The following is a 70,067-nucleotide window of genomic DNA, read 5'->3' as shown; positions in this document are numbered from 1 at the left end:
GTAAAAAATTTAAAGATATGAATATTTAGTTTTATGCAAAATTCTCTATAATTTTTTTTCCTAATATCAAAGTTGAGGTAATTAAAAGAAATAGTTAATGCTAAAAAATTTTGAGCTCATAACAAATTTACCAATATAAAAAATAGAATTTTTTATATTGGTAAATTTTTTAGAAATATTGTGATTTTAATCTTCATAAGAATTGACATATTTCTATTATTCTTTGAAAAGATTATTAATCAATTCTTTATTATTTTTATTTTTACAAAGAAATATATTTATTTATTTTCACATAATTATTTAAAATGAGCCCACTAAATAAAATTTCTCGCTCTACCACTGCTGCCAAAACAATGGATTCATCTATTTTCTCCATCCTCCACACACACACACACTCTCTCTCTTTTTGTTTTTTGTAATCTATAGGTCCTAAAACTGTTGCTCTGGTATCATGAAAAAATTTTGAGGGGAAAACTTCATTGTATTTCACTGGTGTTTACTTACACACCTTGATTCATATATATATATATATATATATATATATATATATATATATATATATATACACACGCTATTTTAAGAAAAAAAAATCAACAATTCAAGGTAATGATGTTGAATACATTGCTCATTTTATGGAATTGAGGTCAACCTCTTGAATCTTAGCATGATAGCTAATGGCAACAGATAGTTGGTAACTTCATATTGTTATGCAAAGTTATGATTAAAAAAAAACTAACTGTGACCTAAGCATAGGAATATTTGAAAAAACAAATATCGCGAGAAACTATATATTTATATATAAAAAATAAAATATTATGATTAATCAGTAGAGATTCTGAACATCTCTTAATATCAGAAAACATTATGGTAGCAGGCTGAAATATTATTGGCCTCAAAGCTAAAAACTCTCTCAAATTATTATTTCAGTTGTTATTGGAATACAAGAAAAAAAATAGAGTTTTGATTACATTCTCTTGAATTATTATAAATTTTTAATATAATGAATTAAAATTATTATTGACCCAATATTTTCAGATTTATTTTGTATTTAATCCTAAATTTTGTATTTTGAAATAATATGTATATATATATATATATATACATATATATATATATATATATATATATATATATATATAAAATTTTGGATTAAAATTTATACCTTTCATTTGCTCAAAAGCCAGCAGTTTATGTGTTTAAAATTCTAATTACAAATAATAATATTGTTTTCTTTTATTGGACCTGTATATAAGTAATGAATTCAAATTCAAAATTTTATAATTTTGAAGACATTCTGATTATTTCTCTTTGTTACAATTAAACCAGATACGGTGTTAGTTTGCGTCTTTATCTAGTGTCCTGTTTCTGCTTGCGTAAAATCAATGAGAATAAGAAAATTCACTCATCTTGGATAAAATTCCAAGAGAATCATACTTTTCGTTCGAAGGTCTTCACGAGACGTGGCTCTATATTTATCTTTCTTTCCATCAACTCTCAACCCCATGTTTCGCTTCCAATCAACTTTCTCTCGTTCTCTTACTTCTCCATGTTTCCTTCTTCTTTGGTAGGAAAATGGACGACAAAATCCGCTGCCACAGTCATCTCTGCAACTAGCTTCATTGTTTTCCTCATTTTTGATTTTCTTGAAGTAATTTTTTGCATAATTTATAGGTATCTCGATGAGTTTTTTGAAGGGAAGGCATACCGTTGTTATTGTGGAGACAGGGGAGAGCTACAGGGGAGTGTGGGGGATGATCGAGAGAGTGAGCTTTCAGAAACTTTGTATGGAAGGAACAACGTGTTTAGGCAAATGAGATTTCTGGGTTTTGCAAGAAAATGGGAGAATCGCAAGAAAGCATTTGGTGGTGGTGGTGGAATAACGGTTTGGTCTGATTGTGGGTGTGAATCTTGTGTTTCTTGGATGAAGGATGGTGGTGGACAGAATCTGCATGTAGTTGTCAAGGAGCCATCGACTGGTGATCCTACAAGTAAACCCTTCATACTTTTCTTTTGCTGTTCTTCTTCTTCTTTTTTCACTTATTTGAGTTATTGTCATTTGCTACTTGATTTATAGGCTTTGCTTGCTTGCATCACTTAAATCAAATGTTGAATTAAAGCTTTATTCGATAGATATTTAGACACCTAAATCAAATGAGAGTTAATCTTAACCAAAAAAGAGCATAATGTTTGTACTTATGGGGGATTTCCTTCTGTGGTTGGAATTGGAAAGCCTTCAATTTATAACTTTAGATTCTGTTTGTTTACTGGGAAATGAAAGATTAGAGCTAGGACATATTCTGCTTGTTCTTGGTTTGGTTTTGGGCAGCTTCATAATTCAATTAGCTAAATGGTGAATTATGCTTAGAGAGTGGACATTTTATTTTGGCTAAGGAATGGCAATTCTTGTAACTGGTAATTGCTGAATCTTAACATCCCTACATCGAGAGCCCTACACCAGGGCCAGGCACCAGCAATTTCTATTCCTTCGTCTTAACTAAATCAGAATATTGATAAAGAATTATGGAATCTTTGAAAAAAAAATTCTAATTTTTTGATGGGTGATCGATGATTCATTGGCAATATTTGCTCTCCTCCAATAGTAATTCTTCTAGCTTTCAGGTAGCAACAGCTGTCTTGCCTTCAAATGTAGAATGGTTGCTAATGTTGTTATAATTTCTTGTTCTATAGCTGCTAATGAGAATTGCTGCGGAGATTTGGCAGAAAATGTGATATTCTTGCATGGATTCCTCTCTTCTTCTTCATTTTGGACAGAAACAGTGTTTCCAAATCTCTCTGAGCCTGTAAAGCGTAACTACAGACTATTTGCTGTTGACCTTTTGGGATTTGGAAGAAGCCCTAAGCCAAAGGATTGTTTTTACACTCTAACAGATCACTTGGAGATGATTGAAAAATCTGTGATTAAACCATTTGAGTTGAAGTCTTTCCATCTTGTCGCGCATTCCATGGGCTGCACTATTTCATTAGCTCTTGCTGCAAAATACTCAAATTGTGTGAAATCAATCGTCCTCACAGCACCGGTGAGTGCATAAGAGTTAGATGCTATGCTAGATTGAAATATTTTACCCTTTTGTGAAAATTTTACCATGAAGCATATAGCCAACAACTTTTGAACAGTCATATCCTGATCTTTGGCTCAATTGATAGTAGTTTAGAGTTCACTTACGTGCATTTGCTTGTTCTGACCTTTTTCTACCTGTCCAAACACACTGTAGCCTTACATCCCAAGTTCAAAAGAAGGGGCAAGTTTAACAGCACTTGAGAAACTTGCTGGGAAGAGACTGTGGCCACCATTGATATTTGGTTCATCATTCATGTCATGGTATGAACACTTGGGTCGATGCGTTTGTTTACTTGTTTGCAGAAACCACAGGATATGGGAGAAGATTTTGAAGCTACTCACCTGGAGAAGGTAACACCAGCTTTATGCCTTCATCAATTGCAACAACAGACCATTTTATTGTTTTACAATAAACCATGTTTTGATAAGCTTGTTGGTGTTTTCCAGGGATCTGCATTTCATGATTATGGACTTGACCAGGCACACCCATCATTCAGCTTGGCATACAATGCATAATGTGATATGTGGAGGGGCAAAATTTCTAGATGAAAACTTGGACAGATTGATGAAATCTGGAGTGAAATTTTGTGTTATTCACGGTGATTGCGACAATGTTGTCCCCTTGGAGTGTAGCGAAAGCATCAAGAGTAAGGTTCCTAATGCAGAAATCAATATCATCTCAAACGCTGACCATTGTTCTGTAATCATGGGGAGAGAGAAGGATTTTACCAGGAATTTAGAGCACATATGGGCCTCATTTGCTGATACAGAATTGTTTTTATAATAATTATTTTCTTACATTAACCATTCTTAAATTTTATCAAAATTGATATTTTTACATTATTATTTTAATTTATACAAAATAAATAAAAATTATATTTAAAAAAACGTATGTTTTTTTTTTAGGCAAGACATGACCAAGTTCATGTCTGGCCCACCCAGGCAAGTAGAATAGGTCACGTGCGCCCAAAGAATTAGTAGAAATTAGAAACCGCGTGCCGCCTCAAAATTGTTGGCTACCAATCCTATACTTAAATGACTTAATTACCCTTCTTTTGCCATCATTTTCTCCTTTTATGCTTTTCCTTACAACTAGCTCAATAAAAATCCATTCATTTTACTCTGTAAAACATCAGTCCTTTAATTGGCTAAAAGAGGACAAGAGTGCGATAGAAGCTTTGCCTGCCACTTAAATTGATCCTTTGAAACTTGGCTCTATCTTGACTTGAGATGATTTTGTTGTTTACAAAGAAAAAGTCTTCGTCGAACTTCACTAGCTCAGAAGGATAGTGAAATTCTCTCTGCCCACTAGAGAGAGAATTTTCTCCCTTCTCTATTTTTCGTTCCTGAGGTATTCGGCCTCTGCATCTGTCGTTTCACCGTCTAGTAGTTTTCCCTGTCTTATCAAGGCAGGGGAGACTATTCTCACCTGTCCTGGAGTGCGTTTGGCCTCTACTTTCTTCCAGATGGGACTATGTGCATAAATAAGGCTTTTGTGTTGTGGTGGTGGAATTAGTGTCAATAGTTGAGGGTTTCTTTCCATCTACGTATGGTTTGTCTGTGTACTGGGTCTGGGAAGGTCTGTTTTTTGACCGGCGGAATCTCCAGAGTCTTTACCCACCACGTAGTTGCTGACTCTTCAAGAACATAGGAGCTTTACGTCACCCGCTCTTGATCTGACCTTCTGATTAACGAAGGAGCTCACGATTTGGCCCACTTTTCCCTTGGGGGCTTGGGTTGCCTTCTTTAAGGCTCTAATATCTTGTATTACCTTTGTTCTTCTTGATGTCCTTAGTGTAAGGCGGATAGCCTGTTACCCCGTGAGGATTGGCCAAACCCAGCCAAGCCGTAGGCCTATGAAATGGTATAAGGGCACAGTTGAAGAGAATGAGAAGTTTGGCGGACACTTTTATAAATATGGAATAGTCCAGGGGGGTGTGATGGGTGAGACATACTGATGTCTCCTCCTGCCAGAGTTCACTATGCTCCTAATGCTCTTTAGGGGGGTGTGACTAGTTGGGCACTGGTGAGCACGGTCGGGCCCAGCTAGTTGCCGAAGTTGGTGTCAAGCTCTCCACCATCCCCGGGGTCACTGGCGCAAGGGCGTGACTCTAAGTGAGCTCCCTACGTACTCATTGTACTAGGCGGCGGGCATCGAGCTCTCGAGAGATAGGGACTCGGTGTCTCCATGAAGAAGGAGCTTCATGGACACTACAAGGCCGAGGGGCTTGTAGTGCGCGTCTCTCCTAGGCCCGAGGTTTCGGTATAAGGCCGACGATGCTGCTCGGTATACGGGCCAATGTTGCTACTCGGTATAGGGGAATAAATATTATACCTTGGCTTTGGGTTCAGCCATACGGTCGGATGTTGCTTGTTGCTAGGCTTTCGGACGATGCGTGAGGATGTACACGATGAAGGGCGACATCGTGCTACAAGGAAATATCAATGCTCGATGATCGGGCTAGGTACTTGAAAGACCCTCGATAAGAACACTTGAGATCCTTTATAAGGGGGAAAGACCCTTGAACACGAGAAGGCTGGCCTAGATTGGGTGGAAGTCTAGGCGCCGCACGGGACTACTGTCCGAGCTAGGAAGTGGCCCCGTGACAGTTGGTATCAGAGCAAGGTCAGTGCTCGTGATGGATAATAATCCATACCTTCCTTGAGAAACGATGAAAGCTAACCGTGTGTTCACCTTGAGAAAGGGTGAGCGGAGTATACAACCCCGAGATGGGGGAAGGGCATGATGTCCTTGTTAGAAACATATTGTGGCATGCACAACGTATAAGTGATATGTTGGGCAAATGAGTATTCTTGATGTTGTTGAGCCCTGAAGAGGTGGTATGCGAGTGCAGTACACCAATTGGGGCTCCTCAATGCAAAGGATGCTAACGTGGGCAAAACGGTGTGCGAAGTTGGCAAATGACATTTGCCAAGCAAGTAACATCATTTGAGACTTTGGTCGGATAAAAATGAGGCGATCGATATTGAGAAAACACTAGAAAATATGGGGCAACTGGTAGCCCTAAAGCCATTGAGATAGCGAATGACCCTTGTCGGGTGATGAGATACAACACTCGGGATTGCTTAAAAAGACTGTGAAAGTCTTTGAGATGTGTGGGGACGGGTAAGCCCCAAGCATTGATAAAGCGACTATGAATTGTTAATAGACTGTGGAAGTCTTTCGAGATATGGGGTGTGCTATCCCCAAGAGATTAAGAAACCGATGGCTTATCTCACTGAGATGGTGTCTTACCCTAAATGGGTTAAGAGTTGGAATTCGGGAGCTACTTGTTGGCTATGAAAGCCTTCAAAATACCTTAACGTATTTTGTGTAGGTAAAGAGATGGGAAATTCGAGATAGCTGATGGTTATGAGAACCTTCGGAATGATGGGTTGAAATACCCTAATCGGTATGGAGACGGTTGTTTCCTTCTTGGAGAATGCCCCTTTGTAGTTGGCTGCTATAACCTTCAAATGAAGGATGAAACATGTATAGAGTCCCTCGAGATAAGACTGTTGCTATCCTATGGATAACATAGAAAATGAGACTGTTGCTAGAATGCAACTTGAGGCGAGACGGCCCTTGAATGCCATTGCTGGCAAGTTCGGATTATGCGTGGATTCTATTGAATCCCCTTCAATTACGAGGCAATAGATGCTACGAGCGGCTGAAGTAAAATCAGCTACGAGATAAATTCGGAAAAGGGACAGGTGGATCCCAAATCATGTTGCATAGAAAATTGAGATGGCTTACGATAAGCCTAGAGAGGGTATAAAACCCAGGGTCCCATTTCGGAGGTAACGAGTTGGCTCGTGGTAACACGAGAAAGGGCGGAGGCCCAATTGTGCGTGCAAGCACTATGAAGTTGCGTTGGCAAACGATAGCCCGAATGTCCCTATGAAACTCAAAAGTTTCGGATGCCTAGTACTGGTAACTAGGTCCTAATGCTGATGGTGGCAGCTTACATGAGAAAAGCTTGCCAAAATAATCGTAAAATACGAGATGGTACTGTTCAGAGCCACATTGTGATAAAAGTGGTGATACCACGTGTGGGAGGGCTGCACGCCTCATTAGATGTAATCTTTTGAGGAGAGGGTAATGACTCCCCGATGAATTGGGTGTGCCAATAGAGCTTGAGGCCACCTTGAATACCTATGAAGTGAGAATACATAGAGATGATGAAGCACTTGTCAAGTGACATTGAGTTATGGGCAAACGAATGATCTTGGGATCACAATTGTGATGATAGTGGTGTCGAATAGAGTTCCAGATATCTGTGGGAAATCTAAGCAATTGTGATGGCCAAGCATTTAGATTGCGATAACGAGATGAGCTTGATGACTGTGGCAGTCGTGTATATGTGTTTTTCACCGAGGAAACAAAAATAAGAAGCATATGGGATAAGAGAAGTCCCTCGAGGCAATTTTGTGGAAATTTTGCAGGTGGAGAGTGCAATCATGAGCAATATGAGATCCTGTCGAGATGTTAACCCCATTCCAAGTGGAAGACGAGAAGTAGCAAAAGGTGGAGACCTCGAGAGAACATAAAGTCCAAACTCACTTGGTGGTGCCCAAGATGAATCAAAGCCAAATCGGAAGAGAACGAAGTGAGCCGAAGCAATCGATAGCCGAGAATTGCTTATCGTTGATAAGCGGTAGCATCAAGAGATGGATGTACAAACAATGGGTGTGCAGTAGAAAAAGAGGGCAAGCCTAACATGAGCAATGAGTCCCACGAGCATAATTTGAGTTCCCGAGAGGAACGTGGCAATACACGAATTCGGTAATGTGTCAGTTTCTCTATTCATTTACATGATGAATATGTTGTTCATTATTGGTAACTACAATATTATAGCATAGCTCCGAAATGGAATACTATTGCTTCCTTATGCTTGAGTTCATGTATAATACTGTTTTGTATTGTGATTATTTGCGAGGTACTTATGATGGCGCAACTATAAGGCAAAGCCACGAGAATGACTTAGCAAAGGCCCAATGAGATTCATGCGGAGGCATGTTGATCACAATACGGAGAAATGAAGCATCGGAGAAACCATCACGAAATGAGACATACAGAATTAAGTGGGGGAGTATGCAGAGGATTGAATAGATCCATCGAAGTGAGAACTCATCGGGAGGCAATGCCACAGCAATAATAGCCGTAGGCGACAGGATTGTCGAGCATCAAAGTGGGACGGAATGTCACAAGGAAGAAACTAGTAATGTCATTATTAATCAAGTGGGGCAGCCATTCCATCATTGACTGAGTGGGGCAGCTAGGCAACAACCAGAATATAAGGAGGATATGAAGAATGTGTATGAAGATGGGCACAAGTTGGTATGAAAATGCATAAGGAATTCGGAAGATCAATATGTGAGAACCATATATGATGAAAGATTTGAAGAGGCACAAGATATTTGGGGGAGAGCTTTGTTCAACATGATGAATAACAGGAAGAGGCACATTTAGGAGAGCATTGTTCAATAGGAGGTGTTCGGGGCAAATCGATGAGGACATCGATTGTCTAAGTGGGGGAGAATGTAAGGGGGACAGCCCGTTATCCCTCGAGGATTGGCCAAACCCAGCCAAGCCGTAGGCCTATGAGATGGTATAAGGGCACAGTTGAAGAGAATGAGAAGTTTGCGGGACACTTTTATAAATATGGAATAGTCCAAGGGGGTGTGATGGGTGAGACATACTGATGTCTCCTCCTGCCAGAGGTCACTATGCTCCAAATGCTCTTTAGGGGGGTGTGACTAGTTGGCCATCGGTGAGCACGGTCGGGCCCAGCTAGTTGCCGAAGTTGGTGTCAAGCTCTCCACCATCCCCGGGGTCACTGGCGCAAGGGCGTGACTCTAAGTGAGCTCCCTACGTACTCATTGTACTAGGCGGCGGGCATCGAGCTCTCGAGAGATAGGGACTCGGTGTCTCCATGAAGAAGGAGCTTCATGGACACTACAAGGCCGAGGGGCTTGTAGTGCGCGTCTCTCCGAGGCCCGAGGTTTCGGTATAAGACCGACGATGCTGCTCGGTATACGGGCCAATGATGCTACTCGGTAAGGGGAATAAATGTTATACCTTGGCTTTGGGTTCAGCCATACGGTCGGATGTTGCTTGTTGCTAGGCTTTCGGACGATGCGTGAGGATGTACACGATGAAGGGCGACATCGTGCTACAAGGAAATATCAATGCTCGATGATCGGGCTAGGTACTTGAAAGACCCTCGATAAGAACACTTGAGATCCTTTATAAGGGGGAAAGACCCTTGAACACGAGAAGGCTGGCCTAGATTGGGTGGAAGTCTAGGCGCCGCACGGGACTACTGTCCGAGCTAGGAAGTGGCCTCGTGACACTTAGAGCCCCAACATTTTGGCCATAGATGGTGACAACGATGAAAGGTCAGCTGCTGCTCATTCCCTGCGTCTCCTGCCATAACTCTGAATGGGTATGGAGGGCTGGGCTAATGTGTTTTTGAGTTGTCGGTTTCTCCGGTTGTCGTGGTTGGGACTTATATTGTGGGCTTGGATTTATTTAATGATATCTACAAGACAGGTTTAGTTAACAAAAAAAAAATTATTATTTAATTTTTATTTTTTAATAAAGATAACTTTTTATTAAAAAAAATATATTATTTAATTTTTATATTTTATTTATTTATGTTATTTAATTTTTTTTATAAATTTTTTCAGGTAATCAATATTATTTAAATTATTATTTAATTTTTTAATTAAATTAATTAATTAATTTTTATATTTTAAAAAATATATTAATTAATTTGTATAATATGTTTCTGTTTTTGCACTTAAATTATTTTAATTTTTTTTTATTTCTCCCTCTTTATACTTTTTTTTTTATATTAATACACTTTTCTCATTTTATTTTTCTTTTATTTTTATCTATTAATAAAAATGATATAAACTATTTATACAAAAAATAATAATTTCTTTCTTCAAAATTTTAAAAAAATAAGAGAAAAGTATTTTTTAATAAAATAATATAAAAATAATATTTAAAAAATTAAAAAAATATAAATTCAATTTTAGTATTGCAAAATAAAATTTTTATTTTTATATAATGATATATTTTTTAAAATATATAAGTCAATTAATTAATTTTATTAAAATAAATAAATTAAACAATAATATTTTTAAAATATATTCATCAATTTATTAATTTTTTTAAAACAGATCCATTAAATAGTGATTTGAATTATATGGGTAATAAAAAATTTAATAAAAAAATTAAATAATTTAATAAAAAAATAATTAAATAATATATTTTTCAGAATAAAAAACTTAATAATTAATTTAATTAAAATATAAAAATTAAATAATAATTAAAAAAAAAAAGCTTCTCCGGCTCCTACGGTCTCCTGCTCATACTCCTTTGGTGTTGCTTAATTATTAATTTTTTTTAAATGACATTTTTCTTCAAGGTGAGATATTACTTCCAATAATTTTAATTTTTTTAATTTCTTTTTCAAGAATATAATACTCGAGGGTAGATGTGTCATTGTATATTTTTATCAACTTATAAAATAAAAAAAAAAAATTAGTCAAGAGAATAAAAACAGAAATCTATACTACAAAAAACAGAAAGATTATTGAATATTAAAAATATTCTTATATTTAAAAAATAAAAATAATTTTATTTTGATTTGATTTTATGTTTTTGTCTCTCTATTCATTTTATTCAATACAACTATAAATTAATAAATTAAAATATGATAAGACTAAAATATTTAATAATAATAAAAATTTAGAGATAAAATTTTTTAATAATAATAAAAATTTAGAGATAAAAATAATAATAATAATAATATAAATGAAAAGATAACAATTTATTTAAAATAATATTAAAATATTTTTATTTTTATCAATAATAAAAATTAAGAAAAATAAATAAATAAATGAAAGTATATAATAGAAATTAAAAGTTATAAATATTTTGTTTTTATATTTTAAAATATAAAAATTTTAATATTAAATATGTTATAAATCACTCTGTTAAAAAAAGAACAGATTTGCCAAAAAAACCAGAGATCAGAAAACTTGAGAACTGTTATGAATGGGGACAATTCACCATCCATCCTCTAATTGTTGGTAGGTGTACCATATCTCCACATTGGTCCCGTTCTTCTTCACCTCCAATTTTCTTCACCTACTAAGCTTCTATTTATTATTATTATTATTATTTATTTTAATTTTTAATTGGATTTCAGAGTTGCAGCTGCTATTTTTTTCCCTGCTGTTGTCAAGAGCATAGCGACAGCACCACCAATACCAAAGTTAAAGAGGGGGCCCATAAAACGCACAGTTTCCCCCTACCCGTTTACTGATTCGGTTTTTTTCTGTTTACATTTCCCTTCTAAATCTTCTCCTGCTTCAGGGGAATTCTTTTGGTAATTGGGTATCATGGATTTGGAATTTTTGCAAACAGTTGATGTTCAGATTCTTCTGGGTGTTGCTGTTTTGGCCATTGGTATTGGTGCTTTCTTTCTCTTTTCGTCCAAAAAACCCAAAGGTTTGACCACCTACTGGACTCTTCCTATTCCTTCTTTTTAATACTATTGTTACTTGTTTCTGGGTCTGGATTTTAAACTTCTATCTTGTTCCTTAGAAGGATTCAATTGCTTGGTAATTTCCTGATTTATGGGTTTTTCACGTCGTCAATATTTGAATCGGTATTGTCTCTGTGAAAAAGATGGTATACTTGATATTGAATATAACCTGTACAAGTTACTACATTTGGGACTGTTAATAGTTTAATGCAAAATTTCTTCCTTGTTTGTGCATTATGTTTTTTTTTTTTTTTTTTTTGGTGGTAAGCATCATGTTTAATTTTATTTATCTGTGTTTGCTGAAAACTAGTTCTTTCTGTGGCGTGTGTTTTCAGGCTGTTTAGATCCTGAGAATTTCAGGGATTTTAAACTTGTCAAGCTCACTAAGCTGAGCCATAATGTATCGAAGTTCACATTTGCACTTCCTACGCCTACTTCGGTTTTGGGCCTTCCAATTGGACAACATATAAGCTGCAGGTTCGTTGAAAAATTTTCCCCTGCTATTTGGACACAGTAGGTTGATGGGAATGGGCTTCTTTACTCCTCTGGTCTAAGCAGTTTAAATTCGACTAAAGTGTTTGTGAATTTGATTTATGCAAATGCACTATATCATTTGTTTTAAGAAGTGTCTGGTTCTAATTATTGGCCAATTGAATGGTTTTCTTTTGGAACTTCAGAAATTCTTAAAAGGGGTGTCGGATGGCATTGAATGGTTTTTAATAATACTAATAAGTGTAATGCAAGTTTGTCATAGTGGTGAACTTTCTTGTTGTTGTAGACACCATATTTTGTCCGGGCCAATAAGAAATATGTGTAATTGCGTTGTTATTTTCATTATAATTTTAATTTCAATTGTCCTTTTTACATGTTGATTTTATTTTCAATCTTACATGTTAATTCCATTGCCCTGGTTTAATTAAAGTTATTGAATTTCACTTTCATGTGTAATCTGATTTTAATTTTGAAAAAAAAGTAAATAAAATTATTTCTTAGAATATTTCTTGGTTAAAAAAAGAAATTAATTTTATTATTTGAAGGGGAAAGTATATACTCATCCACACCTACCTGAGCATCGTCACATCTCTTTGAAGAGTTCTAAGGCCAATCTCTACATGAGAGCTAGGAGTAGGCCGATCTCTAGGAAGTAGGCCGATCTCTACATGAGAGCTAGGAGCATGCTGATCTCTATTGCTGATCTCTACAGGCAAGCTGGGAAGTAGACTAATCTCTACGTAAGAGTTAGGAGCAGGCTGATATCTATGGCTGATCTCTATAGGTGCGCTGGAAAGCAGGCCAATCTCTACGTGAGTAAGGAGCAGGTTGATCTCTATAGCCGAGTTCTATAGCCGATCTCTATAGACGAGTTAGAAAGCAGGCCGATCTCTATGTGAGCTAGGAGTAAGCTGATCTTTATGGCTGATCTCTATAGGCGAGCTAGAAAGTAGGCCAATCTCAACGTCTGATCTCTATGGCTGAATTCTATGGCCGATCTCTATAGGGGAGCTAGAAAGCAGGCCGATCTCTACGTATGATCTCCATGGCTGAACTCTATGCCGATCTCTATAAGCGAGTTAGAAAGTAGGCCGATCTCTACATGAGAGCTAGGAGCAGACTAATTTTTATTGCCAAACTCTATGGCCGATCTCTATGGGAGAACTAGGAAGTAGGCCGATCTCTACGAGAGAGCAAAGAGCAGGCTAAATTCTATAGCCAAACTCTATGGCCGATCTCTATGGGTGAGCTAGGAAGCAAGGAGAGGGATCTGAGCATTAGGGTACTAAAATATCCAGCTCCACTAATGTTAGATTTTGAGGAAGAGAATCAGTCCCGGGCCTTAATTTCTTAAAAATTAAATCTTCACCATCAGGTTGGAGTTTGTTAAAGCATTTAGGGTACAATTTGATCTTCACCATTAATCTTATTTGTAAGGATAAATCTTGGGCCATTAGATTAAAGTAATAAGGACAGATAATATTCACCATCAGATTGGAGTTGGTTAAAGTATTTGGGGTACGATTTGATCTTCACCATTAATCCTATTTGCAAGGACAAATCCTGGGCCATTAGATTAAAGTAATAAAGACAGATTTAGCTCCTTTTATTCACAACCTTTGGATCTGTTTTGTAAGGCATAATTCTCAACCATAGGATTAAAGAGAAAATGACAAAGAAGTCCTGGGTTAAATTCTTACCCTTAATTTTTGATCTCTTTAATTTTTAACCCTCAGATTTTGTCATTCTAAATCCAGACCTTTTATTTTTTCTATCTAGAATCCTGACCTTCCATCTTAGGACTCTCATTCCCTATAAATACTCAAAGTCTCCACTGTAGAAGGGGTCTTTTTTTTTTTTTTTTTTTTTCTCCAAAAGTATAGCTTAGAATTTAAGAAAAAGCCTCACTCTCCATAACCCATTACTTCAAAAGTTCCTTAGCTACACTTTCAATCTTCACAAGTCAGAGTATACTTACCCCATCATTGTTTAGAACCCCTTTGCACATTGGCCAATCCTTTTATTTATTTATTTATTATTATATTTTTTTATATCTTTTTTTTTTACGTCTTAAACCTTACAGTAATTTCATTTTTAGATATGAGGTTCAGGAAAGAGTCCTTTCCTTGAATTCCCCCATTTTTCTAAAATTTTGCAAAATCTTCTTTTTATAATAATTTCTTTAAAAATATGGGTTCGGAGAGAGCTAGGAGCAAGCTAAACTCTATGGCCTAGCTCTATGATTGATCTCTATGAGCAAGCTAGCTCTAAGGCTGATCTCTATGAGCAAGCTAGGAAGATGGCCGATCTCAATTAGCAAGCTAGGAAGTAGGCCGGTTTCTATGGGAGAGCCAGGAGTAGGCTAAATTCTATGGCCGATCTCTATAGGCGAACTAAGAAGTAGGCTGATCTCTATGGGAGCCCGGAGCAAGCTAAATTCTATGGTCGATCTCTTTGGGCAATAGGCCGATCTCTATGGGGGAGCCAGCTGTAAGCTAAATTCTATGGCCGAACTCTATGGCCGATTTTTATGGGTGAACAAGGAAGTAGGCTGATCTCTATGGGAGCCCGGAGCAAGCTAAATTCTACGGTCAAACTCTATGGTCGATCTCTTTGGGTAATAAGCCGATCTCTATGGGAGAGCCAGGAGCAAGCTAAATTATATGGCTGAACTCCATGGCTGATCTTTATGGGAGCCTGGAGCAAACTAAATTCTATGGTCGAACTCTATGGCCGATCTCTTTCAGCAATAGGTCGATTTCTATGGGAGCCAGGAGCAAGCTAGATTTTACGGCCGATCTCTATAGGCAAACTAAGAAGAAGGCTGATCTTTACGGGAAAGCCAAGAACAGGTTAAACTCAATGACCGAACTCCTCCTCCCTAAAATTTTGCAAAATCTTTTTCTTTATAATAAATTCCAAAAAATATAGGTTCAGGAGAGAGTACTTTCTTTGATCCCCACCTTCCTAAAATTTTACAAAATTCTTTTTTAATAATTTCTTTAAAAAAAATAAGAAATCGGTAGAGAGTCATTTCCTGGAATCTCTTAACTAAAATCTTAATAAAAAATATCTTAAGAGATCGGGGGAGAGTTCTTACCCGAATTCTCTCAACTAAAATTCAAATTAAAATATTTCAAGAGATCGGGAGAGAGTTCTTACTCGACTTCTCAGCTTAAACTCTTAACAAAATATATTGACAAATACATATTAAGAGATCGGGAGAGAGTTCTTACCCGACTTCTCAGCTTAAATTCTTAACAATATATATTGACAAATACATATTAAGAGATCGGGAGAGAGTTCTTACCCGAATTCTCGACTTAAATTCTAAATACACTAAGAGATCAGGGGAGAGTTCTTACTCGACTTCTCAGCTTAAACTTTTAACAAAATATATTGACAAATACATATTAAGAGATCGAGAGAGAGTTCTTACCCGACTTCTCAGCTTAAACTCTTAACAAAATATATTAATAAATACATATTAAGAGATCGGGAGAGAGCTCTTACCCAAATTCTCAACTTAAATTCTAAATATACTAAGAGATCGGGGGAAAGTTCTTACCCGACTTCTCAGCTTAAAATTTTAACAAAATATATTAACAAATATATATTAAGAGATCGGGAGAGAGTTCTTATCCGAGTTCTCAACTTAATAAAAAATATCTTAAGAGATCGGGAGAGAGTTCTTACCTGACTTCTCAGCTTGAACTTTAACAAAATATATCAAGAGATTGGGAGAGAGTCCTTTTCCGAATTCTCAACAAAAATTCTAATAAAATATTTCAGAGCGGGAGAGATTCTTTCCTTTTTTAATCATGATACTTTTATTACGAAACTCTCTATATGTTTTAAACATGGGTATGTGGGAGAGTCTTTCCAAAGAATCCAGAATTTTATACTGAGGCCGGATGGAGAGTTCTCCTCAAGGCACTCATATTTATATTATTAAGAAAAAATCTTTCCTGAAAATATCTCAATAAAAAATTATATTATACAACTATATGAACAAAATTTTACAAACACAACATCAATCCACTGAAGGGTCATCCCATATACCCATGTTCTTGGAAAACCCAAAATAGTGGAATATCAAACGTTCCTTCTAATAGGGACCAACATTATAACTCCAACCCCAAATTGTCAATATTAAGTTATGAAGAGCACATCGTTAAATTTGTTTACTCTCGTTGAGGGACGAGGTGGGTGCCTAACACTTTCCCCACCCGTATGCGGACCCCAAACCTAGAATCTCTGTTTTTTAAGTGGTTTTAATCTTTACAAACGGTTTTCTTTAATTTCCCTCAAAATTAAAGTGGCGACTCCTCACTTTTCCCACTTCGGTGAGAATCGTCCGGCGACCGCAAAGTCCTTGCGACAGTTGTGGTTAAGTCTTTTCAGTAAAGTCTGTCTTCAACAGGGGCAAGGATAGCCAAGGTGAAGAGGTTATTAAACCATACACTCCACTCCGACTACATTGGATTCTGATGTTGGACATTTTGAACTAGTTATTAAGGTATGTATCAGAAAATTTTCTGCTCATGGAGTTGATTGTGTTGGTATGGTTTACATATAGCGCCTTTGGCCCCCTTTTAAACCAATTTTCTGCTTTGGATATTTCTGAAAGTAGATGTATCTACAAGGAAGGATGTCTCATCACTTCCGAGAGATGCGTGTTGGTGATTATCTTTCAGTAAAGGGACCCAAGGTACATCTCTCTTTGCAAGTGAACTGACAAAGTACTTTTGTGCTTGCGTTATTCTACCAAATTTAGATTGTTTTCCTTCATTGTGCCATTTATGGGAACAGAAGGTGATTGGTACAATTTATGCAGGATTCTTGATGATGCTATTATGCAGTCAGATTCTTGTCAATATTACCACCTGATACTGTGATTGCATCTTACAATTTTATTACTACATCCTTGGGGTATTAAATAAGATGTAGAAACAGTGTGTATGATTTCCTATAGCAAATTTAAGTTTAACAAATATTTTTTAGTAACTGCAAGGATGCAATTTAACAATTAGTTAGGAATGTCTTGTCTTCCTAGTTTTTTTGTGAAATATTTTGTTCTAAATAATGTAAGTAATAACTAGATTTTTTTTTTCTGCTTGGCTGTACATATCTTATATAACTATTGTAAAAAGTAAAACTCTCATTTGGATGCTGGTGTTTAATATGTTATTTGTAACAGGGCCGTTTCAGGTATCAACCTGGCCAGGTTAGAGCATTTGGAATGCTTGCTGGAGGCTCAGGCATTGCTCCAATGTTCCAAGTATGCCATTTAAAAGTTCTTTTTATCTTATCATTTTTATGAGATCTTAATTTGTATGGCTCTTGGACTTGTTTCTTTTATATGGATATGATGGTCATATAGTTTGTTGTTTCCTTATGTAATTTCCACCTAGGTTGCCAGGGCAATATTAGAAAACCCAAAGGACAAGACAAAGGTACACCTCATTTATGCCAATGTTACATATGAGGACATTCTTTTAAAGGTAAGCTAGAGCTAGACTTCTGTTTTGTTACAGTGTAGCTCTCTAATTGAAGTTTGAAATTGTACCTCTGTTTTCTTATCATGTAGCTCTTACTCAATTGAAGTTTTGAACTTGCGAAACCTGGTTGGATTATTAGTATTGACCATTATTGCTAAATTGATACACTATTACCCTTTCTCATGCAGTTTTGACTGAGATTCTGGTGAAATCAAGTTCATACAAGCACATTTTCTACCTTGAAAGTTGGACATTCTTGTCCTCATATTCTAGGGTTGTTTACTTTTCAACCATCTAAACCACTAGAAAGGAAACAAAAATGATGTTATGCACTTACGCCAATAACGAAGTGCTTGGGTTGCCTCGTGAATAAACTTTTAATGCTTTTAACTTCACTTATGCAATCATTTCAAAGAATTTTATAGTTGCCACTTTGCACTTATCTACCACTCTAGCGGAGAGAAACTCTAAGTTTTCCTCTTTGTAATGATAAACCTGCTATCCCGTCCTATACTTTTAGACAACTCATGATGCAAATGGATCAATTATGTGCTTTATTTATTCACAGGAATACTTGGATAGCCTTGCTGCCACTTATTCTGATCGCTTCAAAGTCTACTATGTCAAAAATCAGGTTAGTTTAGCAACAGCTGCTTCTTTTTTTTTTTTTTTTTCCACTGTTTATTTTACTGCTCTTTATAATAGCTGTGAAAAGAGTAGGAGATAGAATTATATTAGTAAAGCTAGTACTAGAAGGAGAAACAATAAATATAATTAGTGCTTATGCCCCACAAATAGGACTAGACAGTGAGAGTAAACAAAGGTTTTGGGAAGATATGGATGATTTAATGCAAAGCATACCGGATGAAGAGAATGTTTTCATTGGTGGAGATTTGAATGGACATGTCGGAAGTGATAGACAAGGTTATGAGAATGTTCATGGAGGTTTTGATTTTGGCAATCAAAATGAGGAGGGAAAAAGCATCCTGGATTTTGCTATGGCATACGACCTAATACTAGCAAATACCTACTTTATAAGAAGAGAGTCACATTTAGTGACTTTCAAAAGTGGGCAACATAGAAGCCAAATCGACTTCCTCTTAATCAGGAAGACAAATAGAGCTCTATGCAAGGATTGCAAGGTCATTCCAGGAGAGGCTTTAACAAGTCAACATCGGTTGGTGGTCTTGGATGTCAAGTTTAGGAACAATTCAAGTAAGGTCAGAAGAAATAGTGTAGCTCGAACAAAGTGGTGGGAGTTCAAAGGAGTAAAGCAAGTGAAGTTCAAAAATGAGCTTCTCGAGTCCGAAGTATGGAAGCTGGATATGGAGGCCAATGATATGTGGATACAGATGGCATCAAAGATTAGAGAAGTAGCTAGAAAAGTACTTGAAGAGTCTAAAGGACATGGACCACCCTCAAAAGAGAGAGGGTGGTGGAATGAGGAAGTACAAAAGACAGTGAAGAGAAAAAGGGAATGGTATAAGAAATTACCTAAATGTGATAATAATGAGGCATATGAACAGTACAAGATAGCAAAGAAAGAGTCAAAAAAGGCAGTTAGTCAAGCAAGAGCACAGACCTTTGAAAAGTTATATGAGAAACTTGGAACTAAAGAAGGGGAGAAAGATATTTATAGATTAGCAAGGAGGAGAGAAAGGAAATGTCAAGATCTCAATCAAGTTAGGTACATTAAGGATAAAGAAGGATGAGGACATTAAAGAAAGATGGAGAAATTATTTTAATGATCTCTTTAATAATAGTCAAAATGATAATAACGTGAATATAGATTATAAAACAATAGAAAAGAATGTGAATTATACTAGAAGGATTAGATCTTTAGAAGTAAAGGAAGCACTTAAGAGAATGAAAGTGGGTAAAGTCTGTGGACCCGATGAAATACCAATTGAAGTGTAGAAATGTTTGGGAGATATGGGAGTGGCATGGTTAACTAAATTATTTAATAAGATTCTAAACTTAAAGAAAATGCCTGATGAATGGAGGAGGAGTATTTTAGTACATATTTTTAAAAATAAGGGAGAAATACAGAGTTGCTCAAACTATAGGAGAATTAAACTCATGAGCCATACTATGAAGTTGTGGGAGAGAGTTGTGGAGCATCGATTACGTCATGATACTTCTATCTCTCTCAATCAATTTGGTTTCATGCCCGGTCGTTCAACTATGGAAGCGATCTTTCTCATTAGAAGCTTGATGGAGAAATATCGAGATATGAAGAAAGATTTACACATGGTTTTTATTGATTTGGAGCAAGCTTATGATGGTATTCCAAGAGATGTCTTATGGAATGTGTTAGAACAAAGAGGGTATCTATTAGGTACATACAAGTGTTGAAGATATGTATGAAGGAGCAACTACTATTGTGCGCACAGTGGGAGGGGACACAAGAGATTTTCCGATCTCAATTGAATTACACCAAGGATCAGCCATAAGCCCTTACCTTTTTACATTAGTTTTAGATGAATTGACGAAACATATACAAGAAAGTATTCCTTGGTGCATGATGTTTGCGGATGATATTGTTTTGATAGATAAGACACGAGAAGGAGTAAATAGAAAGCTAGAGCTTTGGAGAAGTGCTCTAGAGTCAAAGGGTTTTAAGTACATGCATTGCAAGTTCAGTGAAGGCCAAACTGGTGATAGGGAAGGAGTTAGTTTGAATGGAGTGGTACTGTCCCAAAGTAATCACTTTAAATATCTAGGCTCAGTCCTTCAAGTAGGGGGATGTTAGGAGGATTTTAGTCATAGGATTAAAGCCGGATGGTTGAAGTGGAGACGTGACATGGGAGTTTTATGTGATCGTAAGATTCCCAATAAGTTGAAAGGAAAATTTTACCGTACAGCCATACGACCGGCTATGTTATATGGTAGTGAGTGTTGGGCACTGAAAGAGTCTTATGCGTCTAAGATAAGAGTTGTAGAGATGAGTGTTAAGGTGGATGAGTGACCATACTAGACTAGATAAAGTCCGTAATGAGAGTATTAGAGAAAAGGTAGGAGTGGTGCCAATTGAAGATAAGTTGAGAGAAGGGAGATTGAGGTGGTTTGGTCATGTGAAGCGTAGACATACGGAGGCTCCAGTTAGACAAGTAGAGCACAATAGGTTAGATGATAGAAAGAAAAAAAGAGGTAGACCTAAATTGACTTGAAGGAGAGTAGTACAACATGACCTAGAAGCATTATACATTTCTGAGGATTTAACCCAAAATCGTTTAGAGTGGAGAGAGCGAATTCATATAGCCGATCCCAAATTTTTGGGATAAAGGCTTAGTTGAGTTGAGTTGAGTTGAGTTTATTTTACTGCTCTCTCTCTCTCTTCTTCTTCTTCTTCTTCTTCTTCTTCTTCTTCTTCTATTTTTTTTTTCTTTTTCAAAAAATTTGCTTTAGGTAGGTTGTTTGAGAAATTAGCAGTTTCCTAGTACCTTGTCTAGCTTAGCTATACCAAAGCAAATTTCTCTGATTTTCTAGTGCAATTATTTGCCGTATGCCTGTATCGTGCCATTCAGTTGAGCTGATCGAAATGTTCGAGTTTAACCAGTTAAAAATATCTGTGGAGTGTGTATGTCGAATTATGACAAAAGGAATAATTAATTCTGTTTGATAATTCGCTAACTCATTGTTATGGTTGGATAAGTTTGCAAATGCTTCAGTGGCTACTGCATGGCCTATTTTGAGAGCCCTGCTTTTATACTGTCATTTTTCTGATGCATGTGTGGCATGATTTTGGTTAATTTAGATTTTACTGCTTTTCTGATGCATGCATAATAATCTTAATGTGATTTTGAGTTATAGATGTTGGAAGTCGTTTGTAACTAATTGTAACTTGATTAATAAAATTGTCTGTTTGAACAATGTTTTCACCCTCCCGAAGTATGGGACGGTGGTGTTGGCTTTGTATCAAAGGAAATGATTGAAAAGCACTGTCCTGCACCTGCAGCTGATATCCAGGTGCACTTCAGATATATTTGTTGTGTGCATCTGAATATGCCTGCAAAACTTGGAACTTCAGTCATTGCATCTATTTACTATGGCTTATGGGTGTGCTAATAGTTATGTTCATGCAATTTGCAGATTCTGAGATGTGGGCCACCACCCATGAACCAGGCCATGGCTGCTCATCTTGAAGCTCTTGGCTACACACCTCAGATGCAGTTCCAGTTCTGATCTTTCGTTGACGAGTTTTGGACTACCATTTGTCACTTGCATGGCCTCAATGAAAGAAGTGCTCTGTTTTTGCTTTCTGCTCCCTGACTGAAATATCTCTAGCATTAGAGCAACTAATGTAAACTTGAAGCGTTTGAGAAAATTTTCCATGGATTGCTTGAACTTGCAATGATACCTCTCGTTGAATATATTTAGATATATGTACAACAATATGCTTTGTAATTATTATAAATTTATAATCCGAATCTAATTATAGATTAGATAAGAAAATTAGTTGTTTGAGGAAGCAGGGTGGTTTTACCTTAGAAGGCTAATGGTGCAATTTAAAAGTCCTCTCCTTTGGTACAACAGGGTGGGTATCAGTATCATTTGTGTTTGTAGAAATACATTTGGAAGGCATATGCACATCCATGAGTGAGGCTACCATTTCCAAGGTTTAAGCAAGAGCAAGATCAAGGTGGCTCTGGGATTCATAGACCGACATGCTTCTGCCCCACCTAAAAAATCCTACCACAAAAAAAAAAAAAAAAAAAGGACTTAGCACATAAAGAAAATTGATGATATCCACCCTAGTTTGGTGAGCACATTTGTGGGTAATTTACATTAACATGAGCGCATTAAAATATGCAACTCATTTAAGGCCCAATTAAATGTTTTGGTTGGGAGAAAAACTTACATTATTTAACATTACAAAAAATAATAATGTGAAACAAATATTTTTGAGCTTGGTATCAAGTCCATGGATGTTTTGAAGAAAATCAGTTAGACCTAGCCCAAGTGTGACCATCCCTAGGTGATGCTATGATACTACATGACTAATAGCGATTTATAATTAATTGGGATCCACCCATCCAATAATTGGTTGGATTTGTCAATTAATTGTCACTTTAAGAAGCATTAAAAATTAATTTAAAATAGAATATTGGCAAAATCATGTTACTTATAACGCAAATTCCGCCTGAAACCTTGGTCAGCCTCTTCCCTGGTGCACAGGATTTAATTTTAAGTCTTATTGCTGATGACAAGCCTTGGTCAGTAGGTGAATGAAAGATGCTTAGATATTTTTTTAAAAAAAAAAAAAAATCAATCTTCAATCAAATTTCAATTCCCATTTTTTAATTTACGTTGGCTTTGGTACTTTGTCGTGGAGCTATTTTGAAATCACAATCAAGTTATGAAATTGTATTAAAACCTCCTCAATTAATGCAGGCCTTTTATAATCTTCTAATTAATGGTTAAATTGATATAAATATAAAAAAATTAAAATTTAAAAATATTTTAATTAATTTTAAAATGCAAAAATTTAAATTTCTTTTTATAAAAATTAAAAAATATTTTATTAATTAGAAATATAATCAAAGATAAATATAAATTAATATATTATAATTTTACATAAATAAAATTAATCATTGATATAAAAAAATAATATAAAAAATTTGAAAAATCCCATAACATAGAAAGAGCACATAAATAAAAATTTACACTATATTTGAGAAAAGACAAGGTAAAGTAAAGTTTCATAAAATAAAATTTTTTAAAGTAAGATATTTTATTATTTTTAAATTTTTATAATTTTTTAATATTTAAGAAGGAAAGGGGAAAATCTTTTTTTTTTAAGGTATTTAAAAATTTTAAAGAGAAAATCTTCTTAATCTCCTAGTTTGATGATTGGAAATAGAACAAAAACCTTTAAAAATCTTATTTTAAAAAATTTTTTTATTTATGCAAACCCAAGGTTTAAACTTTGAAAAATCTCTTTTACTTTAAAAAAAATCTCCCTTTAAGATAAGAATAAATAAATAAAATGGATAACTACTAAACAAACTTGTTTTGCAATTCTATCACATCATATAAAAATTACTAATTAAATCATAAATTTTTAACATTTATTAATCATATCTCACCATTTAAAAAATCATTATTTCATTAAGTACAACATGATATCATATAGCTTTAACTAAGGGTGAGCATTATTCGGTTTAAACTGAATAAATCAAATTAAATCGCTTTAATTTAATAATTCGGTTCTGTTTTTAAGATAATTAGGTTCGGTTCTTAAGATAATTATGTTTAGTTCGGTTTTATATTATAAAAACTTCATTTATTTCGGTTTGATTCAATTTTTAAAAGAAAAAAATTGATTAAATCAAACAGAACCAAATAATTTTATTAATTTTTAAATTAATTTATTTTTATGGACAATTTATGAATTATATATAATTTTTTATATATAAATTGTTTAATTTTATTGATTAATGTTTATTAAGTTCAAACCAAAATCAAAATCAGATCAAATAACTTGAAAATTAAATTCAAATTAAAAAATTAATTTAAAATCAAAACCGATCGGTTTGAATCGAACTGAACTTAAATAGAGCTGTTCAGTTTCTATTCGATTTTTCATCCATTTTGATTCGATTCGGTTTCTAAAATATATAATTTGATTTTCATGATTTGATTCGGTTCAATTCGATTTAAACTAAATACTTACCCCCTGACTTTAATAATATGTAGTATTTTTCATATTAACATATTTTTTTTACTTTAAAATGCATATTTTTAATCTGTCAGAATATTTTAATCTAACATCATTATTTCATCTGTCAATATTAAAAAATTTTTAAGTGCACACTTCAAATACATATTAATATAATATATATTTTTTTTTCTTTGGTTAAAAGACATATCTTTCTTTTTTTAGTTAATTACAATTAAATCATGCATACAATAGCATATTTTTATGTGGAGTAGGAGTTAAAAAATTTATATTTAATTTAAAATTTTTATGGTATGGATAATTAAAAATTTTTTTTAAAAAATATAGGATTTTTTTTAATAGTTATCTCTAAATAAAAAAGAAAAACTAATAGAATTGAGGGAGAGAGATGGTGGAAAGCCCGCTTCCACAGATGGACCCTATTCCAACGCTAACTCCATTAGTGTTTTGCACTCAAGAGAGAGAAGTTTCGCAGGGAAGATAGCTCTAACAGAAATACAAACGAAGTGTTTCATTTTCAACATCCACCAACAACAATTTTGGTGTCTTAATCTTTCTTTTTCCTCTACGGTACGATTCCGCAAATGCCATTTCTTTTTCGCTCACCAAAGAACAACAAAAATCCAATTTTCCCTGTCAATTTTCCTCTCATTTGTCTTTTCTGGGTTGTTTCCCATTTTCTTACTTGGGGGTGTTTCCCTCTCGGTAGGTTGGATTTGGTTATGAGCTGGGTTTACTTGTGTTATCAATGGTGCTTTCACATTGAGTTGATTTTTGTCGTTATAGGCAATGTGGAGGGGGAAAATGCGGTAGCAAAATAGGAAAGAATTTCTGGGCTTTGATTTATGGGTCATATCGTCAAGTTGAATCTTTCTACAGAGATATTTCATTTACTGGAGTGGAGTCTATTTGAGGAATTTTAGCCAATGCAAGTAGCACTAATGATTACTAGCTTTACCCATGTGTGATTTTATTCATATTTATGTTTTTATTTGTCTCTGGACTGGAGATTGATACTCATAGTTTCTCCTGCTTGTTTTTCTCTTAGCTTCTTAGGATATGTTTTTTGGCATTGCATATGGATTTGATTTTTGTTAGGAGACATTGCTGATTTATTTTTTGATTAGCAATGGCTGAGAAGCATGTCTCATCCCTCGGGGTTGTTTCTAGGAAATATTTGCTTTGCTTATTCTCATTCATTTTGGCCTTGTTCATATTATCTTGGTTCTTTGTGCTGCGTTCTGCGGGCCGCCCTAACTTCGTTGATCATACTTTTTTAGCCAATCCATTTCATTCTATAATCGATGATGGTAGTTTCCAGTCCTGGAATCAAAATGATGTTGAAACCCCACTTGGAAATAGAGAAGGCGGAGGAGAAGAAGAAGAAACACCCAAAGAGAAAGTTGCTGAGAAAGATGTGAAATGCAATACTCATAACGAGAATAACAAAGAACCCCTTAAGGTTTTCATGTATGATTTGCCAGCAGAGTTTCATTTTGAGCTCTTAGACTGGACTCCACAAGGGGATAGTGTTTGGCCTGATCTTAGAACTAAAATACCTACATATCCTGGTGGATTGAACTTGCAGCATAGTATAGAATATTGGCTTACATTGGATCTTCTTGCTTCTGAAACTCCTGGTATTCCTAGAGCTGGTAGTGCTGTAAGAGTCCGAAATTCTAGTGAAGCTGATGTCATATTTGTACCATTCTTTTCTTCGCTGAGTTATAACCGATATTCAAAGGTAAATCCACATCAAAAGAAGAGCAAGAACAAGTTGTTGCAAGAGAAGCTGGTAAAGTTTGTGACATCACAAAGGGAATGGAAGAGGTCAGGGGGGCGAGATCATGTCATCTTGGCTCACCATCCAAATAGCATGTTAGATGCAAGGATGAAGCTATGGCCAGCAATGTTCATACTGGCAGACTTTGGGAGGTATCCCCCCAATATAGCAAATGTTGACAAAGATGTAATTGCACCTTACAAACATGTAATCAGAAGCTATGTTGATGACTTGTCTAACTTTGACAGCCGCCCAATATTACTGTACTTTCAAGGAGCCATATACAGGAAAGATGTAAGTGCTCTTCCTCTTTAATACATTTTCTGTTAATTCTTTCTTTTAATTTTCTTTCAAGGAAAATGAAAACGTTACCCTTTTTAGAATTTTATTTTTTGCATTCTCCACTTATATAGGCTCCTTTGTGACAAAACTTGTGTTACATGTCTAGTTTTTGCTTGATGTCATGTGTTTCACTTGTATTTCTTGTCTTCTATAGAACTGAGTTAAAAGAGGGGCTTAATTTACTGGAATTCATGTTTAAACACATTAGACAAAATGAACTATTGGATAGATTGCACCCCAGATTACATACAAAAAGATTGGTTCTCAAAATCTCTGGGGTTTTGGAGAAAGTATGAGATGATCAGGACTCTGTCAAGGTTTATTTAGTTGTTTGGGAAAAGGGTAAAGTGTTATATTGGACATGCATGTGCAGTGGGTTTTGAGTTGTGCATAAATTTGTGCAACATATGCAGGATAAAATTTTGGGTTTTAGAGTTCTTCTGGAGTTGCATGAGTTAAATGAGGGAAGATTTTAAAGATTTTATTGTGTTGATTCACACGATGCACTCCTTTCCCTTGATCTCAAACAATGGATGTCCCGGTATGGGTATGTGCCTTTTTTTTTTTGTGGGGGGCAGGTGGGAGGGTGTTGTAAGAATACTTCATCCTTCCTTGACAAGAAAAGAAGAACGAGTCTTATCATACATCCATCAATACTTGTGGGGCATTTGATCAAAATCTTGCTCTGTGAATCAAAAGATTATTTTATATGTTGAAAATTTCATGTTTAAGGTGCTACAGGCTAAATTTAAATTGGATGATATTTCTTCTGATGGACCAAGGCAAAGAGTGATAATGGCTTAATTCTTTTTCGGTAACAACCTAACATTTATTTAGCCCTTGAGCAAAACTTGACTGATGATTAACCTTTTATGGAAAAGCATTGCTGAAACCCACATGGACTGTTCTGCTGTGTTTTTGTGCAATTACTAGCAATGCTGGATCTGTTGTGTTAGTGTTAAATATTCTGTAGGGCATCTTTTGAGGATGAAGAGCAGCTACTAGCTACAGCTCATGGGAATCAGCTTAATGAAAATTTCCCCAAGATAATTTTCAATTGATCTTTTCATCTTTGTGTGGTCATGTAATCAACTTTATTATTTTGGACTGTCAGTTTGCACCCACTGGATTCTGGATGCCATCCTTTCAAAGTGATTGAAAACTTTTAATTAAACTTCATTCCTTTAATATTCTTTGCCTCTTAGTAAGGTTGCACTTTGTTTATACCTGATTCATTACTTTTGGGTTTGTCATTATTAGGGTGGCCTTGCTCGGCAAGAATTGTTTTACCTTCTAAAAGATGAAAAAGATGTGCATTTCCAATTTGGAAGTGTTCAAAAGGATGGAATCAGCAAAGCTTCCCAGGGAATGCACTCCTCGAAATTTTGCCTCAATATTGCAGGTGACACTCCCTCATCAAACCGTCTCTTTGATGCCATTGCAAGCCACTGTGTTCCAGTCATCATCAGCGATGACATTGAGCTCCCTTATGAGGAAGTTCTTGACTACTCTCAGTTCTGCATATTTGTTCGTACGTCAGATGCTGTCAAAGAAAAGTTCCTCATAAATTTGATCAGGGGCATTGGGAAGGATGAATGGACCCGAATGTGGCAGAAATTGAAAGAGGTGGAACATTTCTTTGAGTTTCAATACCCATCAAAGGAAGGTGATGCTGTTCAAATGATATGGCAGGCCGTGGCCAGAAAGGTCCCGGCCATGAGAATGAAGATACACAAGTCCAAGAGATTCTTACAATCTCGTATGCTCAACCATAGAGAGTTGAGAAAAATACCAACACCCAGCAATTTTTGGTGAGAAAGGGAAATTAACATTTGTATCTTGGCAATGACCTCAGATCTTTTCATGAGAAAAAAATAGGTTTTGCTGCTTAGAAACTAGAAAGGTGAGAGTTTCAGTGCATTCTCTTAGTTGAGAATTGCTACCTGTACTCACTGCAGATTTTGGATATTTTTGTAAAAAGAGAAACAGAAAATTTTTAAATGAGAGCTTAAGGCATTTGGCTTCTATTTCTAGCAAATGATCTTCAATTCCCCATTATATTTTTTTAATAATTATAATTTAAATTTAAAATTTTTTAATTTAATGGGATCCACAATAATTGATTCTATTTTATTAAAGCAAAATTTAAAAATAAAATTATTTTATATTAAAAAATAATATTTTAATTATTTTAATTATAATTAATGATATTTTAATTATGATTTTAATGGTAGAATTGACTTGTCAATTTATTAAAATATTAAAAATTCAATAAGTGCCTGTTAAAAATATAAATAAAAGTTAATGGGTAGGTTTTATTAAATTATAATTTACCCAATAACTATTTATCCACCTTCTGTTTTTCTCTCCGCTATTACATGATTTATGAAACATTGGCTGCTTCAGCTCTAGTGTGTAAATGGAAAATATATTAAAGGTCTGTTGGCTGTCAAGAAAAATATTGTCTCAAAATATATTAATAATTAAAATTAAATTTAACATATTTTAATTATAAAAAAATTTTAAAATAATTAGATATTTTTTTAATAATATTTAAAATAATACTTTTTTAAAAAAACTAATTTTAATTGACCAACCTCAGTACGAATGAAGCCTAAATCACTCTATTTATATAGAAATGAAATTTAATTTTGAGAAATTGATCCCAAAAATGAAATTAGAATAGGTAATTGTACGTAGGCTCATAGAAGTGGCCCAATGAAGAAGAAATATTGAATTTTTAAAATAAACAAAACGTCAAGGGCAATTTGGCAAATACTGAGAATAATATACCCCTACACTGGATAGCTTCATTCCTAATAATCTTGCAAATTATAAACCTCTCAAAAACCTCTGTCCAGCCTCCATGGCCCTTTGTTCTTCTTTTCTCCTCCTTCCTCCTTTTCCCTCCATTGTTTCCCCTCGGTCTAGTTTTGCACCTTTCAAAACTTTCACCTTTACTTCCGCTAATGGGTCTTTTGCTACAAAAAGAGAAGCTTCAATTTTAATCTATGCTAAGGCCAAGGCTCCTTCCCTTTTACGGACAACCACCGCAGAGGAGGATGAGCAGCAGGAAGAAGAAGAAGAACTTGACGCCGTCAACATAGCAGAGGACGTCACCCAGGTCTATTCTGAACTTTGTTTTTTTACTGTTGCCTCTGGTTATCAACCAAATTAATGATTTTGCCATTGGTTTTTGCTTATTTGTCCCTGTTTTAGACATGATATTCAGTTTTCAGTTTGTCTTTAAACTAATGGAATTTTATTTATAAATTGGAGAAAAAAAAATTTAGATAACCAGTATGAAGTTGTATTTTTTTAACAAAAATTATTGAGAAAATGTGTAGCTTAATACTTTCTTAAAATGCTTATGTTTCAAAATCTTTACTGATTTGAACAGCTGTGCTAAATTGATGTAGTTAATTGGAAGAACACCAATGATATATCTCAACAAAGTTACAGAGGGCTGTGTGTCAAATATTGCTGCAAAACTTGAATCCATGGAACCTTGTCGGAGTGTCAAAGATAGGTAATTTTTCTTTTGTATCGAATAAAGTGGCATTATACATTTAGTTTGCTTCATTGACAGTCTTTAGGTCACCCATTTATAGTAAATGTAATGTATGATTGATAATTTTTGTTATCATAATGTATGATACATCACATAATTGGGTTAAAGACGTATCTTTATCAGCACAAATTTTGTGCATGATCTTAATTATCTTGCTTTACAATTGATGAATGACCTTAGTACATAAAATATTTGTTAAGTTTTCAATAGTTTTCTTGAGCCTCATAAGAGATTTGTTATATTCAGCTGATGTTATAAATTTGTCAATGGTTGTTATTCCAGGATTGGTTACAGTATGATATCTGAAGCTGAAGAAAGTGGAGAGATTTCTCTGGGGAAGGTTAGTTGTGAGTTTTTTGTTCCACATGTTCTATGAGAGGGTGAAATCTAGACTTAATATGATTATATATAGCACATAATGAATCTTATCTTTGTGCAGAGCATATTAGTTGAACCAACAAGTGGAAATACAGGACTTGGTATTGCTTTTGTTGCGGCAGCTAAAGGATACAAACTTATTGTCACCATGCCTGCATCCATAGGTCTTGAAAGAAGGGTCCTTTTACGTGCATTTGGAGCAGACATTGTTTTGACTGACCCAGATAAAGGCCTAAAAGGCGCCGTTGATAAGGCTGAAGAAATTGTTCTCAGGACACCAAATGCATACTTGTTTCAACAGTTTGAGAATGTTGCTAATACAAAGGTTATTCATGCTGCTTCTCACACCATTTACAAGTCCCTTGGTTGCACCTTAGTGTTTTCTCTTATACATATTTCATTAAAAGTTTCCTTGCATAAATTACAGGCCCACTTTGAAACTACAGGACCTGAAATATGGGAGGATACTTTAGGAAATGTTGACATTCTTGTTGCTGGAATGGGAACTGGTGGTACTATAACAGGCACTGGACGTTTCTTGAAAATGATGAACAAAGAAATTAAGGTGGGCATCATGCTTTGATGAGAAACTCCAAAGCCTATCACTTCATTATGTTGATAAGTTTAGCATAGTATGTGTGCATCTAAGGCAACTAGCATGCTGAAATAACTTGTTACTTAAAAATTGCCAACTTATAGGAAATATTTTCCACTCATTCACTTGGGTTTTCTTTTATTATTTCTTTAATTTTTTTATGCTTTGCCTCTTAAAGTTTAATTCTGACTGGAAAATAAAGAAAGAAGAAGGGAAGATTGAAAAACAAAAGAAAGAAAGAAAGAAATAGGAGAAAGAAAATCATAAAATTAGAGGATATATGTAGTTGCCAAAAACCAAGTTTTGTTCCAATGTGGGAATGTTTTGCTCAATACAAGCATTAAACAAACAGAATGTCTTTGGCATTGAGTATAGTTCTCATTCCTGGTATTGCATCTAGCTGTTGGCAGTATATGATAAAGGAAGATAAAATGGAAGACACAGCCTTAGATGATCATATAAATTTGAGGAAGACAGCCTTTAATTATATGTCATTTACATGTAAGTTATATGCAACGTTTTTATAATGGACGTCTCTGCTTGGTCTGATTTCTGTTATATTTTATTTTATTAGTATTTAGTTGTGGTGTATTTGACTTGTGATGAGATCATGAGGATTTAACCCAAAATCGTTTAGAGTGGAGAAAGCGAATCCATATAGCCGACCCCAAATTTTTGGGATAAAGGCTTAGTTGAGTTGAGTTGTTTGACTTCAGCTAACAGAATAAGAATATCCGTAATTTTAGTCTGAATCCACGAGGACCCTGATATGGAGCCATCAATTGCTATAAGAAGTGTTCTTTCTTCGTATTTCGATAATCATATCCTTGTTAAATGTCTGATGTCCTGGTAACTCGATTGCTTTACCTATCATTAGTTAAATTATCAAGTTGGGTATTTTTGCAAAAGTATTTTACTTTGCAAAGTCAAAGAGGAGATCATGTTGTGATAGTTATGTGATTATTTGCATATGGCTTGTCCCTTTGAAGGACACACAAAGTGTGATTTGTACATGACCTTGTAAAGTGCAAATTTGTTTTACTGCAGCTTATTTTTCCTGTTTTTATTTCTTCTATACGGCATCATGAGCAATGTTAATTCTTGTTTACTTAGGTGGTTGGTGTGGAGCCTGCTGAAAGGAGTGTTATCTCAGGAGAAAACCCAGGTGGAAATCTTTGTATCTGTCTTCAATCTTATTACAATTTTTTAATTTATTTTCTTAGAGAAGAAATTGGTCTCTCTTCACTGTTCCTGGCTAACGACATCTTGGTGTAGGTTATATACCCAGCATCTTGGATGTGAAATTGCTTGATGAGGTTATCAAGGTGATGGTGGCTTCAAAAAGTCTTTCTTTTTTCTTTTTGTTGGAAAAACCAAGATCAGTTGATAGAAGTCTCTTACATAATAGGGAATTATTGTGAAAGAATGGTTTACAAGGTGCAACGTAAAGGGAACTCTTTGTTCTTCTCTTTTATATAATGGAGTTGTATATGATGTACACAACACATAAATATGCATTTTAAATATACTGTTCCTTTTTTCTTTTTGGCCAAAGAACTGTTCTTGCTGAGTAAAATAAATATGGATGTTCATCATTTCTAACTGTTTAATCTGCATGTCTCCCCTGTTTTTCCACATTATAGATAGTGCTTTTCACAATATCAATGTTCACATCTAGTGCCCAACTATTTTCTGGCAATGATTTTTTAATTCATTTATCCAAAAGAAAGGATTTTGTAACCTTCTGGCCTTGTTATCAGTTCTTCACTAAATGGCTGCCACTATAAATTTCTTGTTCTTCTATGGGCTTCGTTTATGAATATGCTTTCTTTGGGATTTGCGGAGAAGTCATTACTCATTGCATATGATCCAAACTTTTGCATGTTGCACTTGATCGGATTTTACTTCTTGGTTGGAAATGATCCCTTAAATTTAGTATTATCACTAGCTAATTCAGTCAGATGAATTGTTTGATTTAAATTTGTTGACACAAAAATGTAGGTCACAAATGATGAAGCCATTGAAATGGCTAGGAGACTAACCTTGGAGGAAGGTTTGCTGGTAATACGCAAAGATCTTTCAGCATAGAGTTTCTTATTAGTATTCCTTATTTCTTCTTCTGCTTTTATTTTTTAATGGTTTCACTTTCAAGGTTTTGCTAAGAAATTTCAGAGTGGCTGGTTAATTATTTAGCATTTCTGGAATTTGCTTAGCTTGATGCTGACCAGAAAATAATCTTAGACGTAACTTCATTTTGAAAAAAAAAAGTGTTCTTTTTTAACCAGTACTGGCTATTACAAATGTGACAGTATGAGCTTAAGAGCCTCTTATTTATAAATAATGAATAAGTACAAGCTTGGATATTATAATTTAATTTTCCTTGATTCTCTAGGTTGGTATTTCATCAGGAGCTGCTGCAGTTGCTGCAATCAGTTTAGGAAAAAGGCTTGAGAACGCTGGAAAGCTCATTACAGTAAGTAAATATAGTTTAATTGTAAATTAGAAAAAAAAAAAACTTTATGAGATTGTGCATGTTTATTTTCAATTTGTGACTATTTATCTGAAATTCAAATTTTTAGTGAAATTGTCACTTAGTGCTCACTAATGTTGATTTTAAGCCAGTTTACTTCGTCCCTTGGGAACTTCATGATGACCAAGAACTTTGGGCTTAACCATGACCAGCACGAGAGGGGCTGGTCTACAAGGCACCTTATTCCAAAACCACCTGAAAGGGATTTTGGAAGTAAAACCAATGTGAGGATCAGTAAGAGCCTAACCAAACCCACTCTGAGTGCCAAGTGGGGTCTGTTCTTGATTTGAATTAAAATTGGTCACAGCCTTTACCTTTGGGGATTGAGTTTATGGTTTTTTTGGAGCATGTTTTAAACTCAATTCCTAAAGGTAAAAATAAATACCCCATATGAAACAAATTTGGAGGTAACAATATAATTGTATCTAAGCTTCCAGAAAAAGGAAAATACAATGGACTGTAGACAAATTCTTTCTGGGACAAGTTATTCTTTTTCAGTTTTAATAGGATATCCAATGTTCCATTCTTGGAAGCTCTACATAATCTGCCTCCCCATGCACAAACTTTCATTAAAAATCAAGATGTAGACAAGCATATGTATTGTCATATGCAGTGTAAATACACAATAATATTATGAGCATGTTATTCTCAAGCCGATATCACATCTAATTTGCCTTTCTATGTTTTCATAGGTTATATTTCCAAGCTTTGGTGAGAGGTATATACCTACTGTGCTTTTTCAATCTATATATGAAGAGGCTCAAAATATGCAACCAAGATAGTCAAGATATCTCTGAAATTGGAGCATTTCTTGCATTTTGAAGCACGGACCATTGTATTGTATCAGTAGGTAAATGGTTTTTCTGATTAAGTTTCTCTCCGGTGAATGTTCCTGGATCACTCAACTTGAACCCTCTCTCTCTGCAGGTATAGCTTTCCTCTCAAGACAGATTCTTGGTTATTGTATGAGCAATTCAGACAAGCAGAATTTGAGTGTAAACTGTAAAAGCAAAAGTCCAAAATATATTTTATTTGCTTTCATATTTTGGTCTCTCTCAGTGTCCGTGCATCGTCTGGGACAAGAGTTTGGGTACGCTGACCAAGATGTAGGGGTGCTTATCATGCCATTGAACATGCTATAAAATATCATGTGCAGGTAGCTCTGGATTAAACAGTCAATGTCAGAAATGAAGGTGTTGTAGCTTGTAAAGATTTTGTGCTCTACTGTGTGGTGTTCAATTCTTAAAAGAACTCACTACCTTTAATGGCAAGTAAGTGTTTCTGATCCCATTAAACAAGGAATATATGATAGATGAACCATTTTCTTGTGGAAGAAAATTTCAGTTATCAACTTTCTTGCCTGTTCTTTTGTGCTGTTGGTATACAGGATCATTCCTCTGGAAGATGAAAAAGTTATGTACCGTATGATAGTATTGGTCTTATCCACCAATCCATACCAATGACTTTTAAGCAGTGGTGATTGTGATGGATTGATCAGCCTCCTCAGGGACAAGTGGCCACTCATTAATACTGAGAAAATTATTAGTGAAAGTGAATCATCGCTTGGTCATTTTCTCTCTCATACATGTATGGGTAGTTCTTTAGTCATTAAGTTCTACGGCTCATGTGAGAGAAAAAGGGATTCTAGGATGATTTTATCTACTAATTTAACTGTTTGACATTTTCTTCATTCTTTAAGATAAGTAAAAATTAAAAAAAAAAGGAAAATTTATTATTTAGTCCTTGTATTTTAACGAAATTAATTGCTTGATTCTTGTATTTTAAAAAATACACTATTTAATCTATGTATTTTGCATTCGTTAAACTATTTAGTCTCTCCGTCAAATTTTTCATTATTTATTCTATTAAAATGACTATTTAATCCATCTATTTTAAGAAAACTAATTAGTTAATACTTATATTTTCAAAAACACTACTATTTAGTCTTACTATTTTAGTGAAACTAATTAGTTGGTCAATGTATTTTAAAAAATATATTATTAGATAAAAATAGAAATCTTACTATGTGGAAACTAAATCTGAATTTATATTTTTATAAATTTCCAATTCTTTGGACATCTTTTTTATATTTTTATTACTGAAAAATAATTTTTTTTTATTACTTACAAATTTAAGTAAACTAATTAAATTTTTTATATAGACAATTTGTACCGTTTTTATTAACAGATGAAAATAAATAGAGAACGAGGGGGAGAAGGGTGCAAGCGTAGAGAAGAAGCAACATGGAGATAAAAATAAGAGAAAATAAGAGATAAATAAGAGAGAGATAATTATTATAGTTTAGATATAAAAAATAATTATGAGACTAAATAATTAACGAAGTCAAATTACAGGATTAACTAATATGTTTTTCTAAAATATAGAGACTAACTAATTACTTTCATTAAAATAGAGAGACTAAATAATAGTTTAACTAGTATTAACTAACAAAAAAATTGACAGAAGAATTAAACAATTTAATAGAGGTAAAATATATGGACTAAATAATATATTTTTTAAAAATATAAAAATTAAATAATTAATTTTATTAAAATATATAGATTAAATAATAATTTATCTAAAAAAAATTAAATTTCAAAGAATATCTATTGAAAATGGTGTTGGAGGAAAGATTTCTCATATAATTAGAAATTATAGTAGAGTGTATCTAATATAAGTTTGAATTTATATGATAATGAGTTTAATTATCATTAGATTAAATATTTATATTAAAATATATATAAAATTAATTAATGTATATATAATATATATAAATTTATATGTAAAAAATTAATCTAGCTATGGATATACTTATTCTTATAATAGCTTAAACTCTATAAACATACCTATTACAATGTCATTATAGACAAGAAATTTCATTATCATTGACAAGGATGTTTTGGATTTTTCCAAGAATAGTTTAACAAGGTAATGATGTCATGGTTATGATCTAAATGAGGAAATTGGTGGCCCATATTACTAAAGCCATTCAAAAAAGGATCACTAATTGTAGTGGACTTTTAGCATCCCCTTTTCACATTATGACAAAGACTTTAGTGTCAACTCTTTTTATTAATTTTTTTATAAAATATTATAATTTAAAAATAATTTAATATTATTAAATTAAAATTAAGTAGTAATTTGATTATAATTTTATTTAATAATAACTTTAAAGTAATATTTAATATTTTAATTAGAATTAAAATATAATATTTTTATTAATATTTAGAGATTAAAAAAATATTTTGATTATAATTAATAAAATTTTATTATTATTTTTATATTTAATAATTAATTTAATAATTATTTTTATTAAATATTTCTACTTTAATAACTATATAAATAACTAATCACTAATTATTAGTATAAAACAATTACATCTAGTAAAGCAGTTAATAACTAATTAAACAATTAATATTACCAAATAAAATTTAAATCTACATTGAGTACACTAGCTAATAATGGGTATATTAGTTTTATATGAATCTTATAGTAAATATTTAATTTAAAAATTACTAAGCTTATGTTGACCCCATAAGCTCAAAGGAGCATAGATTTTGATGATACCAAGACTCAACTAGAATCAAACTAACATTGTTTTTAAGTGTTGTGTATCTCAAAGAAAAAGGACAAAAGGATTTCATGATGGATTCGTGCTTCTGAAGTAAAGATGACATTCTAAGGATAACACAGGACGAATCAAAGGAGATAAAAGAAGAAAATATTACCTTCCAAGGTTGCATTGAAAATCAGAATTGAAGGTACATATAGTATAAAAGTGAAGTTTTATTTTTAGGATTACTTGTGAAAAGAATTGAGGAGTAAAAGTCAATGATACTTATTTTTAATCCCTCAAAAGATTTTTCTTTTAAATATCATTATTGGCCTAAAAAAGTGTTTGACTATGATTTGGTGTAAAGTTTTATAGTTTTGAAAGTTATGCAAAAAAGTTTTCCTGGTATGCTAACTGGTTTGCTACTTATTTTAGTATGCTAACTGGTTTGCTATTTTCTCAAGTATGCTAACTGTCTCAACTCTGCACAACATCGCAGAAAACGATAAAATAACGGCTATTTTCTTGAAATTCGTATCTGTAACGTTCGCATGAGTTCTGCAACGGTAAAAAAACGTTTCAAAGCTATAAATACACATTCATTTGGCCATTTTGCACTTAATGAAAGTCTCTCCACTGTTCAAAATCGTAAAAGCTTTCATTCAAAGTACTCAAAGTGATTTATTGCTCATCATTGGCTTATTTACTCAACTCTTCTTTATAGATTCTGTTGTATTGAGTGAGAGTGAGTTTTAAACACCTTATTATCATTTATGAGAGGTCATTCAAGCACCTATTGAAGCTTGGTTGTGATAAAGTGTTGGGATAACACTTGGTAGAAGTGTGAAGCTACTTGTAAAAGCTTTGGTGAGAAGATTTGTAAAGGGCTTTTGTCTCTTGCCTTTAAAAGAGAAGAATAGTGAAGTGAAGACTCAAAGTGGGATCTTTGAGAGAGTGGATGTAGGCTAGTTGAAGCCGAACCACTATAAAAATTTCAGTGTTCATTTTCTCAACCCTTGCTCTTTACATTTATGCATTTTATCTTTATGATTGATATGCTTTTGCTGATATGAAAGTTGAGGCCATTTGCTGTTAATCTTGCTGCTATCTGAGAAAATCAGTTTACTGCTAAATCTGCTGACATCTGATATAATCTGCTTGTTATTTGATTTGCTGTCAGTTAGAATATTTGGTATACTGCTTTGGTTGCTGTGTTAAAAACGTGTTCAGATTACTGATAACTCTGCTGAATGCTGATATAATTTGTTAGATCAGTATACTGATTGCATATAGCCTAAATTAGAATCAACTTGTTAATAGAGTTGTATTATTCCTATTTTACATTCGTCAATTGAGTTGAACCTAGCTGCAATTTTCAAAGGTTTTGAGCAAGAACCGAAAATTATTTTTAAAGTCCAATTCACCTTCCTCTTAGACATATTTTGGGACATCAGCTTAATATTGTATAAATCATTATATAAAAATGCAACTTATAAAATTTTTATATTAAAACAAAAATATTTTGAAAAAGATTACAATGAAAGGATTGGAATCAGAGAGTAATTGGGCAATAACTAGGATATTTATAGCAGCAATTTGATTCATTAATTTCTTAGCCAATCATAAGGTGGAGCACTGACTACAATCTACAAAGCTCCTATACAAAATTGAAACGTGTCCTCATCATTTCTTTTGGATTACTGAAGTCGGTTATCTATTTAAACTTTGTCCTATATCCAGACCTTTGGTCCTTCTGATTTAAGGGTTGTCAGATTTTGTGTAAACCAACTTGATTTCATTTTTATGAATGCTGGATTTTCCCTTCAATGTTTTTCAGCATAGTATTAAATATACCTTATTTTCATTACATACGTACGTGTTGCATCTGTGCAAAAAGTTAATAAGATTACACATTTAATTAAAAATACCGAATCATGCCACAGTTAATAATTAAAAATACACCAAACATATTTATGTGCCATCAAACACACATTAAAGATTTTGCATTTTATGGACCATTTCATTTATTCAATTGCATGTAGATGTGCATTTTAATAAAGAGTTATAAAATTATTTTCAGTGCCCTTATTTATAAATTTAAATTTTTAGATTAAATAATTTTTTAATATGATGTCAGAGTTTCTCAGACCAAAAGATTTAGAGTTTGAATCTGACAATCTCTATTCATTAGTTAAATATTTCAATATATGACAAAGTTAGTTGCGTATTTATTTTCGTATATTTATAAAGTATGCAAATGACATGAATGTAAATTTAAATATTTGCACATTTGCACCAATAATTTTTACTTTTTTTAGTTTAATTTTCATCAATATTTTGTAGTTTTATTCATAATAAAGTTCATTTGTCTAATAAATTGAATTGGAGTAATTTTATTTGCAACAAAAACTGGTACTATTCCATAAATTTTTCACTTTATATTCAAACTGTCCCAATTGGATAATGAGTTCTGCTTTGCAAAAAGAATGATTGAAACTTACCAATGAGCTTTATCATCAAAACAGCACATTAATTTGTTTGGTCATTCTTTATAGAGCTACATTTACCATATTAACAACCAACATTAATAATTCATTTAATATATAAATTACATGTAAAATAAAATATGTTTCCCAATTATTAATTAAGAATATATTGATTAGTTTTTTTCCACCTTTAAAAGAAAGGAGAAAGAAAATTTAATGTTTGAGTCTCCTCATTATTATCTCAATTCAATATTGTCTATTTAATTAAAAAAAAAAATCTAAAATTAGTATACACTCCAAAATACAATATGCTAGATCTCATTTCCATGTTACTTTTAAATTAAATCAACGAATTTGTTTAATTAGAAAATAATTCTAATTTGAGATGCAAATGACAATTATTTTCGAATATGAACCAATCTTCCTCGATTCTGATCAATTTTTCTTGATGCTATTCTAATCCCAATATTGTGCGAGGTGAGGATGAGAAGAAAGTCTTTTTGCATCAATTCCCATGACCCGTCCAAAAACTTATTATTTATTAAAAAATTAATTTATTTTTATTTATTTAAATATTATAATTTTAACAAAATATATATACTTATTATTATTAAGTATATTTTTTAAATCATAATTTATTTTTAATAAATAAATTTATAGTATATAATAATACATTTTTTTAAAAAAAGTTAAAGAATAAAAAGAAAAATTCATGCAGAAAACTCGCTCCGCCCCACTTTCCAACAAGGAAGTTTTCACCTCGACCTTGATCTCTTATGGGGTAGAGATGAGAGAGCAATCAGTATTCCGACCTATTTCATTTTCATTCTTGATTTGATACTTTACAAATATATAGATAACTTTAATACCATTAAACTAAATCTCATTGATTTGATGAATCTTGATTTAATGGGAAGGTGAGATTATTTAGAAATGAAGGTGAGAAATATGTAGATCTCATAAGAGGTGTGAATAGTAGATATGGCATTTGGGTTGGGTGTACATATCCTGTGAAAGGTTATTGCATGGGTAGACACATGAGATCATGAGCATTCTGCTCACCGAAAGCATATTTAAGATCACATGTTTCCCTCTCTTATTTTTACCTTATTTGTTATGCAAGACTTTCGTGACTCTTTCTCATTTTCACTTTTCTTCCTTTCTCCTTTTCTTTATTTAATTTCTTGCTTCAAGTACTTACTTAATTACCACTTCTCTCTACATTATAAGCAACAGATTGAGTGTTATTTTAGGAGGTTTTTATTTAAAACTCGGTCTATTATGAATCTAATACACAAGATATATGATGAGATTCACCTATTAAATATACGAGTATCACATATTTATATATTAAATTCATAATATAATAGTGTTTAGATAAAAATTTTCCTTTATTCTAATTATATCTGCCTATATCAGTTCATTTTTAGCAAAAGTGGGTAATTTTACTATTATTATAATTGATTAAAGCATAAGTTATTTCTTAAAATAATAAATAAAATGCCGAATATATAATTTGCTTATGTATTTTTAATTTAACGTTAGAATTAGGTTATGTGAATACGTATGAATAAAGGACAAGTGAGATCCTATAATAAATAATGCTGATATGATGTTTTATTAATATTTCTATTATATCAACATGTGTGTGGCGAACATTAAGGATAATCTATTAGTTATAAAAAAAATAATAAAGAAAAATATTAGAATAAAATAAAGCAAAGTGTCAATTTATATATTTAATTTAAATAAAATATAAAAATAATTTCTATTTGGATCGTCAAGAACCATATTGATTTCTCTCATTATGCATGTCAATCAGAAAAAAGAGAGGAAATTGTAGCTTAATTTGCTTAATTATTTCAATCAGAGACGCTAAATTTAATTACATTTGCTAAGAGATTCCAACTTCTCAGAATCCCAGCTAACTAAAAGATTATATCCTAGAAAATCAGAACACTCTTCTTTTTTTTCTTTTATCTCTATTGATTAATTTGTAGCTCCTAAAATTCAAATAATAATAATAATAATAAAAGAAGGATCAGAGGTTGATCAGAAAATTGGACAAAGTTCCATGGATTCTTCCACTTGAGTAGTACCAGCTTCGTCCAAGAGCCAGTTCTCAAGAAATGATAATGGAGGATTATTGTCAGATTTCTCTTTATTGTCTGCTACTGCAATAATATCATTCTCCTTTTCTTCACTTGCAGAATCTTGATGACAACCCTTTACAGTAGAAACAGTGGTAGAATCACAAGTGGATTTGTCCCATGCAACATTGTTCAGGTTCTCAAAAGATAAAATGGATTCAAACTCTTCATGGGAAATCAGATCATCACCACCACTTTCTTGCTCAGCTTTTTGTCTGTAACACTCATGAGAAGTGGTAGCCACTGAATTGCCAATGCTTCCTGCTGCATTCTCCAAGTTGTTTTGGTTCCATTTCTCTTTAAATAGATCATTAGTGCCATGATTATTAGGCTTTGGAGATGATCTCATCCAGCCTTCAAGAAGCCGCGAAATGTTTTCAGTGCTTGATGCATAATTGGAGAAGGTTTGATCGAGTCTTAGATTTGATGAATTAGGGCTCAAATTTAAGCTTCTTGATCTATCACTGAAGCTCTTTGACACAAACTGATGGCTAGTTGTTGTTGTTGAGTCTTGTGGTGCCATTGGATGGTCCATAGCTGATTGGAACTTCTTTAGCTTCTTCTTCAGGTGGGTGTTCCAGTAGTTCTTTATATCATTATCTGTTCTTTGTGGAAGATATGAAGCTATTGCTGCCCATCTGCCCAAACCCAAAGGAATGAACTTCCCAATTCAGATTTCATCAATAATAATAATAATAATGATTAGGGGTTAATTAATTAATGAGCAAATTTTAATTTCCAGTGAGTGAAAAATGTAAAAGTTGAAGAGAAAATTGAGGATTTACTTGTTACCCAATAAAGCTTGCAAGTGAATTATCATCCCTTCTTCATGAGATGTGAAATTTCCTCTCTTAATTCCTGGTCTGAGGTAATTGGTCCATCTAAGCCTGCAACTTTTGCTGCATCTTAACAACCCTTTTGCCAAAAATAAAGAATTAACATTCCAATTCCCATAATTCAATCACCCAAGAAAGAAAAATCTAAACAAAGATCATGTATGCAAAACTGATATGAATCCAGAAACATGTACATATAACAGAAAAGAGACAAGATAAATGTATAGCATATGGCATTTTTACCAGTATTAGTAGGAACTGATCTCCAATTTCCTGGACCATGTTCTTGTATATAAGAAACTAGAATAATGTCCTCCTCAGGTGTCCATGGACCCTTCTTGATGCCAACTTTATCACAGCAAGGAGGTCTTCCCATGGCGCTCTCTCTCTCTCTCTCTCTCTCTGTCTCTCTCTCACTTGCTCATATTCCCTCTCTGAACAGACTGCTTGATATAGCTATATGGACCTTTCAAATAGTAGCATGACCATGTGAGTGTATATAGACTTTTAAAGAGGAGGGAAAGCAACTTTTTCTTTCTTTTTACACGCCAAAATTAATCTACCACGCTGACTATTTTTTTCTTTTTTTTTATTAATTATTATTTAAAAAAATTTAAAAATAATTTATACCTTAATCTCTCTATTTTTAAATTCAAACGAGTTAACATTGAGATATATTTCAAGTAATAAAATAATAATTCTATTAAAATTTATCACTAATTAGATCGAAACAGCTAACACAAATTTAGGGAATAAATTATATAAATTAAATTATTATAAAAATAAATTATGAGATAAATTAAATTGCTATTTTTAATTCATTAACTATACATTTTTAAAATAAATAAATAAATAAAATTATAATTATTCTCATATTTTGAAAATTATAAATTACTGAAACTTAAGGATAGGAATTAGTAGATCTACATCCCAAAGTCAATTTGTGAACTGTGTGGCTTTTTCTTTCCTGGCTCACGTGCCACAGCAACCCTCCCTCCTCCCTCAACTCAAACCGTCCTATCTATTAGTCTTTGATTTTAATAATTACATTTCTCATTTTTTGTACAATTTCAACCTATTTTGATGGAAAATTCATATTCCATCTTCATTTCAATGGAACATTAAATCTCCTTCCCACGAATGATAATTAGCCAAAATGATTATTAATTAAATATAGTTCTAAACTTTTTTTTTAACTATTAATGCAAACTTTTATTTTATTTTTATTAATTGAGAATTCATTAACCATTTGTGATTATGCAAGGTAATATGATCATATAAAAGTGTCAAATAATTGTTATTTTAACTATAAAATTGTGAAATAATAGTAAGTTTTTGAGATTAATTCAATTGGTAGAGTTAAAAATCTTCTTTCCTTGTCAATTAGGAAGTATTTTATAATTATTTATTTTGAATATAACTGGTCGATATAAAAAAAATGCGAACTTAAGAATTTAATTTTCATAATGAAAATTAATTTGAAAATATTTGACTATAAATACTTTTTTTTTAAGTGTTTAGTTTCTTCTTTTTGGTTAACAATCAATATGGGGCAGAACCAACCCAAGAACTTAATTAATATAAACAAAAATGGACTTATTCCATAACAAAATTTTGTTAAATAAAAGTGTATACCATATTGACTAGAACTCTTTGATTCAACTGGGATTAAATATGGTACCTTTTACAAGGACTACCCAGCAACCAACCCTTAACAAAAGAACATCTAATGGCAAATTCAGGAAAAAAAAATTTAATATATAATTTTTTTTTTCTTCTAAAATCAAAATTCAAAAAAAAGTTAATTAATCTCTTATTTGCAGAAATATAATTATCATTATAAAAGAACAATTTAATAATTGAATTTATGAACAATCAATATTATATATACATAAAAGAAAAGCGAACCCCATCTGCAATAGAACATAAGGTGCCAGAAAAATGCAATAAAATGACAAAAAGCGATTTTTGTTTGCATTTAGGGCTTCTAGAAATGGGTCATATGAATTTAAATTGATGGAAAATAGGGAAGGGGAGGCATGAGGGGGTGTGTTAAAAGGGGGAGAAAGCCACGAAGCATCATCTGAAACCTGACACCGACGTTGAAAACGTATAATCTTCAATCAAGAAGGTGGGGCCAACACCCCAAAAGGCTTGATTTATAGCATAGTTACCACATAAATCACGCATGAACGTGATGCCTACCCATTTTTCATTATCGTCACTCAGAGGCGTATTTCAATTCATCTAAACTAATCATCTTTGATCTTCTCCAAATAGCCTGAAAATACTAAAGATTAACAATGGAATTTGAGCCTTTTATGTCATGCTAGTAATTTAAGACCTGTAAAAGAGAAAAAAAATTTTTCTTCAAGTTTGGTTGCATTAAATAAGAATTCAGAACCCTTTTTCTTGCAAGTTCATGTGGGTAGTTTCAGTAATTGCCTTTAAATTTTTTATCAATCTTTTCTCTCTCATTAAACCCTTCTTCTGCGTGGCCATGATTGCATTGCTTTTAGATTTGCTAATAAATAGTAATAGTAACACTGACATAGATGTGTGTAGGCAAATCTGGTGGGTATCCATCTCAGATTGCACTTTTTGGTATTGTAAAACAAAGACAATGAAAATTTTGGAAAAACAAAAGCATTGCTTAGACTTTCAGCCCTGTTACTTGTTGGTTTGGCAAATTAGTGCTCTCCTTTGACAGGAAATCTCATACGTACATTGTTTTATATGTTGTTGATACGTTGTTGATACGCTTCTTTCAAAACTTTAATACCGACCCGAAGTAGACTTCTCAATAGATACAGTCACCAGACTGTGTGCGAACCAATCACGTTCACACAGGCTCAGGACGACAAGAGGACCACAAAAATTAACAACTTATGATCATTGATCAACTTATCAACTCTGGACATTAACTTCTTTAATCCAATGGGTAAAAAAGGAATACGGAGACATTTTTGTGGAATACAAAATCTTAACAACATACTTGATGATGCAATGCATGTCCATGAAAATCAACATTCATTAAGCATTTGTACATTCTATTAATGTATAAATCCCCTGAAATTCTTGGAGATCAGGGAACCCAGAGCAAGTTTCTTCTTATTGATTACAAAGGAAGCACAACATTTTCTATTCCTGTACATGCATATGATAACAAAATACAATTTTAACATCAGCAGCCCAAATTGGGTTTCTGCTACAAGACCTGCCATAATTTCTCACACTCACGAATTCTGGACTAACCTTCCTATTGGGTATAAGCTGTTGCTGACCTTGTGAATAGCATGCAGAGATAAGTCCAGCTCCAGCAACTTTTTAGAGAAAAAGTACAGTTGGATGTAACAACTAGAAATGAGCAATCACAACGCCAGCCCACTACTTCCATGATGCCTGCTCGTGATGTTTCAAGTTGTATTTCAGGAACTGTCTGGAAAATTAAAATGGCATTCAGTATGTGTTTCAAAACCATGTTCTACCAGAATAAGTTTCAAACCATGGAATAGGTATGATAAAAGGTTAGCAGTTCCGATGGAATTGTCAATTACAGAGTCGCTAACTATCGTCTCATTATAGCTGGCTCATATGATACGGATCCAACTATATTATTGTCTTACATACAAATATTAGACAGTTCAGACTTTGGAGCATATATATATATATATACAGAAATAAGGTCATTTTACTAAGGACCATAGGACAACAACATGGATTGGGGCAGATGGTGCATTAGGTGTTGCTTGCACCACAGTTAAATTCATTGACACAGGTGGGGAAGATGGAGAAGATCAACTAGAGTGCTAGAGTACAGAGTGAAACCAATATATGACCTTCATGAGTAAGAGCAAACAAGAGAAAAATAAAAAGGAAGCCAAATGCTCAAAATTCATTATCTTTAATAAGTCGGAAATATTTTTACTAAATATGAAAAGAACAAGAAATTAGAACCTTACAGTTTAACACCTTTTCAACTTCTTCCTCTTCTTGTTACATTCATTATCCCCACTACTTGTCAACCTATAATCTTGTAAAGGGTGATACTTCATCGATGCTAACTCTTCCTTTGCATTCTCAAGTCTTCGCTTCTCATCTCTCTGACATGAAATTATACAAGGCATTACAAATATGGTCTACACGAGTAATTTGTCAGACATAATGAGGTATCAACACGTACATGGGCCTTATTGAACCCTGCTATTTGTTGCTTGCAAAGCTTAAGCTCCATCTCAAGTGAATGAACTCGAGATTCAACAGAAACTACACATTGCTCCACTATTTGCTTTTGTCTACCCCTGACTACCTCTGGTTGCCACACATTCAAAGCCACAGAAGCTTGCCTGAAAAAAATCAAAAAACACAAAATGCCATCCATGAGAATGCAAAATCCAAAAGGGCATCCAAACCAAGGAAGTTTCACATTTCTTCTCACGAAAAACAGAATTTTCAATATGGCAATAAACACATAGAAACCTACCACTCCATAACAACTACTTCTATAATGTATAATTTAGATTTTTCCTTTACTAGAAACCCTTTGTTTATTTATAAACACAAAAAAAAGAAGTTTCCTTTTGAATTTTGTGAACTTTTTATCTTCTTTGAAGGATCTTTAACACTATGTTTGGATCATGGTTTGTAATGATTTCATATCATATAGTATAATTAGCGATGGTTTTGGATTGTAACTATCATTTTACCATAACTTTTCAAATCACCAAATTGATAATTTGGAATGATTTTAGAATTTTTAGATTTTAGAATTTTTACATTCTTATTTTACCCTTACATAATTTATTTTCTCATGAAAATATTATATATTTATGAGGTATATTTAATAATTAATTAAAAAATAAAATGTGTTTTTAATTATTATTATGATAACATTATTTATAAATTAATATTTTATTTAAATAAATATATTTAAACCATTTATATATCTAAAATAATAGGTATTTTAGTCATTTTTATATTTATTTTATCATAACATACTATTTAACAAAAAAAAAATAAAAAAAGAAAAAAGTAAAAAAAGGTTATTAAACATCCTCTATCGTACCATTGTACCTTACCCCTTGTTTGGATTGAGTGCAATATAGTTTGTTAATGTATCTTATCATACTATATTGTATTGTATGGTTTTTATTGTTAACAAGTTTGGAAAGATAGTTAATAATTTTTTATTGTTTGGTTAAATGATATGGTATAGTATAATAAATATGACGAGAACTAAAATACTCTAATTGCTATTTTAAATATATAAAGAGTTGTTTTAAACTTTACTTGCACTGCAGCACATACAATTTCTATTGTAAAGGGTTTAAATCATTGAAAAGGCATCTACAATTCCTTAATCTTTTGCTTATCACATAATTTACCTCATAATATAGGTGGAAAACTTTATTTAAAATTATTAATAGAAACAATAGCATTATCAAAATCAATAAAAAAATTTTTAGATGAAAAATTCATTTAAAATATATTTTTAATTAATCTAGTAATATTATGAACCGCATATCTATTATTAAAAACTTTAAAATATAAAATTCTTTATATATATATATATATATATATATATATATATATATATATATATATATTGATGGCAAGAAATAAAAAAAAAAAAAAAACACGTGAGAGACAATGGAGGACTAGCATATGTGAGATACTGAAGATTTTTTGTGGGAGGGAGAGACTGAAGATGAAAGATAAGGAACATTTCTAAAAAAAAAGAATAAGGTATAATTAAAATCTTTTAAATTGTGTGTGTATAAAATTGGAATGCAAAAATTTTAAACCATCTAAAACCACCAAATTGATGTATTGAAAATCTGTGGTAAAATCATAGTTAAAGAACCATCACTTTACAATCCAAAACCAAGTAGCATTACCATACCATACTTTATGAAACCATGTGAAACTATACCATATGATAATACAATACATATGATACTGCACTCAATCCAAGCGGGTGAAGAGCAAACTCTCTGTCAAAACAAAGAATCTGATTGAACCCATCCTAATTGATAAGTTAAGCTACCAAACATTCAAAAGATAAAGATAAAAGCACATCTACATTCCTCCATGACAATAGCATTTACTTCGTATCAGACACATATCCACACATGTATACGCTGAGACAATCAGTGCGTGTAAAACTTTAAAACATAAATGCAGAATTCATTTACAAAGTATTACCTGACCTTGTGTAAATTGGACAATTCGATAGAGGCTGCTGTCATGTTCTCAGTCTCTAGACGCAATCGGGTCTCTATTTCCCTTATCTTCCTCTCGCGCTCCACAATTTCACTTTCTTTTCTAAGCACCGCCCTCCTATGTGCCGCCACCTTCCTGTCTTTCTCCCTCTCAAACCTAAACAAACAAACAACCACCACCAAACTCACCTTCAATTATAAACATCAAATTGAATAGAACAAAAACCGAATTTTTTCGATTTGGATAGTGAATTTTCGATACTTGATTCTGTAGGTAGATTTTGCAGATGGTGAAGTTGAACTGCTGTGGTTGCTGTTAGGGTTTTGTTGCTGGGATGGTGAAGGGAAGTCTGAAAAGAGGAGGTAAGACCAGAGCGAGTCCTCACTGGATAATCGGTGGAGACGTCTGCAGGAGATAGAGACGCAACAGAGATCTTTGTAGCTGAATTTGGAGTTTCGGATTCCGATTTCCAGGATTTGCCTCCATAGCTCGTCTGGTAGGCCTGACATTTCTTTTTCCTCTGCTTCTCTGCGAATGCGTATGAAAATTTTGCATTTATGAGATTTTTTAACGACACACGACGAGTCGTTTAGGAAAAATTTTTTTCTTCTTTTTTCTTTTCAAGGGGAATTCACGACATGCTTGCACACGTTTATAGCGTTCGGTCTTGGTTCCCCACCCCACCAAAAAAAAAAAAAAAAGAAAATTTAATATATATAATCTAATTATTATATTATAAAGAGTTCCTGCAAGGTTGAGTTTTCATATTATATTAAAAAAAAAATGAAAAATCACCACCCACCATTACAAGACATTCAAGACGATTGGCAATGGCATTGGCAAATTCAATTTCAACAAGGATTTGCATTAAAGCAATTAGATGCAAAGGAAAGTAAATTACAGAAGCCACTTGTTGCATAATTAGGCTCAAAGAGATTGCAATCACAATAAGATCAGGCTATCTTTTGTGTTATACTAGGCCTTGAACAAACTCAACAATGAAGCGCATCCCAAAACTGAATGGTGAACTTCTGCTCATCTCAATCTCATGATACCATCCTGATTTGGAACCTACATGCTGACGCCCACAATTTTGATAGCCACATTCCAATGATTTGGAAGACAGATTGACAAGGTAAGCATCAACTGATAATAATCATCCCCGTTATACAACTAAGACAATTGTGAAAATAGTGATCATTTCAAAACATTGAAGAAATATTGGTTTTGCAGAAATGTTCCATCCACTGCACTATTATAAAGTTAAAGCAACAAACTAACACAAATAAATATTAAGAGTTTCCTAATCGTTATTCTATTCACCCACAATTTTTACTAGTCCTGCCAATATATGCACATTAATCAGTAGAATATACATAATTAAACAGGGACAAGCATGGTGAAAAGAATCTATGCATCTGTGCAAACTTCCAAACTTCAGATTATCTAACCATATAAAATAGTAGTAGGCAGTAAGATAATTAAGGTTTCATTTGGATGGAAAATTTTAAATTCTAGGATTTGTATTTGAGTTCTTTGTTGAAATTGTCACTAGGATTTGGACTTGCAGAAAGAAGCGAATCTTCTTTAACCAAATCTTACTGTCTGTGACACCCTGTTGGTAATCAGTTCAAAACATTATCAAAAAAATCTTCAGCCATATTCATGAACATAATTGTCATTATATGAATCTAAATGAAGTGCATAAACCACAAGCACCAAAGCTAACATCAAATTCAAATTCTCCTTTATTTCAAATTCTCATCTATCCAAACACATCTCAAAATCAAATGTATATGAAAATGACTGCAGTTCAAAGCACTAATAGAAGCAAACACTACTGTACATTTGTTTGCGACTGTTAACTCAAAACTTATAACATGTAATTCCATATTTGTATTTTTGAACATCTCAACCAGGTTGAAGGTATATGAACAGTCAGTAAACAAGCTTCAGCATGATATATTCCAAATTCTATGAAGCTAAAACCCAAAGGGCAATCAAATTAGACTAAGATTATCTTCAGGTAATTGCAACAGCCAATTTCGGACTTCAATTGTGAGAAACTTACATGAGCAAATGAGAAAGATAATTTGGTAAGTAATGCTAACCATACTGTGTACAAAATTTGCACCTGAAGACATCAGTATTTCTATGAACAGTGCTAAAAAATCCTCCTTTTAGTTACAACAGAGGATCAAAACATCATCAGATTTGTTGCTGTCCCAACAATAAAAGGTTCCATCAATAACCGAGTCAAGAAGTAAAAGACAACACCCAATGCTATAGAAATTGGGAGAGCCGGTAAAGCTTGGCGGCACACTGACAACAAAATAAGAGTGCAGCCAAGTCCTGAAATAATTGCAAGGTAGCATGCATATACTGTCATGAGATCATACATTGCAGCCCTACCCACAAGAACACTGTAGAAAATAAAATCTCCAAGACCAAGTTTTATACCTTTACTGGCAACCATGGGGTTTTCAGAAGCATCCCTCCTAACCTGCTCCCTCTGATTCCCCAATCCCAGCATATCAACAAGAGGAGACCTTTCCTCATCCACAACAATTTCAGTCTCCCGATTACCAACCACAGTTGAATACTCTGATGATTCACTGCTTGATGAGCTCCTTTCCTGAGAAAAACCAACCAACGGGGACATCTCTGAATTGTTTCTATTTCCTACACCTTCCATATTCCCAGAATTCCTAACTGGAATGACAGCATATTCAGAGTTAACATGATTTTCATTCTCATTTTGATTCACATTGTGATTTGACATTGTTTGCATCTCCACCAACCCCGAATCAGAAACTCCTCCAATCAAAAGGTCCAAACTCCGACCATGATTATTCATATTTTGTGAAACTGCTGGCCGAGCCTCATAAACCAGTGCTGGAAGTTCCTCATCTCGAGTCTGGGCCAATTCCACCAGCAGCTTAAGCGGCCCACCAGGTGCCAAAACTGCCACCAAATCATATACTGCCAATGCCACCAGCAGAACCCATGTAGTCCACTCTGGTAACTTAGTAAACCAAGCTGCCACAAATATCCCTAATGCTACCATATATCCTTGCCTCAGAAAAATCGGTATCCCACCAGAAAACACCGACAATACACCCACAATTGTAAAATTAAATAACAGGATAAAACAAGTAATGGAATCAACAGGAATTGAGAAATGCTGAATCAGTGACAAAAATATTGAGCCCCCCATTGAACCTAGGAAACAACAAGAACGTTAAGTTAAAAGGAACACAACTTTAATGTTAAGAAGTGACCACCAATTGTTAACTAATACACAAAAGCTACAACAATGAAGCTAAAAGTAACAGAAACTTGAAATGAAGTCAATGCACAGTGAAATTAGCGAGAGAACACACACACAAAACTAACAACAGTTAATAAACTATAGTAATATATTAAAAAGCAACATGCAATCAAGTCAATGAGCATTCAAAAGGCAGAATTATCATAAAATTATCAAACCAATGTATCATGCTAACATGAAAAATGTATCCCTAAAACCATGAATTGGAGAAGGCAGCAGAAAACATATAATTCAAGAAAATATATAATTCAATTGTCATAAAACTCTGCTCCATAACAATTAATAAGATAAAAAATGCCCGTCATCAGTCCCAAGAACAGTTTAAACCTAGCAAAGTAAGACAAAAAACGACAGAAAGTGCGAATTGGAGCTAATGTCTTTCAGAAAAAAAAAAAAAAAAAAACCCCACCTCCACCGGACTTTGAAATGATGGAATGCACTTTAACAACATAAAAAAACCAAAGAAATGAAATTTAATGGCCATATAAATTTTTGTTCCAAAAATCTGAATCATCAAAGCAAAATATCAGACCACGCACCCAACCCAAAAACCACAACAAGCAAAAGGAAATTCAAAAGGTATCAGAAACCACAAACACGATAGAATGAAAGCAGGTGAATCAATCACACACAGAGACATGCAACGTTAAAATTAGAAAGCAACACAATAAAGTCAACTGCTCAACGGGCATCAGAAAATCTGCCAAAAGCTAGAAGAAATCCAAAACAGTAAATTCAAAAAGTAACATATAGAGAGATAATTACATTACAACTGGGCTAGCGGGCATAAAAAAAGGTTGATTTAGGAAATGTACCTAGCACGAAAAAGGTCGAGAATCGCACATAATTCTTCAAGAAGTTGTTGAATTTGTAGTAGTACAAGAGAACCAGAAGAAAAGTGAAGACGGCAATAACAATAACAAACACCAGCGCATTAAGTAGGGCACCTTCCAGTTTCTGGGCAGCCGAGTCGGAGGGGTTCTCTACGTAGACAAGGTTGGCAGGGGTGCGGATCGGCGGGGCCGAGGCAGCGTCAGAAAAAGGGTTTGATGGGGAGAGGGAATAGACAATGAGAACCACCAAAAGCATACAAATTGACACTGGGGACATCACGCCAATTATCTCGACCCCGATGGACTCCAAAATGCTCGACTCCATGGTTAGTTTGATTTCGGCTGAGGAATTTCGTCGAGCAAATGGTAGGTGTTTGGGGCGGATTGCGGTGTTTAAGGCATTTGGGAGACTTGGGGATGGAGGCTTAGTTGCAAATATGAGGAATATAATCTTTTTTCTGTAATTTGCTGGGCCCCTTTCTTCTCCTGGATCTCTTTCTGTCTCGTTCACTTTATTCTCTGTACGCTCTGTCGTTTATCCCTGCTTATCAAATCAATTTATCATTGAAAAAGAAAAAGAAAAAGAAAATTGTAATTGATTAATAAATAAAATTCTATCCAAAATTTTTACTACCAAATTATTATTAAATTAATTAAAATACAAATTTTCTCCCAAAATTAATAAAATAATTATCACCCATATTAATACAAAATTTTATAATTAATTTTCACCTGATTTCTTTTCTTCCTTAATTAACAGCCCAAAGTCATTGTTAAAGATTGAAGTCCTAGCACTCTCAGTGTTGTTATTCCTGTATGTCCCCGCTTCTGGTGTCTTTCCAACCCCAACTCCTGGTGCTGTTAGAGATGCAGTGCCAGTTGGTTCAAAGGAAGTTGTAGCACTCTTGAAATGGTAAATTAGTGTTGTTCATCACAATCAATCTGTCCAGTTATCTTAATGGACCAGGAAGAATCTCTGCACTTGGCTTGGAATCACTTGCAACACTTGAACGTTCATCTTCTGGTTTGATAGGCACGCTTCAGAATCAGAATTTCAACGTCATTTAGTCTTGATCTCAGAAATTAGTGTTACTGATACGTCATTAGCCATGGTAAGCAGAAACAAGGTTAGTTAAAACATGCTTCACAGAATAACCCTCGAACATGTTTTTAAATGTGCTAGGCAAGCCTCGCCCCGCAAGCTCTCCATGGCTGGGCATCATCTGCTTCCCCACTGCTACACCTCAAAGAAGTTTTCTTAACAAAAATAATGTAGTTTCAGAAAAAAAATAAACTGTGTTTTGGATGAGAATTCTTGAATTTCTAGCTAGGAAATGGGAATTTCTTGAATTAATTGCTTTGCAGGTAAGCACCTAACCAAATGGTAGTTTTTAGTGATCACACAGATGAATTGACGATGACCATTATTAATGTACCATGATTCATCCTATCAGTGCAAACTCATTGCGACTGAATAAATACTAAGGACCATAAAAATACTTCCAATTTTTGAAGCTACATTCAATAATACACAACCTGTTCTCATAATATGATTCAGATACAAAGACAAGGCCTGAACCTGAAACTCTGCACTAAAAATTTCGAGGCCTTGCAAACTAACAGCTGAGTTAGAAATAAAAAGGTTTTATTTTTCATAAGGAATATAAACAAGAATGATTACCCAATAAGAATAATGAAAATAATTGCGATAACGGTGCTACTCAACACAAAATAATAGTACTAATATTCTTCATTGTTAAATCCTTTAAGCAAACGGATTTCCACCAACAGAAGCAACAGGTCCTTGAGTTTGGACATTCCTGTTAAAAAGGCAGCCGTTAGCGAAAAATGACAATGACATTGACAATTATGGAAACTTTATCATAATCACTTCCAAGAGATTAAAAAAAATACAGAAAACATACCCTAATTGAGGGCTTGGTGCTTGTCCTGCCATGTATGCCAAGCTACCTACAGCAACAAGGAGAGTTAGATTGGGTGAAGCAAAATATCATTGCCAGACATGTTTTAAATGATTCCACAGTTTCCCACCCTTACACGCAAAAATGCTTCAAATTCCTGAGGAATTAACATAGCTCTGGCAATAACAGTCCCTGAATTACAACAGCTAAAAAACAAAACATAAAGTTACACTGGCAAGAATCAACAAAAAATTAACCTTTTGGTGCAGCTGGAATATAAGTTGCAACTGGATCTTGAGGAAACCATGGTTCAGTCACGCCACCAAGGAAGGTTGATGGCAAGTGAGCATTAGGCAGAGCAGTTTGCAATGAACTCATATCCAAGAACTGCAATATGATACACCAAGATGACAATCATCAATATCTTTTTAGTAGGCTACATGCCCATAAAGGATTATTCAATGAGAACTAAAAATTCAATATAGTAATAATGATTATACAGTAGTTGGACTATGGATCCATAACCTTTATAACACGCCATTTCATTACCATGACTTGTGTCCAAATATACATATATATCAACATGGCAAAGGTTATACTTCAAGTCTTCAACATGGGATTTCATGGCAGCATGAACACATACTACAAGAATACTTAGTTTCTAAAATCCTTCCTTCAACATAATCAAGGAATTGTTGCCATTTCATTGGCTACATGAAGGCTATAAGCATATATCTTGCAAAGGCTTTGGGACCACCCCTTCCAATGACTTCCATAATCTCTCTCCTCCAATTTGCCTCAGTTACAAAGCTACTGTTGATCTTCTCTACCACAATTTCATCAAAATGGTAGGTACATATACGGATGTAAGTATCCATCACCCATTGTGTTACACCAGCACGTCAAACAGGTGTCAATTGTCTTCATCTAATGAATCAGACACTTCATTTCCTAGCATCAAATATAATCCACATTTCTTCTGTTTCTAAGTCTCTTCACAACAATATCCTTTTACTTTATCCCAGTTGTTCTAGAGTTGGCAACTGATAATTAGCAGAACCGAGTAACTTTACCGTCAGGCCCAAAGCACCAGCCCAAGTGATAAGAGGTAAAGCCAATAATGAAAGGTAGTTTGCTTTTTACATGATTTTTAAGTCCTGACTTGTATAACATACATCAATGAAGTAAATGTGATCAACACACAAGGAAACTTATTCAAATAATTAATTCAAGGACATAAACTGATCACCTAAGCCAGACACAGATGAGAGAGAAGGAGACACTATGCTATAGACAACCATGCAGTTTTAAGTTACACAATCACACTCAAAGCAACATTTTGTTATTGTCCTTGATATAAGTGTATAAAGACTCTGCAATTGCTCTTTCTTCCAACCTCGAACCTTTGACCTTGAAAATAGTTATTAGCACATAACTAATTACATTACAGAAAGAGCTTACAGGACTAAAAATCAGCATGATATAGGTGATATAGTAGAACTATTCTTTTGAACAAACATTCAGCCAAATTATTTGAATAATGCTCTATTGTTGACCATATCTATAACATACCATATTGCCTGGCTCCAAATCAGAATCATATGGAAGATCAAATGGGTTAGTTGATTTATGATTGATTGTGTATGGTTGAGGCGCTTCCTGTGAAAAGAAAATAGATTTATCACCAGATAAATACTCTAACTAAACTCAAAAGGCAAAAGGCTGATGCAAGAGTATGAACCATCTTAGGATTCTCTGAAGGAGTATATGTTGGCTCCAGGACATTGTCCAATGGTCCATTCAGACCAGAGAGTCCTTCATACAGAGCAGCTCCTTGAATCCCATATTTACTAGGGTCCTGCAAAACAAATTTTGAGTGCAAATTGATGAAAGAAATATCTTGAAGCTTTTATGAGGTAAATGCAACCTCTGAAGCCTTCAATCCCAAATACTGGTCAGCAGTTGATGAAGGAAGGCGAGTAACTTGTGGTTGACTAACTTGATTACTGCCCTCTAAAGGAAGGCGAGTAATAGAATTGTCAAAAGCATTCCATGTCTGCACAGATGCAAAAGTTTGCGTTTAACAAGTAGTGATAATATTTAATCAAAGCATCCATGCTCTACTAACACTGTTCCATAATTGATACAACACAATACAAAGGATTCAAAGAAGCACAAATTCTAAAGTATATGATCGCTTACCTGAGCACTACCTGTGTTACCAGAAGCTTGAAGATTGTGCAAATCATTGTGCCAGGGACTAGGCACTGATGATGACCCTTGGGCAGTAGAGTTCTGAAATGGTGGCCACTGCATGCCTGTATCCAAAGATGAAACCTGATCAAGCTTTGCTGAAGAATCTACATTTGAAGGTACCATTGAGGGTGCAAGATTTCCAGTCCCTAAAGTGGATGCCATGGGCTGAGTATCAAAAGTAGCCCATCCTTCATTTTTAGGGACTGATGACTCTGGTAAATTTTGGTTCAAGCTAGTAACTGATTGCTGCTGAACAATCCCACCAAAGAGATCAATAGATGAGGAAACAGAAGTTTGGGTGGTTTGATATGCATTCAACGATGAAGCTGGATCCAAAGGTGCCTGAAACAAATTGATAGATGATGCTGGTGATGCTGCTGGCAATTGAAACAAATCCATTGGTGAAGATCCAGAAGCACTTGATTCTGGAAAAACAGGTGCCTTAAAATGATCCAAGCTACCACAACTCTCAGAAGTTGATAATAACTGTGGAAAAGTAGGCATTCTATCCTGGCGATCTCCATTAGCACACTCAGGCTCTGAGACAGCATCTGGTAAATTACCAGAATTATATGACTTCAAAGATTCAGAATTGCTATCAAATGATCCAACACTTCCTAAAGACGTAGGTCTCTGAAAGAAAGAACAATTGATATCAGTTGACCAAAAAGAGAGAATAAGCAAGACAAAAAGTTGTTAAGGATAAATTGGTCACAACAGATACAAATAAATATCCCAACAACTAGGCACTTTTGGAGGACACTCCCAGAGGATTTTTCAATCAACTACACACCAAGCCTACAAATTAGAAGCTTAAAAAAAGGATCCCATCTGCAACGTTCATATGTCAAATCCAAACATATGTATGTTGTTTGCATAAGGCTGCATGTGCCCGTGTATCTTTTTGTATAGACTGTGTCAGTGTATCAAATGAAGAAATATGAATATAAGCAGACTTGGTATTTTGATGTTGCAAAGTTCAGTTAAGGCAAAATTTCCAATTAGCATGACATGTTAGTCAATTATATTATGCATCACTTGCATGTTGTATCCAACAAGAAGAAACCAGTAGGATTGTTATCCTCTTATGCAAAAGAACAACACAGATGTTAAACAAACATATTCACGCTTTGTCAGTGTGAGGTTATGAGAAATATGACCTGTCGACGTGGAAACCCATCTGCATCTCTCTTAAAGTTTTCCTCTGAAAATTGATCTATTCTTTGATGATGTCCATTTTGACCTGAATTATCCCTTGGAGTCTGAATAGTCTGAAAATTTGGCGACTCTCTACCGAACGGATCACCCCTACTAGATACAGAATAGTCTGAAACCCTAGACACAGAGCCCTCATTTGCAAAACTGTCCTCAAACATTCTTTCATTTAAGCGAGTAGGACTGCAAATAAAACTAGACATCTTCCCGACATAAAGGCCTCGATCTGAACCAGGTTTACGTGTAAGAACAGCAGCTTGCTTTCCATAACGTCGATCTTCATACTGGAAGTCATAAGGAGGACTTTGAGAATATGAATGATACGAGCTTGCACGCCTAGTCTCATCTTCAGGGCTTCTAAGCCTCTGTCAATTCATTGATGAACACCAAAAATTAGGATAGCATTTGAGGCTTAAGTGAGTATTAAGGACTGAACATCAATGGCACAGTCAAATAGTTTGATTCTGATTCTATAAATGTAAATTTTCAGGAAATCCCAATAACTTGGGCAAAATAATGTTTTTCAACCCAACCCCCATCATCAAAAAGGAAAATAATAAAATAAAGCGCAAAAACAAAAACAGCACACATATTGAGGAAAAATAATCATTTAGAGAAATCCTCAGAATTCTTTTTCAGAAGCAAAATTCCAGATGAATTTTCTATTTTTCCCATAAAACAAGTGACATAAAATTAAGCAGAAGACAGTAAAGTTCCATAACAATGTTATCATACATGTGCATCAATAATAATATTACCTGCAAATCCCTAGGAGGCTTGTCATGGGTCTTTCCACCAGCATATCTTTTATCAACATATACAGTCTTTATAAATTCTCGCACTTTTTCAACATTGCTTCAGGAAGAAATCATTATTAGAGAAATTCCATGTTTGTCATATATATGCATTGCAAAATAGCAAAAGACCAAGCATCTTGCACCTGTTATCAGGCAATCTCTGCCTCTGTTGGTCCCAATCCCTCAAGTATATGTCCCTTGCACGCTGGAAAAATGAATATTTCATCAGCAAGAAAATAAGCATCCAGTGTTTCCACAGCCAATGAAACTGTAGCACTATCTGTACCTGATTACCACCATTTTGAAGTGCTTCAACTTCTTGAGATGTGAACTTGGACATGGACACAGACTTTACACGATGAGTGAACTCCCGACTGTGATGAAAAATAGTATGAAGAAATTATAAGAAAAGGAATGGAACAATTATGCTGACCATGCCAAGCAAATCAAACTAAGAAAAGGCAGTTTAAAAATGAAATGAAAAAAAAAAATAATACAACTTTTATCTAATAAGCATTCAAGAAGTTCAATGCAAGATGGTAGCAAAATTAGAGAAGCTACAAAGAAAATCTTTATGCCGCGAAATATAAACCCAGATACATCTGCATTTCACTTGATATCTTATTTCATTAAGCAACAACATTAGAAAAATACATATTGAACACTTAATTAAAAAAAAGAAAAAAAGTGCACAAAGAGAAGGAAATACTCACTGTATCCCACTACAAGTCATACAAATGAAAGTCCAGAAATTAATACAAACATACTGCGGACCCTGCACAAACAAGACCTATGAGATTAGTCTCAAATCATCACTATTCCGGCGATCAAAATATAACCAAATTAAAATCATTTACTCTCTAAAGCCAAAATGAAAATTTTTCTTTCTTTTTGAATTGTCTTATGCTAATTTGAGCTGATGTTTTGGCGTTCCGAGGTCAAACCAAAAAATAAAATCATGGGTTTAAAGACAAATAAAACCTCGAATTCCTCTTTCTAACTGCCCAGGTCCAGTAATTGAAAAAACCCAAGTAAAAACCGCGCTAGAACTTTAACACCACTTGTAATAGTATTCCCAGAAAATTTGGCAACCCAAAACACCAGTAACTAATTATCAAGACCCTTTTCACTGCCTCTTTCACAATGATCTTCCACCGAACAAAACCTTCAGCTAGAATAAAAAAACAAATTCTATTGACAACATTTTGCTCTAAAATCTTATGCTATCCAGAAAATCATGCAGCAAGCCAGAAACTAATACCCAAAAAAAAGAAAAGCTTCAATCATCATTTCCCACCATATACACACACGAACTTATGCATTAACCTTCAGCTAATCAAACCCAAAAATAGAGAGGAAAAAAAAAAGGCATCTGCACTAATATAAAGAGCAATTACCAAGCTATTGCAGTTGATGCAGCGACGATTTGGTGGCAGCTTCATGAGACCTCTAATAATCTTCTCGTTACGTTCTTCTTCCTTTTTACTCCCCATTTCTCTACAGATTCAAAACCTATGAACCACAAACCAAAGAAAACAGAGCTTTTTTGGACCTCAAAACCCAAAAAAATTCAAAAGACAAAACCCAAAAAAAAAAAAATCTAGGGTTTGAATGGGGTTTTTGAATTCTGTTATTAGATGAGCAGTCTCTAAAAAATAAGCTCGATTGAGACCACGAAAGACGAAACCACGCACTCTCTCTCTCTCCTCGTGTCTTCCGTTCATAAATTATCATAAAAAAAAGGTCGCTTTTGTTAATTATAAAAAACAAGATAATTGAAATGAATCTCTATGTGATTATTGGCTGTTCTTTAAAGATGGAGCTTGTAGAACTATAATTGCAACGTCTTTATCGATCATGGCGACGCTGCCGACTGGCAAGAGGAATTTGCTGCTTCCACGAAGATGGATGCGTGACGTGGTGGTGAGGTGGCACCTTCAAATTTGACGCTGGTCGTTTGGTGTGGAATCAGAAAAAATGGGATTTTGTTATATGGAGAAAAAATAAAAATGACGGTTGGTTTCTTCCTAATTTTATTATCCAAGTTTTGTTGATCCAATCCAACCCAATTTGGATAAAAGGGTCGTTTTGTTAGTTGAAAAATTAGTTGTAAAAATTAATTAATTTATAGATTAATTATTAGTTTAAAAAAAATTTTTTTTTATAATATAAATAAGAAATAATGTATATACACCGAATACATTTAATAATTTCTCTCAATTTATATTTTTTTATTAATAAATGAAATCTTCATTTAAGGTTAAAATTTTAAAGTTTACAAATTTATTTTTTAAGAAATATTCTAAAAAAATATGTAAAAAATAATTTAATTATCTTAAAATTTTTATAAATAAAATATATTAAATTAAAATTTAATTTAATAAAGTATTTTCTTTTCAATGACACCTCTAAATAATATTAAATAGACTCAAAATTTCACTTCACAATTATAAATATAATCTGATAAGTAGCTAAGCAAATATATTTCTTAGAGAAGAATATTTCCACAGACATATATATATATATATTAATTTGAATTGGTTATATGAAATTTTTAAACTATTAATTAAAAAATAGTAAAATCTAGTAATGTTGTTAAATCCTTTCATTCTTGACAAAATTCTCAAAATCTATAAAGTTATGAAAAATTTATCTAATTTTTACTAATTAAATTTTAAATTCTATTTTTCTGATTTGTTTATAGCTGTTCTTGAAAATCTAACATTATTATATTTATCAAATTTTTTTTATAATTTTATTTTGATAATTATTAGACATTAAAAAATGATAAATTTTAATAGTAATGAGGAAAAAAAGAACTTGTTTAAAATTATCTAATTTAATCAAATAATTAAAAATTTTAATGCATCATAAATATAAAAATAAAATTTGAATATAACTAATAATATTACTAAGATTGGATCTACTAGAAGATGAAAAGGAAAAAAATGTAAAAAAAAAAAGGTAAAATTATAAAATGTTTTTAAAATTTTCAAAATTTTGAATAAAATTTGGTTTTTTTTTTGTTAATATCCATTTTTTTATGAAATTTATTATTAATTATTTATATATAACACAATTTATTGTGAAGCAATTGTAGAAAAAGTGATTATATATTCTCCAATTAAGTAAGAATTTTATTACACAATAAATTAAAAAAAAAAAAAAAAATCCGAGCTATCGCAATGCCACTAAGCCATTTAATTTGGCGGATAATACGGTGTCTGAAGTTGCTCCAGAAACTCCTTATCATGCAAAGTTAAATCGAAAACAAAAGCAGACCATCCGATTCAAATACTCCAACCCCATCCTACGGTCCACATAAAACCATGCCGAGCCCATCTCCTACGAACCTCACTGCACTGTCTTGTCTCTCTTTCAATTCCACCGCTCTTACTCCGCGCTTCAATGGCAACTGTCCTCAAAACGCCGCCGTTGAGAGCCCCACTCCCGCCACGACTGCTTACCGCTCCTGCCACCAACAATGTTTCGTTAAAGTACTCCCTTCCCTTTTGTCTTCCATTTAGACATAGAAGCATTAGCACCAAACTTTCTTCCACATGTTTTCTCCAGTTCGCCGTCAAGTCTTCTCCCCGGTTCGTAAAGTTCGTTCCTTTCTCATCTCAAGGAGAAACCAAAACTACTGAGACCCAAGAGGCGATTCAGGGACCAGAAATACAGGTATCACCCTCTACCTATGTGTGTATGTGCAATTGCATAGTGCAGTTCATTTAGGGCAATTTATGCTTGAATTGCATTAGGGTTTGTTTATTTTCTGAGAAATTAGTCTTAATTTGATTCACTTATTTATTTATTTATGTTTACCGTTGATTTTGTAACAAATTGACCACGAATCGAGAATGGATTTGTAGTTTTAATCGTTGTTTGATTGCTCGAGTCTAAGGCATAAAAGCTTTAACTTCGATCGCAAGCTCAAGTGCAGTAACTTTGGGAATGAATCTACTAGGCTATTGGGACTTTCGATGAGATGGAGATGAAAGTTTAGGGCTGTTCCCCTCAATGAAGGGTATTGGAATTTGAGATTTTTATCACATTGGCTATTGCACAAAGAATTCTGAAGATGATGGTTGTAGCGGGATTTAATTAATAATTGAAGAGATATCAATTTCAAGGAATATGTGCTTGGGTCAACGTTTTGGAATTATTTTTTGAGCAAAAATCACAAGTTGTTTATATCACAAGTTAGTTTGACGAAACAGCATATATATCTTAAATCTCAATATTGTGGACAAGGCATTTTAGTTCATGACATTTTGTGGTTGATTACTGCAACTTGAACTTTTCTAAACTTTGTTCTGCCTGTTAAGCAAAGCTCAATTACCAAGAAAACTTTTGGGTTCTTTCCCACAACCACCACAACACCACACCCTCCGGCGCATTATTTTGCCTCAACCACAAATTATGGTGCCTCTTAAAATTCAAACACTTCTAGTGAAAAAAAAGGAAGTAATTTATTCTCAATTCATGTCTTTTCTCTCATTTATGTTAGTCTCTGTTGCAATTAATTTGCAAAGTTTAAGTTCTTGTGAGTGTAGATGAAAGTTTTGATAGATGATTTTGCTGAAATTGATGCTCTTTGACCTAATTTTTTTTTCCACTAGGACTCATTCTTCTAATAGAAGAATGTTACAATTAGGAAATTGCTAACATTTACCATGCACTCATGGAAACTATTTGAATAATATTACTTGGGATGGTTTGGAAGTAATAAGTTGTGTCCACAACTGGATCCAAGAAAATCTATTGTTGAAAAATGAACAGAGCATATTTCTCTAGATAGAGTAGAGATGCACAAAATATTGATTTTTCTAGCTCCATCAAGTTGGAATAAAGTGAAGCGAAGGTTAGACTCAGATTTATTTGTCATTACTTTCCAATCTTTGAAAAAATATTTGTTTGTTTTGTATTCAACTTTTTATAGATAGTCTAATGTGTTTGTTGCTAGGCATATGCATAGGCTAGATAATGTTAGGTAGCTTTTATGTCTACTGTCTAAAGAACTCTCAGATTTTGTCTTGGATTGTTTTGCTGATAGATTTATGTAACATAACAGGATTCTTCAGATGGTGCTGTTGGGTTGGAAGATGATGTTAGTGAGGTGGAAGATAGTGCCAGCAGTGAAGTTGCTGATCCTAAGGAAACATCTTCTTCAATTGTCACAGCTTCATTCCAGTCATACAAAGAAGCTTTGGTAAGTAATGATGAGTCCAAAATTGCTGAGGTTGAAGCTTTTCTGAAATCTGTTGAAGATGAGAAAATTGACCTTGAAAGGAAGGTTGCTAGTTTGACTGAAGAACTTTCTATAGAAAAAGATCGGGTTCTCAGGATTAGTGCAGACTTCGACAATTTTCAGAAGAGGACAGAGAGGGAAAGGCTTTCATTGGTGACAAATGCACAAGGGGAAGTTGTGGAGAGTTTGTTGCCCATTTTGGATAATTTTGAGAGAGCAAAATCCCAGATTAAATTGGATACTGAAGGAGAAGCCAAGATCAATAACAGCTATCAGAGCATATACAAGCAATTTTTGGAAATTCTAGGTTCACTTGGTGTTCTTTCTGTGGAGACAAGAGGGAACCCCTTTGATCCATTGGTGAGTTGCTTAACTTTAACTTTAACTTCAGTTTATTTGAATAATAGTAAAGATAGAAAGGCAATGGTTATTGTCATTCTATGTGCACCTTTCCCTTTGGTTTTGAGCAAAGTGTTTTCCATTGAATTATGATGTTTGTAGGAAACAGAATTTGGTCAAGAGATATGATAACGCACTTTGCGGAAGATGTCAGCAAAGTGAAAGTTTCACTTAGATTAACCATACATGGAAAGAGTAATTTTTTTAATCTTTAAGAACAATATGCTTTAAACTGATGATAGAAGTGTTGTTGATTAACGGACACTGTATATGAATTGTGAAATCACAGCCCTCTTCAATTTAATTGGCAAAGTAACTGGTACTGTTGATCATTGGTTTAATGCAGGCAATGAACCGAGTTGGCTTGAAACTTAGCCAAGTACTTGATGATGTTTTTCGAATGTTTGATCAAGTTTACTCAGGTTTTATGAAGAATTGGATACGTTTTTAACTCAAACCGGGTGTTTGATTGATTCGAGCCAACTTGGTCAGTTACACAAGTAACAGTATATGATACAAATAACCTTGGGATTGTTCTTCTGGCATGAAAATACCTAGCATTAATGTTTATAGAGGCAGGTGAGTAGTAAAATAGGAGGGCATTTTGCACATCATGTATTGCACATATGCATATCATAAACGTGGGATCATAAAATTTTGTGCATACTCCCAGGCAGTAACCTTTTATTTTCTTGTGACAGCTGCATGAAGCCATTATGCGAGAGGATTCAGTGGAATTTGAAGAGGGTATCATACTTGAGGAATTTCGCAAGGGGTTCAAGCTTGGTGACAGGCTCTTGCGCCCGTCAATGGTCAAAGTATCATCTGGTCCAGGTCCTGCAAAGCCTCAACAAGTGGGGTCATCAGGAGGAGCTGAAACTGCAAGCGAAACAACTGAGGACAGCCGAGAACCAGTGTCTTCTTAGGAGACAATATACTCAACCTTGACGAGTTTTGAAAAAGTATAATCTATATTATTGTGATATCTTTAGGGCACTCAATTGTTATTTATGGGATGTGATTTTTGCAAATGAAATATTGCTCTTTATATATATATATATATATGTAATTGGCTCTGACTGATATTGATACGAATCTAGTATCACTGAGCTAAAAACTATCACTCTATGGACTATCACTCTGAGTCAACTCATCCTTGCAAGGGGAGAGTGTTTAGGATTTTATTAACATCTCACCAAGGTTATTTCTTGGCATTGTGGGATGGTAATATAGTCTCCCAAATTTGCTGCATGGCAGATTTGTCCATGCCACTTAATTTTCCACCGTACATGGGTTCTCAATTGATAATGACATTAATATGCTTTATCCAGCTTTATTACCTTCTTTTTTTTAACATTATCGAACTTTATTACTTTTCATTTTATAGATTCGGCCGCGAAATTGAATCAGTTCAAAATTAAAATTAAAAGTAATTTTGAACTGATTTGTCGTTAGTTGATTTAGATTTAATTTTGAGTTAAAATTAAAATTAAAAAACTAATAATTAAATTCAAAATAAAACTGAAATGAAAAAATTTATATAATTTAATTCTAATTTTCTTAAATTTTAAATTAAAGTCGCTGATTTCAGTCGGAAATCAGTCCAGCCATTAGCAATACTCTTGGAATATATAAAAATCATAATCGTGCGGAAAGATGTCACCAACAGACAAAATATATATATATATAAAGAAAAAGGGAAATAGATTCCCCTATTTTCATTGAAGGAACTTAAAATTAAGATTGATTGATCGTTTTAATAAGTAGTCCATGTTCCAAGTTAAGAGTACAATTTTTAATATTATTGAATAAAATTTAATGATGAAAAATCTTGCATATAACATGGAACATATTAAATTTTTAAATATATAAACAAAATATGTAGAAAATTAAAAATATTTTATTTTTTTAAGTAAAAAAAAATCTTTTATTTAGAAACAAATTTATTTCTTATATATAGTCATAAATTTAATTGTTAATTTATATTTATATGGAAATTTTAAGATGTTGTTGGCCTTTGATGAAAATTGTTTTGGGATAAGAGCTCATTTATAGCTGGAAAATAGATTTAAATAATTGAAAGAAAATAAGACAATTGAAGTAAGACAAAACTGAAGCAACAAGACAATTAATGGATGCTATCTTCACATTCCCATCAATAAATAAGTTCAGAGATAATCCCAATTTCATATTATTAGTAAAATAAATTTTTATATTTTAAAATTACATTCAAAATAGTAAAATTTCAGATTTAAGTTGAGTCTTATCATAGTTAAATAAATAGATTTTTTTAATTAATTTAATTATTTTTTTATCTTCTATTTTTTTTTATATATTATATAATAAAATATATTTATAGATAAGTTGATAGATAATATAATTTTTTTTTGTAATTAAAAAAAAAATTTTTTTGCAAAATGTCACGACCCAACCTATGGGCCGGACCGGCACTAGGACCTGGGCCAGCCTAAAGCCCCCGAGGCCCGTAGTAAGCCTTAACTATTCATTTACCCAACTCTAAGGTCCATTTGGACCCAATTTCAAGAAACCAACCGGACAGAGTCCGGCCATAAAATGGACCTACCAACGGGGAGTTTTTGACTCACCCGACCTGTAAACACAATAAACAATCCATTGGGGAGCTCAGCTCACCCTCCACATACTCATATCATCATAATGATAAATGGGAGCTCAGCTCCCTCATCCAGTCCATAAAATATGCATCTAATAATTTTACAGGTCCACAATAATAATTTAGTTTACAGACCCAAATCAAATAAACATTTCTAACACATGCGGAAATTCTAGGAGTAAATAAAATTACACAAATATTGATAAACAACCTGCGAGGAAAGGAAGCAGGTTAACCTCAAAAATATCCTGCTGTGGCCTGAAAAAATATTGAAAAGGAGTGAGCGTTCGACTCAGAGAGTAAAATATCAATTTTAACCATAATCTCTATAACTATCTAAAACTAATGCACCCTGTAGAGTGAAATGCAACATTAACAACATTTTCACATCATAACATAAAAAAGGTAATTTGGAGCACTCACGCACCCTGTAACATCAATCATAATATATGGGAGCTGATCCCCTATACAGCTTTCTTAAATCCAACCTGGTGCCAGCGAAGAACTCAGCTCGGACTTCCACTTAATAACCAAATCGGGGTCCCAGCGAAGAACTCAAGCCGTGTCTACCCCAAGGACCGGTCCCGAAGATCTCAAGCCGTGTCTACCCGTCCTATCCATAGTCCACACCACATCACACGCACGCCAACGCACGCACACTGCTCCAAATTACCACAACAACATCCATGGCACGCTAACAGTTATGAATGCAACATAAATCGTGCCTAGAGTTTAACTACATAAATATATGCATATAAGTGATGCATGGGCATGCTTGAACATATAATAATATCGAAATTACAATTAAAATTAATATTTTACTCACGCACTTGACTTGGTCACTGAGGCGGCTGGGCGGAGGAAGAAGGCTGTCCCGGCTCACCTGACAATTTTATTACAATCATTTAATAAATTTGACTCAATACAAATAAAGAAAAGACCAAATACGTCCTAAGTCGTGCCGAAAATCCGGCAGAGTCTCCCATATGCCTAGGACGTACCCAACCTGCAAAAGGGCTCAAAACACACTTCTATATTCACAATCCATATGTCCACAACTCAATCCCATCACACAGCCCCTCCTGGGCCCATCAAATCAATCATCCATCACAATATGTAAAATTTCAATTTAGTCCTTATAATTGACCATTTTTGCAAAGCGCCCAAATCAGCTCTAAAAATTCTAAAACTTTGCCCCGCGGTCCTTAGTAATATTACTAAGCGATTGCAAAAAGAATCATAATTTTCTAAGCTACCACGAATATTTTATGGATTTTTAATCCTATTTAAGCACTAGAAAATTACGAAAAAGTAAGGTTCGGGTTTACCTTTGCCGATTCTGACTTCGGGGACGCGCTCGGGACGTCTGACAATGGGGGGTAGCTAAAACCTCGGTCCAATTCGGAGACTTTTCCGGTAACGGATCTATCTGACCGGAAATTCACAGACCCGGTCAACTGTCGAATTTCCGTGAATTGAGGATACCTACACGAAGCCCATAACACGGGGGTTAGTAGATAAATTTTTCAGAATTTTCTAAGCTCATTTAATGCTCGGAAAAACACTGCGAAGTTTCGTGGGACCCACCGAAAAACGGTGTCGAAAAAATTCGAAATTTATGTCGCCGCAAAGCTCTCGACGAGTGGAGCGTGCTGGTACCCTCGGTTTTCTCGTGGGATTCACGATTTTCGAGAAATCTAGCCTAAAAGTCGAAATGGGCTAAAAACTTCCCGAGCAAAAATTGGACAAACCGCTCGATGGATTTCGGCGTTCTTGGTGTCTATGGAAAGCTCTCGCCGAGTAGATGATTTTAGACACAAGACCCGGTCCAATTGGTGGCCGGATCGGCCGGATTTTGACCGGAGAAGTCGAAACGCGAGGGAGAGGGAATTCGCAGCTTCCGCCATTTGGGGAGGCGCGGTTGGTCGGGAGGTCGGGTGGCGCGCCTACCGGGGTGGCAGGGGGAGGTGGCTGGCCGGCGGCAGGGGCAAGAGGAGAGAGAAAACGGGAGGAAGAGAGAAGGGGGAAGGGACGCGCGCAGGAGGAAGAAAAAGGGAAGGGAGCCGGTCCGATCCGGTCCGGTTCGATTCGGTCGGTTCGATTCGAAATACAAAATTTTAAATTTTTACTCTGCCTCGGGACCGAAAACTAGGTCCAAAAATTCCGAAAAAATTTCAGAAAACTCAAAAAAATACGTAGACTCCAAATATATTTTTAGTTTTGCCACGTGGTCTTTAAATTAATTTTTTTTTTTAAATTCATCAAAGTTTATATTTTCGGAAAATCGAACTCGATTTTTAAAATCCGAAAAATCTCAAAAAAATTCCTAAAATTTAAATAAAATTAAAATACCAAAAATGCTCATAAATTTAAAATTTTTGGGGTGTTACATTCTTCCCCCCTTACAGAAAATTCGTCCTCGAATTTCACACAAGGCAGAATAAAGCACATGATTATACATTGAACAGATAAGGGTACTTGCTACGCATGTCCCGTTCGACTCCAGTGCACTCTTCCACCGATCGACTCCTCCACAAAATCTTAACCATAGGGATCTGCTTTGATCTCACTGTCACTTGGTAGTCCACTATGGCTACAGTCGCTCCTCAAATGTCAAGTTCTCTTTAGCTCTATCACATCCATAAAGACATGAGAAGGATCGAGAAT

General features: G+C 33.9%; 7 protein-coding genes and 1 pseudogene across 13 annotated transcripts; 4 read left to right on the top strand and 4 right to left on the bottom strand.

The window, feature by feature from the left end:
• The first annotated feature begins 1,366 nt into the window (after nt 1-1,366).
• On the top strand, nt 1,367-3,917 carry LOC110655753 (probable lysophospholipase BODYGUARD 4). Of its 2 annotated transcripts, none has more exons than XM_021812200.2 (4): nt 1,367-1,988; nt 2,689-3,038; nt 3,234-3,430; nt 3,527-3,917. In XM_021812200.2, exons 1-4 carry the CDS (start codon nt 1,547-1,549, stop codon nt 3,861-3,863), a joined length of 1,326 nt encoding a protein of 441 aa, XP_021667892.2. In that variant the 5' UTR covers nt 1,367-1,546; the 3' UTR covers nt 3,864-3,917. The 2 variants fall into 2 exon arrangements, with proteins under 2 accessions (XP_021667892.2, XP_021667894.2); XM_021812202.2 differs by having other exon boundaries at nt 1,418-1,988; nt 2,773-3,038.
• Nucleotides 3,918-11,191: 7,274 nt separating this feature from the next.
• LOC110655755 (NADH--cytochrome b5 reductase 1-like) lies at nt 11,192-22,107 on the top strand (annotated as a pseudogene).
• A 2,580-nt stretch (nt 22,108-24,687) lies between these two features.
• Nucleotides 24,688-35,256, top strand: LOC110655709 (uncharacterized). Its single transcript, XM_058147623.1, has 14 exons — nt 24,688-26,395; nt 27,704-28,257; nt 29,252-29,567; nt 29,863-29,972; nt 30,297-30,354; nt 30,454-30,717; nt 30,820-30,957; nt 32,101-32,152; nt 32,263-32,312; nt 32,989-33,048; nt 33,380-33,460; nt 34,210-34,367; nt 34,445-34,788; nt 34,905-35,256. The coding sequence occupies exons 1-12, from the start codon at nt 25,448-25,450 to the stop codon at nt 34,297-34,299; spliced, it is 2,721 nt and encodes a 906-aa protein (XP_058003606.1). The 5' UTR covers nt 24,688-25,447; the 3' UTR covers nt 34,300-34,367; nt 34,445-34,788; nt 34,905-35,256.
• A 6,128-nt stretch (nt 35,257-41,384) lies between these two features.
• On the bottom strand, nt 41,385-43,013 carry LOC110655756 (transcription factor MYB60). Its single transcript, XM_021812203.2, has 3 exons — nt 42,786-43,013; nt 42,492-42,621; nt 41,385-42,344 (listed from the first exon to the last, which is right to left on the bottom strand). Exons 1-3 carry the CDS (start codon nt 42,916-42,918, stop codon nt 41,609-41,611), a joined length of 999 nt encoding a protein of 332 aa, XP_021667895.2. The 5' UTR covers nt 42,919-43,013; the 3' UTR covers nt 41,385-41,608.
• Nucleotides 43,014-45,555: 2,542 nt separating this feature from the next.
• On the bottom strand, nt 45,556-49,385 carry LOC110655761 (F-box protein SKIP24). 3 transcript variants are annotated; one of them, XM_021812213.2, is made up of 5 exons: nt 49,026-49,385; nt 48,747-48,920; nt 46,726-46,888; nt 46,505-46,645; nt 45,556-46,381 (listed from the first exon to the last, which is right to left on the bottom strand). In XM_021812213.2, exons 1-4 carry the CDS (start codon nt 49,271-49,273, stop codon nt 46,508-46,510), a joined length of 723 nt encoding a protein of 240 aa, XP_021667905.2. In that variant the 5' UTR covers nt 49,274-49,385; the 3' UTR covers nt 45,556-46,381; nt 46,505-46,507. The 3 variants fall into 3 exon arrangements, with proteins under 3 accessions (XP_021667905.2, XP_021667904.2, XP_021667903.2); XM_021812212.2 differs by having other exon boundaries at nt 45,556-45,977; XM_021812211.2 differs by having other exon boundaries at nt 45,556-45,981; nt 49,026-49,383.
• A 1,351-nt stretch (nt 49,386-50,736) lies between these two features.
• On the bottom strand, nt 50,737-53,449 carry LOC110655759 (presenilin-like protein At1g08700). The gene is made up of 2 exons (XM_058146592.1): nt 52,911-53,449; nt 50,737-51,986 (listed from the first exon to the last, which is right to left on the bottom strand). Exons 1-2 carry the CDS (start codon nt 53,251-53,253, stop codon nt 50,962-50,964), a joined length of 1,368 nt encoding a protein of 455 aa, XP_058002575.1. The 5' UTR covers nt 53,254-53,449; the 3' UTR covers nt 50,737-50,961.
• A 965-nt stretch (nt 53,450-54,414) lies between these two features.
• LOC110655757 (probable ADP-ribosylation factor GTPase-activating protein AGD14) lies at nt 54,415-61,058 on the bottom strand. 2 transcript variants are annotated; one of them, XM_021812204.2, is made up of 13 exons: nt 60,516-61,056; nt 59,832-59,893; nt 59,405-59,492; nt 59,262-59,323; nt 59,080-59,176; nt 58,267-58,686; nt 57,053-57,739; nt 56,778-56,906; nt 56,592-56,708; nt 56,423-56,509; nt 55,108-55,237; nt 54,854-54,899; nt 54,415-54,748 (listed from the first exon to the last, which is right to left on the bottom strand). In XM_021812204.2, the coding sequence occupies exons 1-13, from the start codon at nt 60,609-60,611 to the stop codon at nt 54,694-54,696; spliced, it is 2,076 nt and encodes a 691-aa protein (XP_021667896.2). In that variant the 5' UTR covers nt 60,612-61,056; the 3' UTR covers nt 54,415-54,693. The 2 variants fall into 2 exon arrangements, with proteins under 2 accessions (XP_021667896.2, XP_021667897.2); XM_021812205.2 differs by lacking the exon at nt 56,592-56,708 and having other exon boundaries at nt 60,516-61,058.
• Nucleotides 61,059-62,427: 1,369 nt separating this feature from the next.
• LOC110655710 (uncharacterized) lies at nt 62,428-65,863 on the top strand. Of its 3 annotated transcripts, none has more exons than XR_009148738.1 (4): nt 62,428-62,799; nt 64,193-64,729; nt 65,115-65,347; nt 65,470-65,611. XR_009148738.1 is itself a non-coding variant. In XM_058146591.1 (4 exons), exons 1-3 carry the CDS (start codon nt 62,527-62,529, stop codon nt 65,217-65,219), a joined length of 915 nt encoding a protein of 304 aa, XP_058002574.1. In that variant the 5' UTR covers nt 62,428-62,526; the 3' UTR covers nt 65,220-65,255; nt 65,470-65,611. The 3 variants fall into 3 exon arrangements, 2 of the variants coding, with proteins under 2 accessions (XP_058002574.1, XP_058002573.1); XM_058146591.1 differs by having other exon boundaries at nt 65,115-65,255; XM_058146590.1 differs by lacking the exon at nt 65,115-65,347 and having other exon boundaries at nt 62,437-62,799; nt 65,470-65,863.
• Nucleotides 65,864-70,067: the final 4,204 nt, after the last annotated feature.

The sequence above is a fragment of the Hevea brasiliensis genome, chromosome 5 (assembly GCF_030052815.1).
Source record: "Hevea brasiliensis isolate MT/VB/25A 57/8 chromosome 5, ASM3005281v1, whole genome shotgun sequence".
NCBI lineage: Eukaryota > Viridiplantae > Streptophyta > Magnoliopsida > Malpighiales > Euphorbiaceae > Hevea > Hevea brasiliensis.
Note: the sequence above shows the minus strand (reverse complement) of the source record. Positions and strands in the feature narration are given on the sequence as shown.

Coding starts and splice junctions, on each gene's coding strand:
- LOC110655759 (XM_058146592.1), bottom strand. CDS start 53,253: ATGGAGTCGAGCATTTTGGAGTCCATCGGGGTCGAGATAATTGGCGTG. Junction 51,987..52,910: donor CTCGACCTTTTTCGTGCTAG/GTACATTTCCTA, acceptor GTTGTTTCCTAG/GTTCAATGGGGGGCTCAATA.
- LOC110655756 (XM_021812203.2), bottom strand. CDS start 42,918: ATGGGAAGACCTCCTTGCTGTGATAAAGTTGGCATCAAGAAGGGTCCA. Junction 42,622..42,785: donor ATCAGTTCCTACTAATACTG/GTAAAAATGCCA, acceptor TTTTGGCAAAAG/GGTTGTTAAGATGCAGCAAA. Junction 42,345..42,491: donor CAAGCTTTATTGGGTAACAA/GTAAATCCTCAA, acceptor GGGTTTGGGCAG/ATGGGCAGCAATAGCTTCAT.
- LOC110655761 (XM_021812213.2), bottom strand. CDS start 49,273: ATGTCAGGCCTACCAGACGAGCTATGGAGGCAAATCCTGGAAATCGGA. Junction 48,921..49,025: donor AAATCTACCTACAGAATCAA/GTATCGAAAATT, acceptor TTGTTTGTTTAG/GTTTGAGAGGGAGAAAGACA. Junction 46,646..46,725: donor CAGGGTTCAATAAGGCCCAT/GTACGTGTTGAT, acceptor ATTTCATGTCAG/AGAGATGAGAAGCGAAGACT.
- LOC110655710 (XM_058146590.1), top strand. CDS start 62,527: ATGGCAACTGTCCTCAAAACGCCGCCGTTGAGAGCCCCACTCCCGCCA. Junction 62,800..64,192: donor TTCAGGGACCAGAAATACAG/GTATCACCCTCT, acceptor GTAACATAACAG/GATTCTTCAGATGGTGCTGT. Junction 64,730..65,469: donor GGAACCCCTTTGATCCATTG/GTGAGTTGCTTA, acceptor TTCTTGTGACAG/CTGCATGAAGCCATTATGCG.
- LOC110655757 (XM_021812204.2), bottom strand. CDS start 60,611: ATGGGGAGTAAAAAGGAAGAAGAACGTAACGAGAAGATTATTAGAGGT. Junction 58,687..59,079: donor AGCCTCCTAGGGATTTGCAG/GTAATATTATTA, acceptor ATGAATTGACAG/AGGCTTAGAAGCCCTGAAGA. Junction 55,238..56,422: donor ATTTGGAGCCAGGCAATATG/GTATGTTATAGA, acceptor ATCATATTGCAG/TTCTTGGATATGAGTTCATT.
- LOC110655709 (XM_058147623.1), top strand. CDS start 25,448: ATGGCTGAGAAGCATGTCTCATCCCTCGGGGTTGTTTCTAGGAAATAT. Junction 29,568..29,862: donor TAGCAGAGGACGTCACCCAG/GTCTATTCTGAA, acceptor AAATTGATGTAG/TTAATTGGAAGAACACCAAT. Junction 32,153..32,262: donor TATCTCAGGAGAAAACCCAG/GTGGAAATCTTT, acceptor ATCTTGGTGTAG/GTTATATACCCAGCATCTTG.
- LOC110655753 (XM_021812200.2), top strand. CDS start 1,547: ATGTTTCCTTCTTCTTTGGTAGGAAAATGGACGACAAAATCCGCTGCC. Junction 1,989..2,688: donor ATCGACTGGTGATCCTACAA/GTAAACCCTTCA, acceptor CTTGTTCTATAG/CTGCTAATGAGAATTGCTGC. Junction 3,039..3,233: donor CAATCGTCCTCACAGCACCG/GTGAGTGCATAA, acceptor AACACACTGTAG/CCTTACATCCCAAGTTCAAA.